The sequence below is a fragment of the Cuculus canorus genome, chromosome 5, assembly GCF_017976375.1.
Source record: "Cuculus canorus isolate bCucCan1 chromosome 5, bCucCan1.pri, whole genome shotgun sequence".
Lineage (NCBI taxonomy): Eukaryota > Metazoa > Chordata > Aves > Cuculiformes > Cuculidae > Cuculus > Cuculus canorus.
In genome coordinates this window covers 41,999,304-42,070,603 of record NC_071405.1, presented here as the reverse complement: position 1 = coordinate 42,070,603, position 71,300 = coordinate 41,999,304, and the positions used below count along the sequence as shown (strand labels likewise).

Here is a 71,300-nt window from a genome sequence, read left to right as displayed (position 1 = left end):
AAAGCTGGATGCCCTTAGGCATTAGAAGAGGATGGTTTTTGGCATATTCAGGGTGAAAGAGGGACTCCTGTATCAACTCTTGTCCAGGTCTACCAATGTCTCAGAGCACTCCTTGGAGTTAACTGTTCAGAAGGGCTGTTGGCAAACGCATCCAGAAGACCTAGAGGGTGCTGAGCACAGCAAAAATAAAGTTATTCCAAGGTAAGTTATTACACTGTGCCAGAGGAATTAGTGACAGTGGTAAAAGGCGCAGGTGTTTTTAACCGTGTTTATATAGAGGACAAACTGTGCATTCTTTGTAGGCTGGACGGACTTAGCATTCCTGTAGCATCTTTTAAAGTTCATAATCCTCAGCAATTAGAGAAAAGCTCCAGCTTGAGCAGCCTCACTTGGCTCAAGAGGCTGTGGGAAGGAGGACATGGGGTAGGGAGGTGTCATGGTGACTGCGTGCAAGGTAGGAATCGAAACAACTGTGAAACTGTGGGTCTGCTTGTTAGGACACCATCTGCAGCACTGCTCAAAAGAAAGAAGCCAAACAGTCCCGGACTCAGAACCCAAAAAGGGAGACAAGTGTCCCTTTTCTTCCCACCATCTGTCCAACAGCAAACATCTCTTGCTCATGCCTGGTTGCCAAAGTGGACTCCAGCTCAGCTAACGGCTTCTCAAAAGGGATTTCTGAGAAGGGTGGGATAGGGTAGATATGGACAAATGCCTGACCTTTCCTCAGCTTCTTTTCATTGCAGAGGGAGTCTGGAAAGCTCCAAGTTTTGTCTGATTATTTGTGTCAAAAATGTGCAACAAATACAGTAGCAGAGAAGGAAGATGGGTCTGTGCCTATATTAACAGATAAGCACATCACCATTTCCTGTTTTCCTTATTTATTTTTTTATAAAGCATTTCCATGAAAATGTTCACTGGAACGTCATGGGGAAGAAGAGGACCAAGCTCACTTAAGGACCAATAAAAGTTCCAGCAGGTACAATTAGTTCTTCCAAGCACCAGGGGATGAAGTTGGCTCTTTATAGCATTGTGCAAATATGGATCTATCTATGGAGCAAACTGAATCAAGCCAGCTTGTGAACAAAGTGTGTTGCAGGAGGTGATGGGAAACCCTTTGGACTAGGAGCTCTTTAGGGTGAATGAAGGCTGCCCCCCATAGCTGTGTTCCTGCAGGGACAGCCTGATAAGCCTTTGACACAGTTTCTCACAGCATTCTGCTTCAGAAACTGTCAGCCTCTGGCCTGGACTGGCACACACTCTCCTGGGTTGAAAACTGGTTGGATGGCCGGGCCCAGAGAGCGATGGTAAATGCAGTTAACTCCAGTTACAAGTGGGGTTCCCCAGGGCTCAGTACTGGGTCCAGCCCTGTTCAATGTCTTTATCAATTTCTTCATCAACCTGGATGAAGGCATTGAGTGCACCCTCAGCAAGTTTGTGGATGACACTAAGCTGGGTGGAAGCATGGATCTGATCGGGGGTAGGGAGGCTCTGCAAAGGGATCTTAACAGGCTGGACCGCTGGGCTGAGACCAATGGCATGAGGTTTAACAAGGCCAAATGCGCCGGGTCCTGCACTTGGGGCACAACAACCCTATGCAGTGCTACAGACTAGGAGAAGTCTGGCTAGAAAACTGCCTAGAGGAGAAGGACCTGGGGGTGTTGGTTGACAGTGACTGAACATGAGCCAGTAGTGTGCCCAGGTGGCCAAGAAGGCCAATGGCATCTTGGCTTGTATCAGAAACAGCATGACCAGCAGGTCCAGGAAGGTTATTCTCCCTCTGTACTCGGCACTGGTGAGACCCCACCTTGAGTACTGCGTTCAGTTCTGGGCCCCTCACCACAAGAAGAATGTTGAGGCTCTGGAGTGTGTCCAGAGAAGAGCAACAAAGCTGGTGAGCGGGCTGGAGAACAAGTCTTATGAGGAGCGGCTGAGAGAGCTGGGGCTGTTTACCCTGGAGAAGAGAAGGCTGAGGGGAGACCTTATTGCTCTCTACAACTACCTGAAAGGAGGTTGTGGAGAGGAGGGAGCTGGCCTCTTCTCCCAAGTGGCAGGGGACAGGACAAGGGGGAATGGCCTCAAGCTCCGCCAGGGCAGGTTCAGGCTGGACATCAGGAAAAAAATTTTCACGGAAAGGGTCAATGGGCACTGGAACAGGCTGCCCAGGGAGGTGGCTGAGTCACCTTCCCTGGAGGTGTTTAAGGGAAGGGTGGATTTGGTGCTGAGGGGCATGGTTTAGGGAGTGTTAGGAATGGTTGGACTTGATGATCCAGTGGGTCCTTTCCAACCTAGTGATTCTATGATTCTATGATAAGGATGCTCTGAGAAGGCAGCACTAGTAGCAGGCAACCTTGTGTCCAGGGAGGAGCTGCACAGCACGAAAGGCTGCATAGATGCCACCTGCCTCTGGGCAGGAGTACACCATGCCCTCTATATATGTCTGTGACTCACTCCCACACAATGGCATCCTTACCTGCAATGCTTCACTCTGCCCTCACTTGGAAAACTCAGCACTCACCCTTAAAAAGGTTCTATCCTGCTCCTGGGGGCATCACTATGAACTGGTCAGTTTGGCTGCATGTTACCGGATTCACGAGTGAAAGCAGGCAAGCCCTTCATAAATTATTCTTCCTCAATAAAAGAAACGCAGCAGTTGTTGCTGAAGTCCTCTCCAGCAGCTTCAACAAAGCAGCCATTGCTGAGTGTCTGGTGGCAATGCCTGTAGTGGGCCGTGCCAGAGGGGGATGCAATCCTTGCGCTGATATTTCCTTGTTGCAGCTTCTTGGAGAGCTTCCTCTTGGCCTCATAAAACAATCAGCTCACTCTGTAAAGCTGCCCAGGTGAGTGGGGTGGTTATTTCCAACCCTTTTGCCATGTCTTCGAGCATTCACTACTGATGCAGCTCATGTATTTCATATGTGTCCTTTGAAGATGTATACTTTGAGCACCTGTTCAATACTCCACAGAAAAACAGACACAAGAGCAAGCTGGCAGTTTCAGGCTCTGATGGGTTATTTTTCCAAGTGCCCAAGATGGGTGATGGCATTGGGCGCAGAAGGTGATGCATTTTAGGAAATATACGCAGGGCCCTTACCTCCTGCAGAATTGTGGAGTGATGCAGATATGTCTCTGTTGTGTAATTAATGGCTTTGGAAAAAAACCCCGAACCTGTTGGCTAAGCCCAAATACCTCTGAGGGGTTCAGGAATCCCAGCTATGTATCTTTCAGGCGTTTCTTCCTCTTTTTTTTTTTTTTATATATTTTCTTTTTTTACATTGCGGTTGTGCTTCAGTGCAGGTCTTTGTTTGCAGCTTTCATTGTCTTCGGGCAGAGGGTTGGGTGACAGCATCTCTCCCAAGCCAGAACTTCACCCCTTGTCAGGGACCCCATCTCTACCTCTGATAGTGAGCCCTGGTGAGGGCCACCCCATCCCTTCTTCAGTCCAGGGGCTTTTTGGCAGGTTAAAAGAGCTGCTGGGCCCAGCCATTGGTGCCCTCATGGCTGAGCTGTGCAGTGAAGATTCCAAAGCAGGATACAGGGTTGAGTCCCCATGGGCAGATGGCTGCAAGTGTGAGAAGGGGCAGTTTGGGGCTCACACTGGCAGCCTTCCTTCACCACTGCATCTGCACATCACCTTGGGCAAGTGATTTGTTTTCTCTCTGGTTTGCATCCCCATCCATCAGCTCAGGACAGGAATAAATCTGTCCCCCCATTGCCTTGTTCTCTTAATGACTAGGACTATATATACCTACAGCTTGTAGTGAGTGTATTAGAGTGGGACAATAAGGTCCCCACTGCTTGTGCCCTCCTCTTGTTCCCATTCCTGAAGGAGGTGACACAGGGACATGCCATGCCCACCTGTGCTGCCAGCATCCCCTCCAGACCATGCTGCCCACGCCATGGTGATGAACACTTAAGGGGAGGCGAGTGGGGCAGGCAGTTTGTTTTCTTGTTTAAGCAAAACACTCTCATAATCATAATGAAGGAGGGGAGGCAAGAGCACTTGGCAAAGCAACTTAGACTAAGTGCACTTCACTAGAAATATTTATACTTCATAGCTGAAAAATCCACCAAACACGGTGAAAGTGCGATGCGGTGCTGGCAGAGCAGAGGCAGGCAAGGTGGGGATTGTATCCCGAGACAGATCCCAGTCAGAGTGGGCTTGGGGATGTCACCAGCTCGTCCTGGCAGAGGCTCCCAGGGTCTCTCACGTGGGCACAACTGGGTGGCAGGACGAAGGAAAGGGCACAGGGACAGCTTTGGGCTTCCCGCACATGACTCTACCAGGGACCACACACCCTTGAAGGTCTCATCTCTGCTGTCTCCTGTTGGCTACTGGGATTATTTAACCAAGTGTATAGAATGGGTTGGCATCTCGAAGGAGTGTCGCAGGGCAAATAAGTATAATGCAATCCTGTGTGATGGGGGGGCGAGGGGAAGGGAAGCTTTTTTATGGTGCCAGTTGTGCTCCCAAAAGGCTCTGGTGGGAGAAGTAAGGGTTTTGTACAGATCTCAGCACTCCTGGAGCTGGAGACCTCACGGGGTAGGGCCCTTGAGACTGCTAAACTAATTAATCCTTACTAGAAAGGTAGCCCCCACCAAAAGAAGTAAATGTAGCTTTTCAAAACAGCAGGTGGTATGTATGCACAGCACCTGCAGGCATGCATGCCCTCTATTTCTGGCACCATTTTGATGATGCCACTTGTGTCCCCATCTCTTCATCAGCTGAAGATAACAGGTTCCAAAAGGGAGCCGTGATACAAGCCCTGAAGCCAACAGGCAAAGGGTTAACTGAATTCTTGAGGCAGGTGGGAGTGTGAGTCAGACTGGGTGATATCTCAGACACGTTATTTGAAAAGCTAAGAAATTGTGGAATTCCTCACCTAATCCAACTTCCCCACAGTTTAAAGAAAATTGCAGTGCAAGATATCAGTATGGCCAAAGGAGACCTCCCACGAACCTTTCCCTGCATAATCGGTACGTGGATATACACACCCTCAGCCACCTCCCATGGTACTGGGCTTCTAACCCTCCAAGTTTGCTCTGGGTGAAGTTTGTGGGATACAGCCCTGTATGATCAGCCCAATAATGCCTTAACACACATGAGCTGAGGAGGCTTCTCCATCCCTCTGACATTGCTTGTGTGCAATGCTTGGACCTCCCTCAACCCTTCAGTGGTTCCTCCGCCTTTATCTGAACTGAGTGCAAGAATATGCTGCTTATGTCTGCACCGGTAGCCAGAGGGTAGTTAAAAGTAGCTGCATGAACAAATGTTTGATGAGGCAACAAAAAAAATTGTGGAAACAATGCTCTCAACTTTAGCAGGCCCCAGTTTAGGGCGTCCCTAGTTATGAGAGGTGGCTGTGGTGAGCCTCTAGCTACACAAATACCTGGACGTGATTAATGATTAGCAAGTGTAATTATAGCAATGGAAACTGCATCCCTGGTTCAAATCCGCCTGCCATTCCTCCTTTGATTTTCCCAGTGGGTTTTTTTCTGAGCCACCTCGGTCCACCAAGTAGATTTTCATGCAGGAGAAGATTTTTTTTTTTTTTTTGCCTGGGAGTGAATTGCAAAGATTTTTGTTTGGATTTTTTTATGCATTAAAGGCAACCATTTCAAATATGTACGGATCACAAGAGTGCTTTTTAGTCAAAACAAGCACAGTAACCACAAGAGGTGCCAGACTGGAACAACCTCTTCTCCACTAACTTAATCCAAAGGGGAAAAAAAATTATGCTTTCCAGAGGTAGAATTAATTCCTTTGTCTCTGGGTGTGATATAAGGAGAGAGAAAAATTTAGCAATGGTAGCAGGCATCCCCTAAAAGGGACTTTCAGAGGAAAGCTGCTTTCCCTCCAAGAAATCTTAATGTTGGAGCTGGGGAATGATTTGAACCCAGACCTGCTGGGTCCAACTCTAGGGCTCTCATCAGCAGAGGTGATGAGTTCCTGCCACTGCTGTTTCTTACAAGGCGCTTCAGCATCCCTTTCTGGGTGAACCTCACTGTTTCCAGTGAGTCAGCCCAGGAGGGGCTTCAGGCTCATTTGGGTAGGCTGAGTACTGCCCGTGCTCCCTAATTAACTCTCATGAGCATCATCTCACATTTGCCTGAGTCACTGGGGTGTTTCAAGAGCTCCCATCCCAATCTCTGGTTAAGACCCCACTTCTGTAGGACAGCAGGTCCTGCCACAAGCCAGAACCACCCTGGGGAAGGCATTATTTCTGGGAATGCCTCACTGGTCATCCTGGCCACAGCATTGCAATTGGGGCACAAAACCCCTCCAGTGGCTGATACCTGTTTCAGGGCTGCTTTCTACCACCCACCACCACCCACACCATTCTTGGATACCCACATGAAAGCAGTAATACACTGTCGGGGTATACAAAGTAAAAGATGACTCACTGTAAAGCCTTCGCTCCCACCTTCGGGAGCCAACTAGATAGGGAGCAATCTCCTGGGGAAGGGGGGTGGAATTTAAGTCAGACTGATTTTTTTCTGAAAAATTTTCGTTTAGTCTAAACAATCAGCTTGGGATGTTAGCACTTGGCTTTTAAAGTAAGCATGCTTTTCTGGGCATGGTTCTGCCAGGATAGCAACAGCCAGAGACAGACTCTGGTCTTGGGAGCGAAACAGCCCCAGGTCCCCATAATAAAAGGGGAAACCAGCCCCTGAGCTTCACTACTTGCTTTGGAATGTCTGCCCTGGCTGAAGTGTAATTCATGGGGAGGCAAGAGCCGGGAAACAGTGCTAGTTCGCAGGTGGGCACAATTTGCATGAGGCCCTTGAAGAAGGCCAGGGCAGAGAAAATTATTTCCAGCATACTTAGCGTGTTTTGGTGGTGGTTCCCACCTTCTGAGCTGTTCTTTCTCCTGCCACGGGCCTCTGATTAACAAACATGCTGATCTCTATGACCTATCTCTCTGTGTCCACTAGTTTGCAGCAACAGGATTCATCCTGTGATGCTTTTAAAAGATCATCTGCTAGAGGTGAGATTATTGTGAGCTCCTAAACCCATTAGAAGGATGGAGTGCCCTTGTAGGCAGCAGCATCCCTGCACCACAAACCCGTCTACCCTGGGCATAGGGACTCCCGGAGCTGTGGGGTAGGAGGTGGAGGATGCTGCCATAAGGCTGCAAGAGCCACTCAGACCAGACGTAACGGGCCATGGAGTGTGAGCACTTCACCCAGTTTAACCTGGCTGCACTCCCACCAGCTTCAGCTTTTAGTGCCTGGCTGGGAGGCACTGCTGCCACACATTTACCAAAACACCAGCTACTTTCTCACCTGCCTTTTCTCCAGCTTTGCTATGGCACAGGCTGTGGGGACCCAATCTTCCAACCACAGCCTTTTTGTTTTATAATGCAAGCTGCTCCAGGTCTCTCTTGACAACCACTTCTTCCAAGGGCTTCCTCCTAGGGGCTGCTCCCAGGTTCTGCAACCACCCTGTTGTTGTGGTTTGCAACTTTGTTGGGGAAAGAAAGCAAAGTGTGCAAGACAGGATCCCGAATGGAGTGAAGAAGTACAGCTCCGTGATGAAGTCAGGGGACCTGCAGGCCTAGCAAGAGGTTTCCTGCAGGACCTTAGGCGGTGTGTTGAACGTGGCCATACCCTCAGTAGGTATCCATGCAGGATGTGCATGCTGGTGCCCGTGTGTCTGCTGAGCTACCCAGAGGATACACGCTTTGGCAATAAGAGACAGATAAAATGGTTTGCAGTGCAGGTTTTGTTTCAGAGGTACGGCATGGTAGCCAAGGGGAAAGGCATTGCTCCAGAGCTCCCACCACCCTGGGGGATGAATTCTTCTCTCACTTCTGTACCAGGCACTGGGTGTTTTCCAAAAGGGTATTTTATTAGCACGTGTGGAGGATATCATAGACTAAGATTGATGGAAATTTTAGGGGGCTGCTCAAAGGATTTGCTGATGGCTTGGTTGTGATTGTTGATTTAGAGCTAACCATAACAAAAGGACAAACAAATCACTGTTTAAGTCATTTTGCACCGATTTTTTTCCCTATTCCTTCACTGAACTCATCACAGCTTTTTCCACCCCATCTTTCTGAGGGCTTGCCAGTTTCAGTTTGCTGAGAGTCACCCACATCACAAGCAGAGGTTGACTCTCCTTTCAGATTTTATTTTGAGTAGCTATAAACTGGAAAAACCAGCCTGTCTTGGGTCAAGGCATTGCCATGTAAAAGCTGGGACCAGCTACCACATATGACATGGTGAGGCAGTGTGTCTTCTGCTACAGAGCTGTGTAAGATTTCTCCTGACTCAGGCAGAAGATTAATTGGAGAGCAAGTGCAGGGAGGAGGGAACAAGGACTTTTCCTTCCCAGGGATTTATTCTCCTCATTTGATTCTGACTTTGGAAAGGGAACAGTAACATCAGTAGGCTGCTTGGGCTGGTGGCAAGGTTCACTGGCACATCGTGCCTGTGAGGGGGTACAGGAGGTGGTTTTCCAGCAGAGATCTTCACTGTCCATTTCTCTGCACTCATCCATGTATTGCTTTGCCCTGCAGAGGAGCCCCTTACAGCAACAGCATCCTTCCTTGCTGGCTCCCACCCCACCCTCCTCTTTGTTGAGTTTAAATACTCACTGTCCAACCCCACCCTCTTCTCAAGGGTTGAAGCAGAAAGAAGGGCAACGGGTCAGGCACCACCGACATATGAGAAGCCTCAGACACAGCTTTTGAGTGGAGAAAGGATGATTTTCTACACGCCACAGCCAAAGAATTGTAGCCAGCTGCTCCTCCTAGAACAAGCATGTGATGCTGAAGTGAGCAACCAGGTCCCATTGAACGAGCTTCATCTTCCATTGATTCAAGCAATACAAATCTTTCATGTCTTTCATGTCATCAGCTGAACTCTCTGTCCAACTGAGTGGTAACTTCTTGCTCTCCAGTCCAGATGGGCTTAACTTCACCTTCCAGGCATTATATCTCTTAAGGTGTTTGGCTGCTGTGCTCCATGAGGGTTCTCACACTCACCATCTTGGTTGCTACCAAATCTTTCTCAACCATTTTTTTTGCTCTCCAGTAGAAAGGCATGCTTCAGGCAGGTCAGGTCATTCCTGCTGCTCTTTTCTGCTTCTTACTCCAGCTCCCTTTCATCTCTGATGTATTTAGCGGTGAAAATGTGGCCCATTGTCTTTTATCAGGCTCTCAATAGGCTTTGCAAGAGGTGTTAATCAGCCCATGGTTGTGCTAACCATACACAGCATCTTCTTAACACTCTGCGCTCTGCTTTCTCTACACAACCTCACTCTGCAAGTGATTTAATGATGTACTTATCTCATACACACCAGGATCCCGACGAAGACTTGTCCTAACTCAATCCCAGAGACACCTCACCTAGTTACCTTACTCTCTCTAGTTACTGATCTGTGCAGACACAACTTGCAAAATTGCCTATCGGTGCTTGGAGAGCCTTGATTTAAAAACCTGTGATGTGCACAGTTAAGAAAGGACCAGACACGAAGCTTTGTAACTAATTTTATTTCTATTATTGTATATGAGTAGTGAGGTCCCCTCACCACTGAAGGATTTTGTGGAGAATAATTTAGACCCCTTTCCCAAGATAGGAGGTTGTTGTAGATATTGCCGGATGTTAAGTCTTAACATAACTTAATTGGCCTAAATTAAACACTAACTTAATTGGCCTAAATTAAAATGAAGCTCTGCCTACAATACCCAAGCTTCCCTCAGCTCCCTGCTCGTTGAGTCCCTCCCAGCTGTGGTGGTGACATGAGGCACAAGAACTAAGCTGATGTTGGGATGGAGGTATGAATTGCTTTGGAAGCAAAATGATATAGGAATGATTCCTTAATAACTGAGTTGCAGCAAAGACTTGAGTTGGAAAGCAATTGTGAGAGCCGAAACCTCGAACTGAGTTAATGGGGGCTTGATGGCTTAGAGCAGGCACTGCAGGACGACCCAAGACTAAGTGCCTTGAGCATCTCCCTCCCTGGGAATCCTCATCTCCTGTTCAGCCGGTACGCCAGGCCCCCAGGGAGGTTCGTGGCAGATCCATGCCCCTATCCTATCACAGCGGAGCATCACCAGGGTGGTGGCACAGCCGGGGCGAACCTTTATTTCAGCACTATATCGCCCCGGCCAGGGTTTATGGCATTTTCCCGGCGCTCCCCGAGCAGTCCCGGGGAGGCAGAAGCTCTGAGCTCTCCCTCTGCTGGCTACAAAGTAATTTCGTTACACCATCTCATTAGGGCCTCTTCTCTGTCGGGGAGAGAGACCGGCTGGGGTAGTGGCTGTCCCCAACAGCAGAATATCTGAGCAAAGCTGTGTCACGGCCGAGGAGGACCACAATGCCATGAAATGCCTTGTGAGCAGTCTTGAGTGAGGATTTGAGGACCAGCCCAGTGGTAATGCTGGGTGGAGAGACATCCCAGCTTCCTTTGAAATGTTCATGTTTATGTTCAGGATATATATCAATGCTCCAGCAGTCCTTCAGTTCCAGGGTGAGACAGAAGCACACGGGTTTTGTTGCACGGTATGGGCTTTTTTGAGGCAGGGGGTTATTGCAGACCTAAACCTACATCTGCTCATTAGGGGATTTCTGGCTCAAAAACACATGCCCATCTGACTTGAAGCACTCCATATGCTGCATTCAAGGCAATATTGAGCAGGTAAGGTTTCCCCAGACCATACAGTGGAAAGGTGCATTCCAGGGTGGCAAGTGAACTGGTGGCGGGGGTGCCCTGGGGGCTGACAATCCCGGCTTTGAGAGCATAGAGGTTCAGAAACAACCAAAATCCTCCTTGGAGAAATACCACCTTTAGACAAAGACCAGAGCAAAAACAGCAGCAACCCAACTCATCATAACTCCAGGTCACTGGCTGTGCGGGTGAGGACTGGCAGCACCAACAGGAGCAGCTTGTGGGTCAATGGGCAGGCTAGTCACAGTTCTCCAGTTATCTCCTTGCTACCCCACCTCCATTGGTCCCACGGCCTTGGTGCAAAGCCTTACTCCAGCATCACATCTTTCCTCCAACATCTTGCATGGTCTGTATATATCAATCTTTCCCCCTTTTTCGGGGGGCGGGGGGTGTGATGGGGGGATGTCCCTGGTGCCCATGCCACTTTGCCCTGCCTTAAAGGGTGCTGCCAGGCAGCTGCAGATAGGGGTGCCGAATCCAGCTGTGGGCTGCCCTGCACTCCATCCCCTGGCAACTGCTGGGACTGCAGGAGAAGGAAGGCCATCACAGGAATCTGGCTTTAAGAGATTCTCAGCATTTTTGTGGTGCCCTATTTCTGTGACAGAGCCACGGATAATTACTTTGCCCTGAACAGATATGTGAAACCTCAGGATCTTTTCCAGGTTGTGAGGACTGTAAAGCCCAACAGGAGAGGATGATTTCCTCAGGTAAGGTTCCAGAAACTAAAGCTACACACAGGCTAAAGGAAGAAATCAGAATGTAAAAAGCCTTTTTGGAGAAGAAGAAGGCAAGTTATGTTAGTGATGCAAGGTTAACATGGGCTAAGGTGAATGGCTTGAAAGTCACTCCCAGTCCTATATCCTCAAATGGCATGCACAGTGAAATGGGGCAGTCAAAGCCATGGCTCCACAGGGTGAAGATTAAGGGAAAGCATCTTGAGAATTACATCAGGGCTCTGTAGTCAAAACCATAAAGGAAAAATGGGCATGATGTCAGCACTCAGTGTCACTCAATGTCCCCAGAGTGAGGTCAGCAATCTTGCGGGAGCAAGGGAGCTGCTGGAGGAGGACTTTCTGAGAGATCACAGAATCATAGAATAGTTAAGGTTGGAAGGGACCTTAAAGATCATCTAGTTCCAAACCTCCTGCCGTGGGCAGGGACATCCCGCTGCTTCAGCCTGTGACAATCCTTTTGCCTCCTTGGCATAAGCCAGGCTAAGAGGGTATCTCCTCCCCACCCCAGCTGCATGGGCTGTAGGGTGACCTCCGCCCCTCCCTGTCACTGTTTCCTCACTGCTGAGAAGCACCCATGCTTTGGTCAGCCAGAATTCACATGGATGCAGAAGGAGCCACTTTGGACACCTGCCGTGGAACACCTGCACTGAGACTAGGACTGAAAAATAATCTCCCTTCATTCCATTATTGGTTTGTGGCATCAGATCTTTTCCTTGTTTGGGGTTGGAATTTATTATTTCAGGACAAGTTGCCAGCATTTGGAAAAATGTGGCCAGGTTTAGCTTGGAGAGATTTTTTTTTAAAAAGTGACTGAGGCGAGATAGGAACATGTGGCAGTTTGCACACTGGGTGGGCTTTTAGTAGGCGTCGGTCAGGTCTAAAACTCTCTCACCATGATTTCTCTCTCACTACTGAAATCAGAGGAAACTGAGGGGCCAAGACAGCGTTTACTGGGAATAAGTTTTAAAAATTCTCTCAGATGTTCCCATAGCAGGTAGGAAAAGCTGGATCTTGGGTACAAGATCTGCCACCAGGTACTCCTACAGAGCCAAGACCCTTCTGAGTCCCTGGCTCCAAAGTGGAGGAGGTTTCTGATAAGTGGAAAAAAGAGTAGATTTTTTTTTTCCATTGAAACTTCCACAAAATGGCTTATCATCAGTGTAGGGTGGGTGGTGTAATTTATATTTGATTTTCCGTTTTCCAATTAGAAAAGAGGAAGCTGTGCTATTTTCTGACAAAAAGTTACATTTCAGAAGTCGGTAGTTCTGTAAAACACCCCTAGTCCCAAAATCCAGCATTACGAAGCCCAGATGACAACCACATGGAAATCAAAAGCCAAATTTATTTCTATTATCTATTTTCTTTCAAGATCTGAAAACTTTTCATCGGAAAATTTCAATGAGAGCAACTGTGGACATCTTGGAAATCCTGGCATTTACCAGGTAGAAAAGAAAAAAAAACAAACATATTTTGGCCAGCTCTTTCGGCAACAGAATGGAGCTTGGAGGAGCCAAATGGTTTCCTCGTCTTCTGCCGCCAATCCTGAAGCTGGCTGTGTATGGAAGGAAAGGATTAAAGCTCGGATCATTTCCTTGTGTGCTTCTACAGGCTTACTTTGCTTCCCGTTATTGTCTCAGGTTTGCTTCTGTCTGCTCTGCCCAACAGGACCCAGGGGGGTACACAAGAGCCAGCCTGGCATTAGGCTTGGAAAAAACCGGCCTCCTTCCTCCCTGCCACAAGCAGGGATAATTCACCTAGAGACAATATGCTGGCAATGACTTTCCAGATCAATTTATAGCCTGACCTAAAGCTTTCTTTCTGCCCAGAGTCAAAGAAGATTTTTCGTTCAGAATAGGTGTCTTTGGTGAGATCGGTCTGAATCAAAGGGAATTTGCCGTGCCAACACTGAATCTGCTCAGTGCATGCTTTTGAGCTCAAGTAATTGCTGCAAGTCAGTTGTTAAGGAATCACATTGCAGATAAGGAGAGAGGCTGTAGACAGGTTTAAAATTTCCCGAAAAGCTGATAAGATATTTAAAAAAAAAAAAAAAAAAAAGGAAAGCCCAGGGTATAGTCTGGCTATTTCTTAAACAAAGTGAACTTGTGGATTCCCAGGGTAATAGATAGCATTCTTCTATCTGTGGCTTCCCAGAAAAGGAAATAATACAGTGAGATTATCTCCGGGAAAGTGGCAGCCTTCCCTTCCTCTCCAGATAAGCTGGAGCAGCGCAGCCCATCCACCAAAATGAAGGGAGGACGTAGTCTGTCACCCAGCCACCATGAACCCTGCCAGCTGGTGCCCGCAGCGGCTCCTCTTCATTCCTGTTTCTGTGTGCATCACAGAATCACTAGGTTGGAAAAGACCTCCAGGATCATCGAGTCCAACCATTCCTATCAACCACTAAACCATGCCCCTGACCATCTCATCCACCTGTCTTTTAAATATCTTCAGCTCAACCACCTCTCTGGGCAGCATCTGTCCTCTTTCCTCAAAACTGGAGCTGAGCCCTTTTGGATAAGGGACCGCGCATGCAGGAAATGACTGTAACTTTGGTCCTTTCTTTTCTAGGCGGTGTTAACAACTGGGCAGACTAAAGAGTTTGTCTTGCAATCCCCTAACTGCTCAGCTTTCAATTCTCTGTTCAAGCAGCATGAATGAACCTAAGCCTTTATTTTCATTCTCTTCAAATTGCCTTCCTCCACTAGTGTGAGACCTTTGGAAGTTTGTGGCAAGAGTAGCAGAGCCAAGATATTTTAGCTGGGCATGATGCCCCACCACTACCACAAAAATCACTTCAAAGCAAATGCTGAGTCAGAATAAAGGGGACTGAGTGCCTTTGCTTCCCAAAGATCACAACGCAAAGCCCAGCAAGAGGAGGAATGGGGAGAGAGGTCATTGGATGAAGCATTCCCTGTCCCTGAGTCACTTTTCCTGCAGGAATTCATAAGATTTGGCGTCTCCCAAGCATGTCTGAAAGCAGGGAATGTCCTAGGCAAGGGCACAGGAGTTTGAGGGGGTCTTTGTAAAGAAGTACCACATTTAAGGACACCATGGGCTATTGCTTGGGTGCAGTAGGTGGTTAATTGACCGCCCTGCCACAGCATAGGGTCAGCAAGCCAGCAGCATCATGTTTGCAAGCCAAAGAGCTGTGTGCTCCCATGTGGAAAGTGGATAGGGTTGCTTTCAGGTTTCCTTCCCCAGGGTCCCAGAAAAAAAGGGGAAAAGTACCTTTGTTCTCCTTTGGCCTTCACCTTGCTCTGCAGCTATTAAAAACTTAAGAGCTGGCCCTGACCAAGGCCTTTATGTTATTTTCAGTTCTGGAAAGCAAAGTGTGTTCATAGGATTTTTTTTAAGGTTTTCTACAGATTTTAAATCAATGCAGTATTTTCTTCTGCAATTCCCAGACAGCAGTGTGACTCGCCGTATGTCCTCCATCTTGTTTGTGGGGAAGGGAGCAACAGCACCTACAGAGAGTTCAGGAAGGGCCTGAGTTCCCAAAAGTGACCTGGGGCGATCCTTCCATTCCCAACGCTAGATGGTCACCATTCCCTCTTCTTCCATTCTTCACCATCGAACCTGCTGTCTCCTCTTCCCAGGAGGCAGAAAGGCAGGGGAATGATGGAAAATGGGCATCAGAACTGTTTTCTGCTCCTCATCCTTCTCACTTCTGCTCCAGCCCTGGCTAATCACCAGCTGGACCCCTGGTGTGCCTAGACTCCCATCTCACTTAACATCCAAACCTACTGAGAAAATATTGGGCTGCATCTTGAGCTTGGTAGGAAAGTAGGTCCTGTCCCATCTTACAATTTCAAAACAATTACCACTCTGGGCTTGCTGAAACCTCCTGGAATTTTTCAGCAGAAGGAGATGAGTCCACCCCAGATCAGCCAAGAGCCTGGTGGTTAGCATGTGATCTTGGGCAATTAAGTGTGAAGGATGAAATCCCCACTCTGATGTCTATAGAGTGGGTACCTGAACTTCCTGCATCCCTTCAGCCCTTCAAATCCTGCCTTGCTAAAACCAGTCTGGTCCTGCGGGAAGTGCTGATTTTGATGAATCAACATTTTCCAGAAAAAAAGTGGCATTTGCAATTTCCCAACTAGTCCTAATTGAGAGCATTCAGAAAAAGCAAACAAACAAATAAGCAAACTAAACAATAGCAGAAGGCAGGAAACAAGCTGGGTATCTCCAAAGAGCTGTCCTCACCCGAGCATCATCGGTCCCAGCACAGGAATACCAGCAGACAAACAACTTCGGGGTGGACACAGGAAACATCATGCTTTCTTGCAGGAGTTAGGGTTTGCTACAAGTGACTGCTGGTCCCTTTGGAGCTGAACATTTGTAGGCTACCTCTGTAATGCAAGATGCAGCTCTGATATTATAAATGAGGGCTCTAAACTGCTCTAGTCTGCACCTGTCCTCAGTTTGACCCATGTGTCCCTTTCCTAGGGAAGCCAGAAGTATCTCCACAGGCTCGGTTATATATCCGTTCATCCAGCTGTTTCCATCACCACTATGCAGCACTTGGAGAAGTGCTAGAATCAGTCTGGCAGTTAGGACTCAGAGCTTTTCCTACACCACCTCTTTCTCTTCTAGTATTCACACTTTCAACCTTTCCCATCAGCAGACCTGTACAATTTTGTCAGTCAGGTACAGATGGAAATCTCAGATTTGCAACACAAAGTCTCAATCTTGTCTCAGAATAGCCTCTCTGCATACTTGCTTTCCATGAACCTCTGGTGCTGAGTGTATGATCTTGGTCCTAGGTTATGCAGGACAAGTTCGAGTGACTCCAATGAGCCTTGGGATTTCAGCCATGAAAAGGAGTACTTCTCTTGGATGTGCTTTCCTTCCAGACCACACAAGTGGACCTCACGCTCTGCCTTTGGAATCAGGATGGCATCTTCTTGGGGCAGATGGTTGTGTAGAACTGTTGGAACTCTGTTGTGTTCCTAAATTTGATGATGGCCTTACCATGAGCAATAATTCTGCTGGTTTTACTGCAGTAACACCAGTCCTGATCTGATCCTGGGGTACCAGGACAGACAGGAAAATTGTTTCTAAGGAGTTCTCTTTCAAAACTGCTGGATCTATATGCTGTGAACAGAAAACATCTTGCCATGCTTTCATAACCACAAGATTTTGGCCCAAGGCTTCCTGTCATGGTTGCAAGCTCTTCTGCTGGGAATATTCAGCAAGGCCCAGAGGAAAGGGGGATAGAAAAGGATGGAAGGGTGGTCCAGGGGACAATCACCAACAGAGCAGCACTTGTGTGGCAGCTGCAGGAGGGGGCCCCCTGTCACAGGCTCTTTGATGCATCAAGGAAGCCCATGTGGAGGGTCACTGCAGCAAATCACTGGTGCTTTCTAATTTTCTGTTTTATGGCTGTGTCTTCTTCTCAGCAGTTCTTCTGGCTGCTCTTCCAGCCCTTCAATTTGCAGTGGGTTTGCCAGTTTTGTGTTTATGATAGGAGCAGGAACAACGCATCCTGGCAGGGATGAGATGGCAGCTTCTGATGGAGGCAGTCAGATCTGGTTTGGGAAAACAGGCTGTTAAAACCACAGCCTCTTCTCAGATCAGCTTTCAAAATCTGCCACCAGCAAAATTCAGCCCTACCCTCTGCCGCCACCTCTGCCAGGCTGTGACCATCCACAGGGACCTCCTGCATGGCTTACACTACAATGCCACAGGAGTCCCTTGATGGAGGGCACATAACTTCCCCACTTTCTCTGCCACTCTGGCCAGCTGGTATTTTTGTGGCATCTTTTCCTCCCAGAAAATGGCAATTTTGGGACCGGATACTTGAAAGAGGTTTAGAGCGACAGGAGCAGGGAAGCTGCCCTGAAAAGCCCAGGTCTTGGTGAATTCACTCATAACTCCTTTTGGATTAAATCTGCTTTCTACACATGACTTCTCAAATACTACTGAATGACAGGGACTCTGCCTCCGAGAAGGAGGAGCAGAAGAGGGAAGTGAATATACTTTCTACATCGGTCAGGGTGGTTGTCCACAATTTTTCTGAGTACAATTAATAAGTGAATTAATTCTTCACTTAATCCGAACTGTTTCCATTACATAGCTAAGGAAGTTTGGTCTCCTAGCTGCCTTGCTATATTTGGGCTGCGAACTGCAGGAAGTGGATCAGCATGACATTGCCACAGCTATTCCTCTGTAATGTTTCCCTAGAAAGAGAAATCTTGTTCAAACCTCTCTGCCCTCTCCTCCTTGTCCCCCTGCACTGGGTGTACTGTGTGCTCTGCATACCCAGTAGTGCACTGCATAATCCTCCTCCCTCCCAGAGAGTCTATTTGGGTGGCAGAAGAATGATGTGAAATGATGAGTGGCTCCAGGACCTTTTAAAACTGCTTTACCAAGCAGAGACAATGACACCCTAAAGTAAACATCAGTGCCCCCTCCCGAAGACATGAACACATGAACTGGCATAGTCATTCAAATAGATCAACAACATTTATTCAATTCTTTGAAGATGCAATAACGTAAGTGTGTCTATATCCGTGGCCTGCAAGCTCCCCGCTGCTGGCCTCTCCACTAGTTGCAGTAGTTTTCCAGTTGGTAGAGGGAGCATGTGTTGTGGCAGCATTGCTCAACGATCCCTCGCTTCACTTTCTCAAACTCCTCCTTCTGGAAGGGCAGCTCTCCTATCTCACCATGCAAGGGACCGCTCACTGCCAGGGAAGAAAAAGATAAGCTGTGGGACACAACGCAGCATCAGCCCTGGCTGTTAAGTCCCACTGAGATCCCCTTTGCAGACACCAGATTTTTAAACTACAATTGCCTGGAAAATGGGGAGCAAGTTGCAAAACCATGATGATGCCCTTTGTAGCACCTTTAGGCTCCGTGTTTCCTGTTGCAAAATAACCCTGTGGTGCTTAGAAGGGGCCAAGCTGAGTGGATATTAGCAGTATGAGGGAGAAGGAGACACAGTGGCTTTATTGAGGCAGGCATGCAGAGAAGAGGAGAAACCCTGCATACTTCCTGTGAGCAGCTAATAAGATAAAATAGACTGCTCTGCTCCAGGGAGAGGAGTTGCTTGGGACTGCAGCATGCCTCAGGCAGTTACCCACTCTTAGGAGCCTGGGCAAACAACTGGGATGTCTGTGGGATTGCAAGGACAGTCCAGTCCTGGAGCTGGATGCATTTCCCAGCTGGTCCTGAACAGCCTGCTCCTTTTGGCTGCCTGGATGTAGCCTCAAGCTGATGGCAAAAGCATTTATGTGTGCCTGTGTTCACAGTTGGGGACAAGTTTTTGGAAGGAATGATAAATTGGGGTATTTGGACACAGACAAAACTTAAGAATGTCTTGTTTGCTAATGGAAACTTGAAAACTTGTGCACAGAACTGTTTAGGTTTTAGTTCCCTGGTGAAAATACAGAAAATGACAAACAAACCAGTGATTTTTACTGTAGAAAGAAAAGAGGCCCTAACAACAAAAAGAAAATGCCTGAAAAGCGAGAACGAGATGAGGTTTCTAGGGCAATACGAAAGTACAGCACAAGACACAAAATCCCCAAGCCCCCAAAGTGTGATGCAATGAATGAGGCACAAAAGTAACAAGAAATCATTATGCTAGTGTGCTAGGAGAAAAATTTAGGAAAGGTTTAGTCCTACGTTAACTAGTAGAGGAACTAGCTAGTCTACATTTTGGGATTTACTTTTCATCCTTCTAGCCAGCTCTGAGCAGGCTGTAAACACAGCCAGCTTGTGTGACAAAGAGGTGGTAGCTCAGCTGAAAATCCTGGAACAAAAGGTGGAAAGTCCTCAGATGCTTTCAGACTGGTTGGCCCCAATGAAATGCTCAATGTGGTATTTAGGGAACTGGCTAACCAAACTTCTGATCCATTCACAGTGGTCTGCAGAAATGAATCATCAGAGAAGGGAGCAACTAACAGCCCAGCTGGCCATTCAAACAAAATCATGGCAAACATTCTGCTATGACATTATTTGTTTCACGTTCCAAAGACCTCCAAGACTTTCATGGGATAGTTGTGTACACAGAAGAAGGAATCAGATATAAGCAAAACTAGTGTGCGATGGCAAGAGAACTGGTGGGAGAGGTGTAACATAGGTCAAGAAAGGTCCTCTTAAGATGAGAAGGTTGAAATACTCTGGATTTGGCAGGATTCTCTTCTCTTCAATCTCCATTAGTAAGTTGCAAGACAGAAGAGAGAGTGTACTTACTTGATTCATAGAGGAGCTAACGCTAAGAGGAACTGCAGGTACCCATCTCCAGGAGGGAGATAATCCTTGCATTACTGCTGGAACATTACAGGTCCCGGCCCCTTTTAGATGCAAGCACCATATCGAAGAGCAGCTCTCCCTGCACACTGCCAAGTGGATACAAAGTGCTGGACCAGGAGCATTGTTCTGGCACCAAAGGTTTTTGGGCAAGGCTGTCATCCCTTCCTGCCTCTTGGCCCTTGTACTCATCCCTAGTCCAGCAGTCCTAAAGAGGGGAAAAAAAGCAGCTGCACCAGCATTTCTCTACCATGAAATACAAGATGATATAAGAATATGGGGGCTGCAAGCTTCTTGGAGGGCAAAATTAGGGCTAACAATTATCTTTGAAACTATAGAGACACTGAAAAGAGGGGATGATGTTCAGGAAGAAATGGAAAATATGCTAAAGCATAAACTGCTTTGTGCATCCAGGATAAAGGGTTGACTATGATAGTGTCATTCAGGGAGTGCTGATTCACCAGAAGGAGGGCCAAAACATCCAAGAGAGACAGTGATGGCTATCAATCAACAGTGCAGTGCTGTTTTGAAAGAGGCAAACCACCTATGTAGCCAGGAACATGGTGTGAAAAATTTGCAATATAATTCTTCCAGTTTGCTCACTCTGCTTTGCACTGGCAAGGTCTCAGCTGAGGTCCAGTGTGCTTCTTCAGGCATCACCAGTCATTAAGGATGCAGACTAGATGCAGAACAACTTGCGTGGACAGAGATCTAGAACATATGACCTAAGAAGGTTGTGGGCAAACAGAGGGGATTTAGCTGACAGCATGTTAAAACTAGACATGGGAACAGTCTTCAAATATTTTGAAGAGTGGCCATGAAGAAAGGAGTACACTCTTCCCCATGTCCACTATGGGGAAAATAAGAAATAATTTATAACAAGGGATATTCAGGTTAAATATTGTGAAGAAACACTCAAGAAAAAAGGCCTATTAAGCACTGGAATGGGCAGTTTCAGTTGGTAGAAGAAGCTTCCTCACTGGAGGTTTTTATGAATATACTAGACAAGCATGGATCAGGAATAGGATGCGAGCAACTGATCATGCCTTGGGGCAGAAGGAGATTTCCTGGGTTTCTTCCACCTTTATTTTCTATGAACAGTGCTGGGCTGGTGTAATGATTACACAAAGAAATAGCCAAGTTTGAGCTTTCAGCCACAATTCCTTTTGCCCCATAAATCCCCTTTCCCTGCTTGCTCTCCCATCTGCCTTTTTAACCTGAAGAGCTTTTCATTGGCAATGTGATGATGTTGGTATGTTAAAAGTATTGCTGGCATTCCCCATCAAGGACATTCCTGGTGTCACAGTCAAAGATAGGTGGTTGTTGCCTTTTGCATCGCATAGCATACAACTGAGTTCAAGGTCAGTCTGACTTACCTAGAGGCTGCTCAATGTCCCGTCGGGCTTTAGGGGAGTAGAAGAAACCCCGCTCTCCACACACCAGGTAGAGAGCCTCCACCAAGTGGGAGCCACAGAGGTGCTGGTTGGCTGCGGCATGGCTGGTTCCAGGGCCAGAAAGGGCAAGGAGGGCCAGGAGAGGCAGTGATCGGATCCAGAGAGCCATGGTGAGGCCTAGAGTTAAGAGGGAGAAGAGACACAGGGAGGTCCAAGAGGGAAAAGTCATCAAGCATCTTGCATCCTTCAGCTCCTTTGGCATGAAAATGAGACCAAAGTAGTAGATGAACCTTCTAAAGATGGTTTATGACTTAAATTAATAATTATTACAACCGGAAGTCTACCTCTTTCCTCATGCTCACATCAGTTCTGGCCTCCCTGCTGTCTTCCCCCAAAAGGCTGAACTAGACTGGAAGAGCCATCTCACTGAGTGCTGTAACATACGTGCCCAGGAGAGTTGACACCTTCAGAGAAAAAACTCTCTCTTTCAAGTCAGAAAGGGCTGCTCTTTATGATGATGGCCCAAAACCAACACAACATGCTCAAAGACCTGAGGAGAACCATTTTCTTGGGCTGTCAAGCAGGCACTTATCACCACCAGCTATGAATTTAAGAAAACATCTCTGCAAAACAGGTAGATGCTAAAAGGGCAACAATCACTTACCCAAAAACTGGCAGCAAGAAGTGGAGAGAAGTTTGCTCAGAGAGATGAAGACCGTTTGCTTGGTAGTAACGTCCCTATTCTCTCTTTTCCATATTTATATGCTTTACATTAGCCCAGGTGATACAAAAGCTAGCACGAGCCCCACCTCCTTGATGACTCTCTAGCCAAAATTTTTGCTGCTTGTGCACATTAATTTCCCTCCACATAGCATCAACAGGTCTTTATGCAAGTTAAGGTAGAAGCAACAGTTTGCAGTTTCCATCTCATTTCATCCGAGCTGTTTTTGCTTCCCTGAAGCTCTGTCCTGAGCCACCAGTGACCCTTTTAGCAGGAGATAATGGTGCTATTACAGCTGCAATGATTACTAATGACGCTAATGCTGGCAATAAGCACTACTGGCATTGAGGTAGCTCAACAGCTGTTTCTAGAATGTAAGATTAAAGACAAACATGTTAATCTATTTGATTAATATCACCCTGGAAAGTATGCAACGATGGGACCAAGTTGTGAGACCATGCTATTGTCAGGTGTTAGAGGAAGGAAAACACATTACTGCGCTGAGGCTATCTGCATTGCCACTCATGGGCCATGCGGCACACAGCAGGAGACGTGTCCACGGCTTGGTCTGGGAATAACACCTGCGTTTTTCAGGAGACCTTGGGCGGTCATTTTTGCTTAGTGCAGGGCCAGAGTTAGAGAATTTGAAATTTTGTATGTGAAAAAATAAGGCTTTTCCCCTTTGCTCACTGAAAGACAGGTCACCTCCTCATGTGCTTCTAATTCCTGTCTGGCATTAAGCAGAGCAGAGACTCAGTCTCTGCCATGTGCCAGTGAGAGCACTGAGAACCTCAGCTCTTCTCTCTGGGGCTTTGCCCAAAATTGTGTCTTGGACACCAGGAAACATTTCTAGTTAATCCCAGTGAAAACCAGGAGAGAGCTGATGATCCCCATTCTGGCTCATAAACTCACTTTTAATAGCAGATGATGAGCCAGGGGTGGTCCATTGGCTTTCACAGATCTGATTTTGGCAACAGATCTAACTCCATCTCTCTTTCGCAACATTAGCCCATCTTTTTTTATACCTCTATACTCAAGTTTTCTACTACCAGTAACATGCTTGTACCTTTTTCTGCTTAAAGTGTATGTGTGTGTATATATATGTATATATAGATATTTCTGCCTGAAAAGGCCCATTTTAAATGCTGGGGATGAAATGATATTCCAACTTCCTACTCCTCTACATTTTAAGACTATTAATGCTCAGTACCACTGAAAAGTAGACATCTGAATCTATTTGAACTCTGCTGCTTGTTTAACTTTGAATAAGCCAGATTCTCCTTACATAGAATAAATCAGAAGGAAGTTCACTGAAATCAGCAGAATGCCTTGAGACTTGAACGAGACCCTTGATTCTTGAGTAGCCAAAGCAATTACATCCATCAGCATCTAGGAGGTAGGAAGTTGCATATGTCCCCATCACGCCTTTAAGTGTGAAATATCATATGTTTGCTAAATGGCTGTGACTGCAAAAAGGCCCATGAGAAGTGCTAAATCTCTGATGAGTGTACGAAGAGGGGACTCATTTGCTCAAACGGATGTGAGACAGGTTATCAGTTACATCCCTTGCCATATAGGTCTTTTTGGCCTCCTGATAATAAATCCAAGTTGTGATGCTCAACTACAGTTAATAGAATCTCTGCATGATGTGCAACACTATCTCTGTCTCCCTTCCCCTCAAAAAAGATATTTGATGTACTTGAATGACCTAGTAGTGTACCCATGAAGAGGGTCTCAGGTTTCGGCAAGATATGAGTACAGGGAATTCACTTACTCAGACCTTTTTTTCTATCAGGAGAAGATGAGGAATTAGCAGCTATGCAGGATGAAACCTAGCATTTTACCCCATTTGAAGTAGGTTGTCAAAGCCAGAAGCCTTGGGCCATTCACTCTTCCTCCAGAGCTGGGAGCCCCCACCTGGCCTCTCACACAAAGGGAAAGACTTGCAGAATTACTCTCCAGTTCCCCTTTGCAGTCATTTTCCTGCTATCACCACATTGTGTGAAGCTGGATGGACCTCAGTCCAGTGGTGACCTTGGAAAGGCTCCAGAGCAGGGTGTTCCCCAGGTTAGGCACATGCTTAGATTTGTCATTTAGGGTTTTCCTTTTTTCACTTTTGAATGTTACTTGAGTTCACTTGAACTCACGTTTTATTGACAGCGAGATTTTGTAAGGAGGCTCCTCTGTCTACTATCTTCTCCCTTCTGGGCAGCATTCCTGCTGGGCTTCCGCCTTCCTCAGGGCTTACCCCACTGATGTAGCAAAAAAAGCTATTTTATTTTGTGTGGTAAGTGCCATGCTATTACTCTTTTGTTTCTCTTAACCTTGGCTAACCATATCCTAGAGGTGGCTTTGAAATGCTTGTGGCATTTCTGCAGCACGCCCCAGCAGGGGAAGGACTGACTGTACCCAAGCATTCAGGAGTCCCTCTTGGCTCACTGTAGCCTGGGTGCAGAAACAAGTCTATAGATTTATTGGAAGGAAAAAAGATATCATGCTAGCTCAAAGTTCAGCATGGGCCAAAGTTTTGCAAAAGTTTCCTACTATGACTTTTTTTTTTCCCTTTCCAAAATATAATCACTTTAATTATTTATTGGAAACTGTATTTTCTTACCATAAATGGTCCTTTGGAATATGAAAAATGCTAGCAGTGATATAAACAGATATATAATGGAGATAAACCATGGAAGTTGTGTCTTAGAGGGAAAATTCCCATTTCAGCAGTGAACTGAGAGAGGGGGCCAGCAGGGGAGCCTGTTTCTCAATGAAAAACTTTTTCTACAGAAAAATCTCAGCTCATTCCTTCCAGGTTGGGTTTCCCTGTGATTTTCATGTGATTGGGTAGTGACGGGCCAAACATCCACCCATCATTTCAGTTACACATGCCTCCCATGACCCTCTTAGACCCTCAGCTCCATGTTGGTCTCACTTGGCTGAAGGGTGGAATGGCTAGGTGGGAGTGGGCTGCTCCTGGATCCTGTCCTTCATGTTAACCACCTCTGGACGTGACTTGAAACCACTTCCCTCACTCACATCCCCCCGGACCCAAGCAGTTGCATCAGTGGGAGTGAGGTTTAGGCAATCCCCAGTGTCATGTAATCAAGTTTTACAGTCTATTGCCAGCACAATAAAATCTTTACTACTGTAGATGTCTAGCATTTTCGAACCCTCTCCTGAAAAAATAACAAGCCCGCTACAGAGGAACTAGTTAACAATTACAAGTTTGTGCAAGTTTTACTGACAGCAAAGGTCAGGTCTGGAGGTGAGTGAGTTCTCAGAGAACACCCAGGAACCCCCAAATGTCACCTGTATCCCCACTGCTGTGCTCATGCTCAGCAGCCACCACCGAGGCTGCTCTGCTTGTCCTTGGGTGTGTGCTGTCCCAAAAGCAGAGCAGAGAGTACCACAGCAAAAATTCAGTGCCTAGTGAAACACATACCCCTGGAGGAGGCGCCGCCTGCCGATGCACCCCTGTGCTGCAAGAGCAACCCACAAAAAACAAGGCACCTAAAGGGGTCTGCAACCCCAAGAACAGCTTTTAGGGGTGGCGAGGCCCTGGAATCTGCCCCAGAATGGCCACTGGTAGCTGGGGATAGGTAGTTGAGGCAACGCCTTCAAGGATATGGGCCATTTGAGCTAGAGCGCAGTTTTTTTCTCTGCTTGGGACCTGGGGATCCCCTAGGGTGCAGTGGTTGCCATCTCCAGGCTTTGCTTTGCTCCCCGTGTAGGGTGCAGCCCCAGCTGGCAGCGTGGCATGGAGCAGCAAGGCTAACACACTTGGTGCTCCTTGTCTTCATGTGGTTTCCAGAAACTGTGCTCTTACTGGCATGTTCAAGCATCTGTACAGCAGCAGTGTGCAAGCACCCCGTCAGTGGCAGTGGTGCAAGATGAAGGGCGGGGAAACTGGAACCAAGGAGGGTATTTAAACACGGGAATGCTTACAATCAAATCCTGCAGTGTCTGCAGAGATACGTGTCAGGTGGGGCAGTCGTCATGGGCTCAGCAGGGAGAGGGAGCTACTATAGCAAAGGGTGAGGTTTTGCAGCTTATCTGGAGCTACACAATGAGAGATGCCCTTGCTTCAAAAGGGGCATTGTGCAAGCAGAGAAGGAGACTGCTCACTGGGATATAAGTAATCTCAGCTGCTTCAGTAGACTAATCCAGGTGGCCGTCTGGGTGCAGGGTGTGTGAGCTGTCCCCACCACCCTGGGGGCCATCGGGGCCAGAGGAGGCACTCCTGCCAGACCATGGATTTCCCAATATTCCTGTCTCTTCCAGACCAGGGAGGTTATCTTGCTGCTTAGAGCACAATGGGTCGATCCATAAAACAAAGGGTGTAACCTAGAGCCCAGTACAACCAACCAGGTCTGACCCATTGGTTTCCATCATCTTTGGGTTAGCTGCTAACAGTGGAGAGGGTCATTATTATATCTGCACGTCTGGAGACACAGGTTAGTGGTAGAAGATGCTACAGAGAGCAACTCCAAAGAGCCAGTACCTTTCATTAGAGAACAAGGGAGTTTCCCAGGTATGCTGCGTCTCTGAGAACCTCCTCCTGCAACCCAAATCCTCTGGCTACCCTCTAGCACATCACATCTCTCAGCAGGGAAATGCTTGCTTTTGGGCATCCCAGCTCACCTGGGACCATGGAACCTGCAAATTGGTTTGGCTGCACCTTGCTCAAGCTCCTCTGGCCTCTCCAGGCTCAACCCGCTATACAAGTACAGCTAACCAAGCAAAATGGAACAAATTTAATGATCTCTAGAGTAAAGCTCCAAAAATTTCTCCCATCCACCTTCAGAAGAGCGTATGCAGGTTATAAGTATAGATGGAAAAAACACGTATGTTTCTTTTAACCCCATTAAAATATCACTGGCCATATATTTTTTTGATAAGGTAGAGGAGAAAATAGCACCTAAAAGCTGCTAATAGTTTCTAGACATAACTATTAGCAGAGGCAGCAGAACAAATTAGTTTGTTTATCAATGACGACAAGTTGGCTATCTGTGGCTATTAATGGCCCCAAAGTAATCCTTGGCATAGATAGAGAGACATTAGATGAGGTGATGACACCGTGCTAGAGGACAAGTGATGAACAACGAAAGTAACAAATAACTTCCATGTTGTGGATAAGCGCTGGAAAAGTAGCTTGATCAGCACCAATCCAAAAATACAGATTTTCAGCACTGATATCACATCCGTCCGTCTTTATGTTGTGGAAGTCCAGGAGAACAATGAAAGAGGATCTTGACCTGGTTCTTAGGAAACAATTGCCATTGAATCCATCAGGGAGTATACTCCAGTGTCCAGAATTGTAGGCACTAATATGTCATTGTGCCACCATTATGGCTTCCTCAGCAGGTGGCATCATAGGCACCACTTGGAAAGCAAAGGCATGGATAATCAGGAGAAGTCTTTGTTAAAACAAGCAAGAAGAACTGGTCCTTGGCCGCAGTGCTGGAAAGCGTGAGAGCAGCAGACATAGCAGAAAGTAATGGGTGCCATAATCACCAGAAGCACCAAGAGAGGAATGCCAAAAAATGAAGGAATGGTTTTCACTGGCTAAGACTAGATTTATCTCCTACTGTAAAGTTGTCTCATGGATTGAAAATAAATCACTGTGTCATGTATTTCTGTATTTTCTGCCGCTGCTCATCTCTGCAGCTGTGTGCGTATTGTGGACATCAGCCACAGTTTCCCTAATGATAAAATTAGGGGCTGCAAGTGATAATGTAAGTGGACATTGAGGAACAATGTACTCAATCTTGCATGACACTTTCTGCTGAGATTAAATATAAAGGATTGAGACACCATTTTCTAGAATAAACTTTATTTTAAAAGCCCCTGTTTTGCTATTAGAGTGCTTTTGGAGATTTTGGCTAGCACAGCCCTAATGCTGCTGCCCTGAGGTTCCACTTTTCTCCAGAAGATATGTCTTGCCATCTCAAGATGCAGTTCAGTTCTTTGTCTTCACAAGGTCCTCTGAGCTTTAGCAGTTCAGATGCCTTCAGATAGGTTGGGACCTGAGACAGGTGCTGTGATTTCTTCCTCCTTCCCCCTCACTCCCACAGTGTCACTCTAGTAGTAGTTGGTGTTACAGCAGCTGGCACAGCTCTGTGCCAAAGGACCTTGCTAACACAGCATCTGGCAGCAAATAAAACCCAGCACACCAATGCTCTTTCTAGTGGCATCTGCTCCAAGGCATCTGTCTCCCTGGCATTGTTGCTGGCTGCACTGGTTATTCCTCACTCCCACTGGGGCCAGAAGGTGCTGAGGACTTGCGGTAGGGCTGATTCCCTGCCTGCTGACAGTCAGCCAGATCCCAGTGTACAGTGCTCTGATTCCCCCTGCCAAGGCACAGGGACTTCCAGGTCTGATATCATTAATTATCACTGGGTAAGTTGATTGTTTTGAACAGTTAAATCTACTTTAAGGATTTGATTGCACACCAGGAACCAGTCCATAGGTTTGCCTGTGGGTTCCTAGACAAGGAGGTGTAAATCCTACTGATAAGTCTTGTTAGTGTTAGGGGGCTGTGGAAAGGGAGGCAGGGGGATGTTTGGAGCCAGGCACAGGGATCTCAAGGGGCCAGGAGGGATGAGCCCACCACTGCAGTTCCCTCCGCCTGCCTGAGAGCCCCTGGCCAGGGGGAAGCACACGGGTGCTGTGGGCAGTCGGGGTCAGGCTGATTTACAGCAGCTGAGGAACTGGGGCTGGTAATTCAAAGTTGCCGCTTATCGGTGTTTAGAAAGCAAGCTCCGATCTATTGGTTAGTGATTTGGCCTTTGCTGTAAATAGAGGGGCCCCGTGCTTTGCTCTGACATTTTTGTCCTTATTATCTTGTCTCCGTCTCCGAGGGAGGTGGGATTGTTATTTAAGGCTGACCTTAGTTGAAGGAAAATGAACAACTCTCTTACCCCACCCTGTTTTTCTCTTCGCAGTCCTGGCTAACAACTGTTGTATTGAAGTAACTGTGAGATACTTAATCCTTCACCATCCCAGCAAATATTTTGTAGATCAATTCAACCGGGTGTGCCCAGAAAAAAAAAAAAATTATTGCAAAAAGCCCAAGTAGAACTAGTGCCATGAGTGAAAAAGTAGATTTTGTATCATTATCACTCCAGAAAGATCAACGAGGATGGGCCTTGAGCCCATCAGGCACTGGAGCTCACCACTGAGCCTGTCCAGTCTTGCATCACTATGGTTAAGATCTAATTTAAACTTGTATTTCCCATGAGTTCAAAACAGTTCTTCCATCCCAAGCTAAACTTCTGAACATCACATATGGAAACACATGATAGTGGCTAGTTGGAGCTGGAGGAATTATTTTGGATTTGGAGTCTGTGTACTGGGAATTTAGATCTGGACACAAACTCTCTATAGCTGTATGGAAGAGTATTCAGGGATGCATGAGCAGTCTGAGTGGGACCCACTCCCGTTGGGATGAACATGATTTTGGGAGGCTTGCAATACAGAAGTCAACATGTGCGTGTGCTGCATCTGCTCCTGGGTCATATGCACTGTTTTGACAAGATGGTCAAAGTGAATTCATTAACAGAGACATGAAGAAACCCTCATTCATTTGAAGCACAGCACTTGCAAGTCTGAACAATTGTCTGATCTCCAAACCCTCACTCTTTTAACCTGCCACTGCCAACTGTACCAGCTATACAAGGAGAGCACTGCAAGGCTATGGTAGCACGCTGAGGTGCAGTCACATGGAGTTTCAAATCTCTTACCTAATCTTTGCAAACCCCTCTATTCAGTTAAAAAAAAAAAAAAAAAAAAAGAAAAAAAAGAAATCTCCTGATCAGATTTCAAGATCTTTGCATCATCTACCAGCAGTCTTGGCTGACTGGGGAAGTTACATTGGACTGGAGGCTGGCAGCTGTTACAACCATTTACAAGAACAGCTGGAGAGAGGATACAGGAAACTACAGGCCTGCCAGTCTGACCTCAGTGCCAGGGAAGGTCATGGAACACGTCATCTTGAGTGCTACCTCACAGCACATACAGGACAACCAAGTGACCAGGCCTACTTAGCATGGGTTTATGAAAGGCAGGTCCTGCCAAACTAACCTGATCACCTTCTATGACAAGGTGACCCACTTGATAGATGTGGGAGGAGCTGTGGATGTGGTGTACTTAGACTTCAGTAAAGCCTTTGACACTGCATCTCACAGTATTCTACTTGAGAAACTGGCTTCCACTGGCCTGGACAGGCGCACCCTCTGCTGGGTAAAAAACTGGCTGGATGGCCAGGCCCAAAGAGTTATGGTAAACAGAGCTAAATCCAGCTGGAGGTCGGTCACAAGAGGTGTTCCCTGGGACTTGGTGCTGGGTCCAGTCCTGTTCAATATCTTTATCAATGATCTAGATGAGAAGATTGCGTGTACCTTCAGCAAGTTTGTGGATGACACTAAACTGGGAAGAAATGTCAATCTGCTGGAGGGTAGCGAGGATCTGCAGAGGGATCTGAACAGGCTGAATTAATGGGCTGAGGCCAGCGGGATGAGGTTTAACAAGGCCAAGTGCAGAGTCCTGCACTTGGAAGACAACAATCCCATGCAGCACTACAGGCTTGGAGAAGGCTGCCTGTCAGAGAAAGACCTGGGAGTGTTGGTTGACAGCCAGATGAATATGAGCCAGCAGTGTGCCCAGGTGGCCAAGAAAGCCAATAGTATCTCAGATTGTATCAGAAACAGTGTGGCCAACAGGACCAGGGAAGTGATTCTGCCATTGTACTCAGCACTGTTGAAAATGCACCTTGAATACTGTGTTCAGTTTTGGGCCCTCTCTATAAGAGAGACGCTGAGGTCCTGGAGCGTCTCCAGAGAACAGTGATGAAACTGGTGAAGGGGCTGGAGAACAAATCTTACAAGGAGCAGCTGAGGAAACTGGGGTTGTTTTGCTTGGAGAAGAGGAGACTGAGGGGAGACCTTATCACTCTCTACAACTACCTAAAAGGAGGTTGTAGAGAGGTGGTTGTTGGTCTCTTCTCCCAAGTGATAGGTAATAGAACAAGAGGGAGTGTCCTTAAGCTGTACCAGGGGAAGTTTAGATTGGACATTTGGAAAAATTTCTTCACAGAAAGTGTTATCAGTCACGGGCACAGGCTGCCCAGGGAGGTGGTTGAGTCACCATCCCTGAAGGTATTTAAAAGGCAGGTAGATGAAGTGTTTAGGAATATGATTTAGTAGTAGACAGATATGGGTGGAGTTGATGATCTCAAAGGTCTTTTCCAAACTAGTGATTCTATAATTGTAAGACATTTTGGAAACTTTCTGTTTTCGACCATGCCAGAAAGATGTCAAAATATTGTTGTTCCTGTAGAAAACGTAGTGTTCTCCCAAACATTGTAATGAACAGGTGTAGGAAAACCACACCCAAATCCTTTGCAATGGGAAGTATAGTACCTTTTCTTGTCCCTGCGGAAAAAGACAAGTCTGATTTGAGCAGAATTAGCAGTACAAATGACAGCTCAGGTCAGCTGCAGCCTTACCTGAATCAATTCCCAGCTCTGCGGGGACGGTGCATGTGTATGCACATACCTGCAGCTATAGGATTTGTAAATAATTGAAGAGTTCTGATCTGTACTGTCACATCACAAGAAGAAAGATTTGGTCCTGAGGGGGCTGACAGAGGTTCAAGCCCCAGATCTGCCACTTAGACACTTCTTCCTAAAGGTGTTTAAGCATGTAATTACTTTTTAGGCTCTGTGCCTGGTCTGAGTCTTTCTGATTCTCTTCCTCCTTTTATCTGTCAGCTTTTTACAGGGACAAGAGTACTCTTTTACCTCCCAAGAGTGTAATGAAGATGAATTCAGTACACCTGTAACACTTTAACAAGCTCTATGAAGATACAGGGTATCCTTACAAGTCCTAAATTAAGAAACTCCAACTCAGACAGTGCTTCAGACAGTGCTGGAATGACTGGATGCATGGTCCAGACTTGTGCTGGCAGTATATTAATCCACCTCTGTCCATGATTCTGGAAGGGGTTTAACCAGAGAAAGAGTCTGGCTTTTACATGAAATCCAAGCTTGTAGCAGTGACTGGTGTTAGTTTCGTTAAACATAAGGAAAACCCTGGAGTAGGAAATACTTATGTGGCCTTGTCCATCTCTTCTGGTCTCCAGTTGTCCATCTCTTCTGGTCTCCAGGGGGTGCATTCCAGTTCCTGGGTATCCTGTATCCCATCCACTACTGGATGGATGCAGCAAACTCCTTAGGTCATCTAAAATAGTCCCTACCCTTAAGCGAGCATGGTCCACCTCCAATTACTCTTAGAACAATGTTCAACATGTTTAAGATTGCAGTTGCATAGCCTGGTTAATTGCAAACTAGACTGCATTACCAGGCACAGTGCATACGCCGGCATTCCTATATGGCCTAACATAACTGGAACTGAACAGAAATAGTGAGAAATACCAGAAGAGAGAGCATGTAGTGAAGACAAGCCCCCTGATGAATTACTATTTAAAAGAGACCTCCCAACTACTGTTTCATGTATAGTTGTGCAGTCAGTAATAACCTGGCAAAGAAAGGCTTCGATCAGCTATTTGCAAACAAGGGATGATTTTCCACCTCTGAGTAAACACTTTGCATGAGCGCCAGTTACAGATCTCCAGTCATAACAGGCCCCAGGTTGGATTTTGTGTACTGCATGCAGGCAAGATGGCAGTCGTGAATCTGGACAGCAGAAGGATGCAGAAGCCAAACTCAGGATGCTAGACCAGAAATATATAATTTTTTATTCTTACTATCATGTCAGCAGCAGCACAATTACAAAATGAAAAATAATTCCATTTCATATTTCTTTACACAGAGAGACAGACAACAGATCCACCCACAGCAGAAGCAGCAACAACAGCAAGAGATCACTCAGTGAGGCACTGGGACAAGCAGATACCAGAGGGTACAGTGGGGCCTAGCTCAGAGGAAGGCTTTTCTCCTTTATTCCTCCTTCATCAGCCCATCCTCCATCTACGGAAGTTCAACCTGGGCTAACCCATCACCTCAGCTTTCTTCAAGTGACTTTTTATAGAGCTTGCAGCCAGATTTTGTGAGGTCTGAGGAAATGGCATGAAGGCATCCATGACCCACCTAAAGACCACGTACTCATGCTTAGCTCTAAACAACCATGTAATCCTACAAATCTGCTCCATTGTCAGGAAAAGGGAGTTTATTACATCTTTTGGTGGAGACTATGACTGGGTAGATCCTCCAAGTCTTTTCTTATGAGGTATCTTATTCAAGGCAACTCTATAAATCTGACCAGCCTCGTGCACAATTCTTAAGGAATACCTTAAGACAAAACTGAAAGCATGGGAAAAATGTAAAAAGACTTAAAAAAATGCCTACAATCAGGAATACCGGAGGGCTACAGGAAATCCCAACAATATCAGAGATTACAGCAAGGGCTGTGGGTGCCTCTCCAGCCCACAGGAAGCTGATGAGTGATAGAGACCAAATGTTCCCTGATACAGGAGAGAGGATGAAGGGAGGCTTGAGGATATGCTGCTTCTGTTAGTGGTACTGGTATGGGAAGCAGCAATAATCTGTGCCGACTGAGCCAAGGCAACATCAGAATATCAGATGCTTCAGTGGGAAAATTGTCTTTTAAAAGAGTCTACTCAGTGACTTGAAATAAGTTTGTCATTAGAAAAGGAATACCATCTAGTGGCCCAAAAAGGCAAAAGGGAGGTACAATGGCAATTAGAAAATCAGATTAATTTAGGAAAAGAGAAGGAAAAACTGCACTACTAGGGAGAGGGATTAACATAGATAGTGCAGTGATTCACCCTGGAGCAAGGGAGATCCCAAAAGGGACCTGATCATAGTAAACGCAAAGCTAAAATTAGACACTTGCAAAAGCAGATTGGGATGCAAAACTTAAAAATAACTGCTGTAGCTGCAGGAAGTGGTGAAGAGAACTGGATTGGGAGCCATCAGAGGAAGACAATTTCAAGGATGATATGGGCCAATGGGAAAGAAAGAGAAATTGAGATTAGCAGCATATCCCACGAAGACCACAAGTGCCATCCCAAGGCAGACAGGTACGGCGGATCAAACTGCTATAGCTGCTACAATCTAAAAAGTGACCCCAAGACAGGTAGCTGCAGATGTGAAGCCACTGAAAGAAGGTGCAACAGTGGAGTGTAGGACTTGGAGAAACTGCTTCAAGTGTTGAACTAAATGGGAATTAAGCAGTAAGTTGATTAGAGCATGTGCTTCACCAGCTTTCATTTGTTCCACATTGGGTACCTTCCTAATGAGCATTTAATCATGCCATCATGGGCATTAAACTGAATTCCCCAGCAGAAGGGTAAGACAAGGATGCAACTGGCAGCATTGACATCAGTCCATGAGCTTGAGGAAGGTGGAGAGTCTTTAATGAACTGATGGCGAGCTGCTCCAACGTCAGTAGGACATGATGCCATGTAACAACCACCCACTCCCAACAGAGAGCAGGTACCTCCATTAGCCCTGGCAATGCCAAACCTGAGTCAGGGTCCTTGGACAATGGATGAATTAGGAGAGCTAACGGCACAAATGCACCCCTGTGATTCACAGCAAACTCCCATATGGCAAAACGGAGGGGAAGAAGCAATTTACAGAATTGCTTTCACATTAAGAGACAAACATTATACCTTTACTGGCATCCCACAGGGCTGAGCACCTGCCCTGCTGCACATGCTTGTGTTAGGAAAGTGTTTGAATGATGGTATCCAGGGGACAAAGACAAGAAATTGTCCTATGTGAATGATATTTGGGGGACTGCTCACTGCAGGAGGGTTGGACTATATGACCTTCATGGTCTCTTCCAATCCAAATAATTCTATGACTCTATGATGGCAGCTACAGAAGAGGTAAATAAGAGAAGTTTTAAAATTAATAGACCAAATGGGATTTAAAGTCAATTTGAATATGGCAAAAGTAATGCAACCCCATGTTAGCTGTTTGGGAATTGGAACTGGAGAAACAACAACAAGGATAGATGGTAGAAAGGTTAAGCTTTCTGTGAAATAAAGACTCCCACGTAGCAGTCGAACTCTGAAGAGTACTGAGAGTTTTTAATTTCTTATGGCAGCATATCTATATCTGTGCTAGTATCTTATGGCAGCATATGCATCTTAGCAAGTAGCAGCATAGCATTATGGAGATAAAAGAAAAAGATTCAGCAAGGGAGCTGAAGCAAGGAGCAGGATGATGCTTTATCTAATGTGAAGGAAGCTGCTTGAAAAGCTTCTGCACTAAAATTCCCAGTCAAAGGGAAGTTATTTGTAATAAGAATTTCAACATGAAGTGATTCTGCAGGAGCAGTACCATTATATAAAAATAGTAAAGGGAAATGGATACCCAGTAGCATGAGTCTTCCACAGGAGCTGGACCAAAATTTCTCTGGCCAAGATAAAGTCTGGTTAGAGCCTGGGCTGTGATGGTCTTTGAGGATTTCACCCTCAATGGTTCAGTTGTAGCCTAGCCTACTCATGCTCTTCTCTAAAGCACAAGGAGAAGAAATGAATATTAATGTGGATAACTATTTTAGGGAAACCTGTAATAAACCAAAGGTATTGTGCACCCATGGGAATGCTAAATTTGATCAAGGAGGAAAAATAATCCAAGATGCTGCTATCAGTGGAATGAAGGAACAAATAGTGGGGAAACTAGAGAAAAAATTATGTCAAGGAGCTTACAGCCTGCCAGTAAAAGACATAAACACCTTTGCATAATATCTATCTACAGAGAGCCACTGTGCTGATAATAGAATAAAATACTGTGCTTACTGAAGGCAAGCACAGAATCAGTCACCCATGAAGAAAACAGGAGGTCTATTTTACAAACTCAGAGGAAGAGTGGGAATAAAATATACGTAACATATGGGAAGACTGAAAGCAATACCGAGAAACAATTTAGTGAGCAAGTAGATAAATTGACTCAATGTTATTTACTGCAGCCCCAACCAGGAATCAGCTAAAAGAGAAGATGGGATGGATACTGTGGCTGGCGGAATGAGAGCAAGTCATCTTAGACTGCTGTACTAAGTTACATAATGGAGTAAAAGGTACTCTAAAAAGAGTGCAAAGAATTTATATTTGGCCCCATATGAAGCAAGATTTAGAGGATATGAATAAACACTGTATAAGGTGTGCAATGATGCAAAAGTGAACTAGTAAAAGAAAGCTGCCAACTATACTATACTGTCTATACAAAGGACTGTGACAAATACTGCAAAGGGATCACCCAGTTCAACATACTAAAGGAGGGTATTGGTATCTCTGTCACCATGAATGTGTTTCTAAGATGGGTTGAGCTTCTTCTATCTAAAAGGAATACAACTGTCGGAACGGTAAAAATGCTGTTACAGGAAATTGTCCATAGGTATGGGACATTAACAGAGGTAGAACGAGACAGAGGAGAGAGCTTTGTAAGTGAAGTCACTCAAGCCTTAATGAGTAACCTGGGCATTAACCAAGGACTGCGTATATCATATCACCTGCAGTCCTACAGCCTTGTAGAAAGAAATTAGTCACACTACTAAAAATAGACTAAAGAAAATATTAGGACCATATTGAAAATAATGGGCTGAAAAGTTAACCTTGATATTAGTAGCTTTAAGAAGCAGTGACAGGTCAGGGACTGGTCTACAACCCTGTCATGTGTTTTTTGGATAGCCCATTCCCAGGTGGCCCTGTGTCAAAGACTCGAAGATACTACAATAGGATTAAAAAAACCAACAAAACTCAGATAGAAGCAGCAACATGAGAAAAAGAGGTAGAATGAGAAAAGAAGAATCCAATTCAGATATGGTTGATGAAATAAGGGACCAAGTATTGCATTTGAAATCAGACAAAAAAGAACAAGCCTTGGAGACAAAATTGAAGGGGACCTATTGTGTTACTAATAGGTTAAGTTTTCTAAGATATTAAATAGATGAGGGCAACTGTAAATACAAAAGGGTTCATGTTTCTCAGATATCCCCCTAAGAGGCCAAGTAATTCTGAACTCTGTCATGAATTTGACACACAAAATGCCCCAAAGAGGAACCTCTGGCATCTGTTCAGCCTGAACCTGGTGCTCACAGTACACCCTAGCACAACCTCATCTCTCGGAAGCAACGGGGTGCGGCCTGCATGTTGTTTACCTCCTCTATGGCTATAGTAGATCCGTTTATATGCTTGCATGCTAACAGAGCTGTTCTATGCTTCGAGTTTTGCTTATTTTCTATTTTTGTCGGGTAACAGATTTTACTACAGCTCCTCAAATAAGCAACAGCTGACAGAGTCACAGAGCAGCAATGCAAACTCTGAGGCAAGGTGGGGGAGTTGAAGGCTCCTGAAGTTGCAAGGGTTTTTAACTTGGATTTTCACTCCATTTTAATAGCTTTGGTCTTTTTATAAATTGCATTAATTTTAGACATTTAATGAGGCAAGCAGTGACTGTGAAGTGCTTTGGAGAACTACAGACCAGACCTTTATGGCTTTCAAGGTCAGGCTAGAAAGCAAATGCCTCCATGGAAACTCCCTGCTCGGTCCTGATCAGGGGCCTGACTTTGTCATGGTATTTGCAGCATCCTTGCTGCACTCACAGGCAGTAGCCCAGGAGCTGGAGACTCCCAAAGGAGAGGTGGAACAGCAACCTGCAGTACCACGGGTGTTACTTGCCAGTAACACGACATTGCTAATGCTGGCAAGGCCGTAAGCTGTGTATTAACTATACAGGGTTCATTGTTGCATCTTGCATGTTTGGAACTCTATTTTCTTTACTTTAGTCTGTTTTACTGGAGTCACCAATAAAATTTTGATGGCTAGATAGCTAACCTATGACCTAACCTGGCTTAGTCTTGCATAGCTTGCTCCAGCTACCCAATGTAATAGTAATAACTTAAGAACCCAAAGTAAAAGTTGTTACAGTTCTTAAGGGAGCCTTGAGAATTACAGCTTAAGATCTCGATCCACCCAGATTGGCAATCATAGCTGAAACTTTGGAAAAAGTGTTCTAAAATTACAATAACTGAATGAACTCGGTTTTATTTATTTACGGGAGGAACAGTCCTCTGAGAAGGAGCAACTTGAGGGGAAGCAAATAGCCCTAGTGTTGAACAGCTGATTTCTTTTAACCAGTTTAGGAGGGGGCTAAAATAAGAAAGGAAACAAAAGAGAGGGATTGAAGCAGGTGGGAGATTAAGTGCTGTCAGTAGCTAAGTAGTTAAAATTTGAGAGAGCTGGGGGTTAAACATATGTATGTGAAGGTCTGAACTGGGATAAAATGTAATGAGTTGTAAACTATTATGACTGAGCCACAGTAAAAATAACATGGTATGTATAAGTATTGGAGGATAGTTACACCTCATAGACAAAACTTAATTGCTAAGCCTTGCATTTCTTTACAGAGGAAATTATGAAAATCATATATAGTGGATAAGGATAGTAAAAGTCTGTACAGAAATGTTATAATGCAAACAACTACATGTAATTCTCCCCTTTGCTGTCCCCCACAGCTGTTGAGCTGCCTCCATGCATCTCAAGCCCAGCTCTGATACTGCACAGCTGCATAACCTTGGGCCAAACTTCTGAGCAAACCGCTAAGTTATGAGGCAGCCTGCAAGAAGATAAGAAGGGCAAAAGTAGGGGGAGGAAAACTGAGAGCTTTGGGTCAGACTAAGCCATTAATATCACAGTGAAAGCTGGATTACACTGGGTTTGGGCATCCTAACCATATGTTACCTTTCTCAGCAATGGCCAGCAGTAGCATTAGTTTCACACCTGAGCTACTGCAGGTGACAGTGATACTGGAATATCTAAGAACAAGATGATGCTGTACCTGTATAACAGACAGGAAAAGCAGAAACGTGTGAAATCTTCACAAGGGCTGGCAAGCATGGGACACCAGTGGCTCCACTCAGTCAGTCTGCAATAACCAACAAATTCGGGACACCAAGAGGCTGCCTAAGGCCACCAGCATGCAGGAACATCAATAGCTGTGACTGTTATCTGCTATGAACAATGGCACATAGGACCTTGAGCACTCCCTGCTGTGAGAGCTTTTAAAAGAGGGCTTGAAGGGGATGCCCACAGTCTGGTCCAGGGTAGCCAGGGCTTGTTCTACGGTGCTTGTGTTTGGGAGGATGAAAGCAGATCAGGGCTGCTCTATGCCAGACAGGCAACTCCTGGCTTCAGTCAGTTCAGAAGTTCAGGGGAGCTATGGTGCTTAGTGCAGCCTGGTGGGGTGGTGCAGCTCAGGGGTTCATGCCCAAGCATCCCTCTGTGTAAGAAGCTAAGGGGAGGCTGGGAGACTAAATTTCAAAATTCACAGGGTTGGTTCAGGCAGAAAAGCTTGTAGGGCATGTCTCCACCTCCCAATATATGGGGCTGCAAAAAGGCAGAATATGGTGGGGATTAAGGGTCCCTCATGTAGTTTCTATAAGAGTTGCTTTGAAGCTAAAAAAGCAGAGTAATTTATTCTCTCAAACTGCAAAAAAATAGATTCTTTTTCTTTCTTTCTTTCTCTTAATTTTCTTTCTTTTTTTTTTTTTTTTAATAATAAAGCAGCTTTTCTCCTCTTTGTTGTTTCCAGGAGCCTAGCACACAGCTCTTGACTTCAATTTTATAGTTTAGCCATGCTTTTTGTCTGTGCTACACCTCTTCCGGCAGTCAACAGAAATGCTACCCAAAACACCAGCAGGCCTTGGGTCTGCCCCCCTGCCCTCCTCTGACCTGCCCCTACATACAAAATTGGAAAGCTGTTGGGGTTGCAGGGTGACAGACAGTGGTGCAAGTGTTTGGAGAAGACAGGCAGGAGCTATCAGCTGGGAACTAGGTGAGGGCAGAGCAGGCCATTTTGGGGCTGCCAGGGAAGAGGGGAAGGAAAGACACCAGTTCTCATATTAACTGATAACATTGAGTGCATTAATCAGAGAGTGAAGCTCATCCCTTACACTCTCCAGGGAGTGACAGATCATCTGAGGGCTGTCCAGAAGCTCAATGCTGTGAGTGTAGGGCTCATATTTCACTGAGAAGGGCCGTTTGATGTGTGCCGCGTAGTTCCTGCAAAGAGAGGTTGCAGAGGACTTGTTACAAGAAATGGGTCCTTAGTCTGCCTACTACCCATCACCATTCACCCAGATCACAACAGCTTAGTGTTTCCTTTAAGCGCGGTTTCTAGGTTATCACAAAAGCTCTGGTTTCCTAACTTTCCAGCCGCACAGGGCTATAGTAGTAGTTGAGATCCCTTTTGTTCAGCAAGGAAGATCATGAGTTTGAGTGCAGGTTTCTGTGGGCTCAACACATGGTATTGCGTACAACTGGAGGGTGCACTGAACTGGTCACATCCATGGCCATCAGCAGACATCCTCTACTTCCATTTCCTTTTTTTATCTTTTTCAAAATTGTCAAGGAGATTGAGAAGGTAATTTCAGAGAAAACCTGTGGTACTACAGTATTACATTCCTAAATCCTCTCTGACATTAATTTTAGACTAATCCTTACTTGGGGAGGGAGGAACTAGCTGCAAACCATATTAAGGATAGATTTGACAGTCAGTGGATCATGCCAGGACAATGAATGGGGATAGTGTCACCAGAGCCATGCAGCAGAGCAAAATTGCACTATTGTACTCAAAGTCAACTGGAGTTTAGATCTCAGTGATAAACCTGACTTTGCCTGGTACCTCTCAAGAGCAAGACCTTGTTGCTACCATTTGAATGGAGAAGCACATGGTTACACGAAACCAAATCAAGGTAAAGGTTTCCCCAAAGCTGCTCATGTGCATCTCCTAGGCTAAGATTTGTACACTTTGTTTCTCTTTAGCAGCTGTGTAAATATGGACCTTTGAATCTCTATTTAGGTTATGATGTTATGCTGGAAAGGCCTGGGAAGATGTGGGTACAAGCAGCACTAGCATCAGGCATGCTCCTTGCTTCTGATGAGGCTTCACCCTTTCGCTCCTGATTTGCTTAGCTTAGGGTTCCCTCTTGTGGCTACCGTGGGTCTGCTCTGGCGTAGGGCTCGGGGAGGCGCAGTTCTTTCTCAGATGCCGTGAGGAAGCCTAGTTCTGAATTGTGAGGCTTAGGGAAAACACCAACAGCTCCAGAGGGAGCCAAGAGGTAGGCTGGGACTTGCAGGGAAACAAAACCAATTGTAAACAGAGGGGCTTTCTGCATATTCACATTGTCCACCTCCTAAAAGATACAGCTTAGCCCATGCCCTGAGCCTTCCTGGGCAAGGACTGTATCACCTCACTTATTAAAGCCATCAGCCACAGCGATAACTAATAGCACAGCTGCTAGTGGTTAGAAACTTGCCCCTAACAGGAGTATGTTCACTGGACACCTTTTCGAATCATACAAGTACATCATGGGTGTCTGGAAGGGCATTGGGAGGCATCCTAGAAAACTGGTGGAAAGTTTTCTTTATGGGAAAACAGGCTTTTCTTAAGGAGTGACATTGATAATAAGGTTGATGGTGGAAGCTGTCAGTAATAAAAATTAAAAACAAAGATGTTTTAATGTTTTCACCATATAGAGTAATGCAGGTGTGGTCTGAGCATTTTAAAGAGGATCATTTACAGTGCTTGTCACTGTCAAAACCCCTCTAGCCTAATCTCAGCTGTGTATGTGGTGTATTTTTCCTTTTTAAATGCAAGGAAATAACTCACTAGGCAACAGCAGGGTTTTTTTTAAAGCAGCCGTGTGTGTGTGAACAGGCTCCCCAGGTGAAAGTAAAGTTTTCCTCTATCAGCCAGATGTTAAAGGGTTAAAATCACTTCACTTGGAAAGACCTGACAACAGTTTCCAGAGTAATTCTGAGACCTGGAGCTGAAAGCAGCCGTGGTGTCAAGCCCTGTTTCAGTATATTACAGCTTCATTTCCTTCTGTTTGGGTCTCTCTCACTGCCCAGTCCTACCTCAGTTTATTTTTGGCATCGCTGAAGCTCTCAGACACAAAATATACAGACTGGTAGTTCTGGTCCTGGTAGGGCTGAACGGCAGCTGCGTCAGGGTCAAAGTCCCGCACCTCTGGTTCATCTGATAAGGAGTGCTATGGACACAGCAGAAGAAAGTCAGCATAAAGTTAAGGAGATCGTAGAGCTCATATGTAATAGACAGAGGTGGAGAACAGATCGGGTAAAGTCATTGAAGCTGTGCAGAGGAAGAAGGTTTTTGCAGTACAGGGAATAGAGAAGCAATTTATGCTGGAACTTACTATGAGCTCCCCGTAGGAAGACAGGAGGCCCGCTCCATAGGCTTTGACTATCCCGTTCTGTCTGCAGAGCCCAAACTCCACCGTAAACCAGTAAAGCTGTGAAAGGAAAAGGAAAACTGCATAGCGGACACAGCTTCCTATCTTCATCTCCCTGTCACTTCTGAGTTCTTGCATTGTGACCAGAGAATGTGGCTGTTTAGATGAATAGACACCTGGCACTTTGTCCCCTCTCCTTACCCTACACCCATTGCTGACAGGGCAAAATGCTAAGCTAACCTGCTGCCACATGGGGACAGATAGAAACTGTGTCCCTGGACTGGTCCCCTGTGCGCCTAAATACAGCATGGTGTTGCCGTTTGGTGCCCTTGGATGGGTCACTTTGCCAAGGGAGAGCCAAAGGAAGTGGATGTCATTTAATCCCATCCCAATGAGTTCCAGCAGTGCTGCTGTTTGAAATATGATGCTTGATGATACTGTGGTGCCAGAGGAAGTTGGGTTAATGTGCAGGTAAGCTCTGCTCTTCAACTGATCTCTGCTCTGCACAGTCATCATGAAAGTGCAGGGCTAGGGCAGCTCAAGTAGGAACTCTGAGCCTGCAGATCTGGGGAGAACATGCTGGACCAGTTCCACAGAAGTGCTGCTGGAGGAGTTGGGGCCCCCATCCAGTAGAGAGGAAAACTTACTGTTGCAAGTTTCTCAATTTCTTCATCAGTTGCTCCCAGAGATGCCAGCCCAATGTCCTGTGAAGAGAAGGGAAGGAGGGAACATCAGGATAGATTTGGTCTGAGGCCCTTATGCATGCATTGCTCTGTCTTATTGCGTTGAGACAAGAAATATTGCTGCCCTACACTGCCATGCATCTGCTGGGGCTTCATCATGCGCAGACTAAAAATGCTTTTGTACAGCATCTGACATTTTTACTCTGTATTAGGTTTCTCAATCTGTCTCTAGGGTTTACGAATAAATGCTAAAACAAGAGGAGTTTAGGTAGCAAGACTGGGGTCATTTAGGGTTCCCACCTCATGCCCTGCCCTTGTGGGGTCAATAAGGCAGACCTTACCTGAGAGAACTGGGCAAATGTCTTGTCAGCCAGCATTGGGACGTGCCCCAGCAGCTCATGACAGCAATCCCTGCCAATGCCCAGGGGAAAGGAGGAAAATGTGGTCAGCAGCAGCTAGAGTTTGCTGATTAGAGAGAAAGGTTAATTGCTGGCCAGGTGGGATGTCTGGGCAGGGGAGACTTTCTCAGCCAGGTGATACTCACGGCTCAGGGGAGTGCATGGGCGAGGATGCATGACGGATGTACTGTGTGCACTGGAAGACGCGGAAGGCCAGGCTGGCGAGGAAATCCCGTGCTGACAGCAAGCCAGCCACTGGCCGGAGTTGGAAGCCAGTCCTCTCTGAAACAATGCATACTGTCTTTTTGAGCATGCATCGCCTGCGGGAGTGTTCTCAACACAGACAGCAAAAACATCAGTGGTAGAAACTAAAGGGCTTCTGCTGTGCCAAGCCTAATCTTTTTTCTCTTAGTAAGGAGCAACATCTATTCTTTAGGTGCTCGGTGGGATCATTTGACTATTGGCTTGACCTTTAGCTGCAGCCCTCCACGTTTGCCCACAGTTCCCTCTGCCTGGGGTCCTCTGTGGACAGTGCAAAACCCTTCACCAGCTCTCCTCCCGAATCTCAGCTCACATGCTCCTCCTTCACTTCCATGTTTCCCGGCTGTAGCTGCCGCTACAGTGCTGGAGCCCTGGCAGATCCTCGGCCTAGGTCCCCCAGGCTTGCACACACCTTTCAGGAAGCGGGAGACCTCCTCCAGCTGAGGGATGTTGTTCTCATTGTAGCCACAGAATTTCTCCAGTAGACTGAAAGCTTCAAGGTACTCCTTGCAGGCATGGGTGGGGTAGAGACTCTTCAGGGTGCTGTACACCTCTTTCCTTCAGGACAAGAGGTGTCAGATGATCAGTGGCTTGGTGTGTCTCCTGTCCTCTAGTTATACATTATCAAAGACTAATGCCTCTAGATTTCTTGTCCTTTAGCCTTTCTCCACCACTAAGTTTATGTCTGTGTGCATTGATAGAGGTATGTAAACATACACACACACATTCAAATGAGCCTGCAAAATCAGCAGCTGTATCTGCACAGACCCACTTCTGACCTTGAAAGTCAGAGGAATTTATAAAAAGTCCTGCAGTGACACTCCCGGAAATAATCATAATCAAAGGAAGTGTTTTCCTAAGTGAAGCCAGCAAGATACCCTGCAGATACCACCACGGGCCTTGTGCTCCTTTCTGCAGCTATGATAACTGGCCTTTTTTTAAGGAGGCTGCTTCTAATCCATGTCCACACCATGGAGAAGTGAGACTCTGAATTATCTACCTCGGAGGGTCCTTTAGAGTAACTCCTGAGGGCTGCAGCATGGAAGTGCTCTCTGCGCAGCCCCAAGACAGGAGGTGGCAGAGCATCACAGTTTTGGAGACAGCTCGGTCTCCCGAATGCAATCCTTATTGTAGAACACCATGCTATAAGTTACCAGTTTTTATAACAAACCATTAAGTAGGCTGCTTGCACTCTTGGTACATTTCCAAGAGGTCACACCACAACATTTTTTTGATTCCCAGCTTCTACTGATGAAACCATGAGAGTTCATAGATTAAATCATTGCTCACCAGGTAGCGATCTCCTCTGCTGTGTACTCCACATGAGGGATTGGGTCCCCTCTGCAACGCAAATGCAGTGTTATTGATGGCAGCAGACTGCAAACCAGACTCCTTCACCCTTTGAGAAGGGAGCACTTTGGAGAAGCTCTGCATGATGTTAATTAACCTTCTTTAAACTAAACAATACCGTGACAGGAAAGACAAAGTCTTGGTACTGGGTCATTTGTACAGATGCAACATATACATGGACACAGAGAAAAGCTTTAGTGCATCCAGAGGTTATAAATGAACAAGGGATGAGCAAAAGCTTAGCAAGCATAATACTTTTCAGAAAAAAAAAATGTTTCTCGCTCGCAAAAATGGAAACTTTGTGTGAAAATAAATTAATTTCATGTGCCTGAACTGCAGGGAAATGGTGGTTCAAAGAATGAATCAGTGGCTGGGAAATAAAAGCAACCAATAAGAAAAAATAAAAGCAACCAATATGAAAAAATAAAAGCATTTGAACTGCAGAAAAAATATTATTGTCAGTAAGATTAAAGATGGAAAGAAAAGATGATTTTAATATAAGTGGGAACTAAAGACATCTGATGCTTTTGCCTTTTCTGCATCACAATTAACAATTGTATTTCCTTCTGTGTTTGAATGAGGTATTCACATATTACAGTGATAAAACTTAGTTATTGTTCTATTAACAGCCTGAAGGGATGCTACACAGTGGCTCATAAATGCTAACGTGGAGATCAGATGTGAGAGAAAACATCTTAAATGGATGCATCATCTTAGAGACTATTTCCTCCTGTGTTCCTCAAGACTCTCTTGCTGGCACGGTGACTTTCAGTGCATTTAGTATTAGTGCAGGATAAAAACATCAATGTCTGTATTCTGGGCTTCAAATCTGCAAAGAACATGAAGCCTAACAGAGTGGAAAGCCATGCTGGGATCACACCACTTGCAGGGGTAGCTCGAGACGGTGACCCATGTGATTTCCATAGCCTACTTTCAGCATGGCTCACTACAGAAATCTACATTTAAAGTCCTGCTTGGAGAGGGAGATGCTACAGTGTAAGGTAGTGTTACCAAATAGGATCTAGGGAATATTTCACAAACCCAGCTAAGTATTAGAACTCCGTTTGATGTTGTGGTGAGGAGGCTGACTGCTATCACTGCATATATCAGAACAGGGTATTAAGTAGGAGTACAAGAGATAATCTTAAATCTATATAAGACAATGATGAGACCATTACTGGAATCTATTTAATCTATCAGAGTAAAGAGGTGACCCTCATAGCTAAAAAAAAAAAAAAAGGGGAAAAAATCTGATAGCACAATTCAATCTAGCAGATGACAGGCAAGAATGATCCATTGAAAGAAGTTTTCTCAGCACACAGTAGATTTTTCAGCATTTGAAACGCTGAAGCTGAGACTAGATGTCATTCTAAAGGAGATGCTGCATTTTGAAACGAAGTCTGAGGTATGAAGGAACTACGTGTGGTTTTTGTCATGCAGGAGGTTTACTCTGGCTTTATCAATGTATAAATTAATGACCACAGACATTTTTTTAATTAAGAAGAAACTGGAATACATAGAGAAGAGAAACACAAAAAGAGCTGGCAAGGGTGAATGGGAAGACAAAACATAAAAAGTCTCATGAAGGTACCACAATGACTTCCCAAGAGGTTGTACTGACATGGCACAATGCCTGCATGGATGTTAGGAAAGACACTCACTGCTTATACTGAAAAGCAATCTCGGCTATCGATTTCCTTCTCTGGCGATATACTTGGTCAGAGTAGCCCTGTGTTGACAGACAGAAACACAGACAGGAGTTTCAATCAGTAACTAAAACTTCTCACTGAAGTTCTTCATCGGCTGAAGGAACTTTTTTTGTGGTGGTGATTGCACTACAGTTCCCTGATCAGGTGCACTAATAAGTGTTCTTCAGCTCCCTGCATCTGAAGAAAAGCTCAGGACTTCAAAGTGAGGATGTGCCAAAAAAGACTAACTCACCGGGTGATCGTGATCCAAGTCAGGGTCAAACTTGGTGACCAAATGGTGGCACTTGTCCAATTCACAGATTTTTCTGGGAAACCAGTGAACTGTGGGGAAAGAGAAAGATAAAAACTAGCTGCAGAAATGAAAATGGAGGTACACTTTCTGAGAAGAGATTGTGAAGTTGAACAACATACATCTGACTTGGTGCACCAAATGTGCACATACAACACCACATGACTGCTTCTAGAAAGTAGTCCCACACCCTCCTGTTCTAGAGTTAGGTCTAATGCCATGATCTCTATCTCATTACTTCCATGCCCATCTCTCAACAGAGTGTTTTGTGACAAAATTAAACAGGAAGATGAAAATTGGATTTTACTTAAAGATTCCAGGCTTTATATTGAAACAAATCCAGAGACCCAACTGGTTGTAGGAGTGATCACTGTAGATCTCTAGGGATATTTTACAATAAGAATCACCCTGTCTTCAGAACAGGATGTCATAGAGAGTGTCTTGTAGTTTAGTGCTGAATATGTACAGTGTTCCTTACACACAAGCAGGAAACAACCTTACTATTGTAATATAAAATGGGAGTAGGGATGGAGTACTTTGCTGGAGAGGTGTGAACAAAACATGAAGTTTCATGTTTGATTTCTGGTTTTTTTTTATTTTTGTTTTGTTTTGTTTTCAATCTGGCACCAGAAGAATGGGCTATGTACTCAGGAGTCTGTTGAGAAATGTCCAAGGAGGAAAGTGTCTTTCAGGATTCAGGTGTCCCAGAGGCAGTGTTTTCTGTTTTGCTCAAGTTGAGCACACAGTAGCCCTTCCCCTTTTCTGGGAATAACAGTCTCCACTGTTTCTACAGCTCAACCTTTCCACAAAACAGTTTATAAGTTCCTTACATTTGTCTTCCTTAGTGGTCCTCACATCTTCTGTGACCCTCTTAATGGAGCTAATGAAAGTATTGAGGTCAGAGCTGTGTACTTCACAGCGCACGAAGTACTCCAGTTCAGCATTTCCTTCACGGGGCTTTCGGCTAAGTCTGGTCTCCAGGTGGTGAATTTTAGCTTCAAACGTCTTTTGGGACATGGAAAATGAGAACAGAAACATTAAGCAACACTTGAAACACCTCCTGGTACTTCCTAAAGATGTCCATATGGAAACACCGGGGAGGGAGTCCTACTTGTCTTCTTCTTCCCCCTCACACTGGGATAAACACACTTATCCATTAATTCCACAGTTTTTCCTACTGAATAGACAACAAGTGAGATCGGTTAATAGCTACGGACGGAAGGCTTCCACAGTGGCAAAGAGGATCATATCAAGAAGGGGAAATGATGTGACAAACCCCCATGCCCCATGACCCCCTTTCCTTTAATCTCCGACTTAAAGTGAAGGAAGGTTTTGCTGGTTTGGAAGGGGTTGGCGGTGATGCCCGAGGGGCACCTGGTGTGGCGCTGGCCATGGTGCTGAACCAGCGGGGCCGAGCCCTACCCAGTCTGCAGCAGCATTAGTTTGGGGCTCAGTATTAGAACTGCTGTCATTTGAGCTATTCATCAGAACTGACCTCCCTCAAAGACTTAGAAGGAGTCAAAATGGAGTCTATAGTCTTCCAAAAGGTCCTGTTAAATTTGTAGAAGTTTTCTTTAGCTCAGTGAACACTAGCAGTTCAAGAACAAATCTCTGGGTAACGACCCAACCTTTCCAATGACTCTGTGAGATCTTTGGTAGAAAAAGGGACATGATTTCTTTTGTTAATCAGAGGAAGAAAGATGAGAAGGAACAGACGCAATGCCACAGGTAAATTAAATTGAGGACTGTGTTTTTGAATGTACCTACTAACTTCACTATTACATTGTCTCCTCAACAATCAATACCTTTGCATTAATCTGACAGCTGTGATTGCATTAGCTATGCCTTGGCTGCATGTAACACATACAGCAGAGTGAAACCAGCGTCCCTGCAGCCTGGTTCATGATGAAGCAAATGTCATTATGCTCGTCTGCTTTCATATCTTCTACCTGCATTGCCAGAGGGATTTTGGAAATTAATCTTCTTCTGTTGTGGCTTGACATGCTTGGCTTTTTATTATATTTAAAGCTCTCTCTCTTTATTTTTTTCCCCCAGAAGAGCTCTTGGTGCAGCAAGTAAATTGCTCAAGGAAGAAACAAATGATATTTTAACAAAAGTTGCGCCTGCTTCTTGCTTGATGTTTTAAAATTTGTTCAAATTATAGAATTTAAACGCAGTGTAATGTAAAATCTACCAAGTACAAGATGGTACTTGGTACCCTTTCATGTTTCATGGCCACTAAGCAGTGTGCTGCATTCAGAAGGTTACACTAATTTGTTCCTCATGACTTATCTGGCAGCTGTACACTTCTAGGATGGTGACACTAAGCATGGCAACAAGTTTGTCTTAGGGATTCTTTCAGTCTTGAGACAAGAACCATATGTCACCTAGAGAAAACAGATTTTCTTGTAACAGTCCTCTTAGAGGAGGTGCAAGATGTTTTGTAATTGCTGAAGCTCTTCAACACTTTCTTAAGATTATCAGAGATAGTATTGCATGGACAATGAATAGCTAGAATGCCCTATAATTTCAGGGAAATACCTATCCCTCAAACATATTTTTATATATTTACAGCTGTGAGGTAGTGGTTTTGCTGTATAGTTTTGCTGGAGATCTGGTTTTACCCCAGAAGTGGTTGCATTTTCTAGGGAAGAAGATGTAATATAATTATTGTATGTATTGATATATGACCTAGCAGCTTGCCCTTGTGATGAGAAAGGCCAATCACAATCTGAATTGAAGTAGCCAGACTGAAGACAACACGTCAAGCAAAGTAATTCCTCCTCTCTGTCTGGGATGAGGGAAACCACATCTGGAATACCATGTCCCGTAGAAGAAAGACATTGATGTGCTGTAGCAGGTACAGTGGACGGTGGCCAAGGAGCTTGGAGGGGCTGGAGGACAATGTTATATGAAGAAAGACTGAGAAAATTTGATTTTTTTCAGCCTTATGAAGTGAAGGGACAAGAGAGATTAGAACACTGTCTACTAGTATGTGGAGGGAAGGTGTAAAGCAAAGACACAGAGATTTGTCTCAAAATTACACAGTGGGAAAACACAAGGCAATGGGCTCAAGATGGAAGCAAGGATGTTGAATTAAAAAAAGAAAAGAGAAAAAGCTTTTTACAATGAAGGCAGTCGAACACTGCTCAAGAAATCTAAGGAGACTGTGGATTCTCTGCCTTGGTGATATTCAAAATGAAACAAACATGGCCCCAAGCAATCTGCTGTGACTGGACCTGTTCTGAGCAGGAGGTTGGACTGGCGACCTCCAGAGGCTCCTTTACAACCCATGTGACTGATTAATAGGAACAAATTGTCCTCTCTTCTCCCTGCTGAAGTCAATGAAATTACTGCAGATAAAACATATCACAGAACCTCAGCTTACAAAATGCTTTTGAATCCTTCTGAATGAAAATGTACTATATAAATGCACGTTGTTGCATTTTAATTGCTGTTTAAATAGTACTTATCTCAGTCTTTCCATTCATGGTATTGAGATCCTAGATAAAGCAATGTTATATTGCTGGCTAGGGGGGAAATCTTCAATTAGTTACCATTTTTCTTTGGTACTAAAGCCATATACAGGGTGCATATCTGGGGGGAATCAACAGAAACTTTAACATCTGAATCAAATTCATTCCTGAAGTAGGGAGTTAATTTTGAAATCAATATGCCAGTTTTACACTCAGAGTAAAGTTGTTCCTGCAATTCTTTGACCTAGGATAAACGTGGCAATGCCATTCAGGGACTGCCAAAGCCTTGATCCATAAGCGAGGCAGGTTTGGTCTGTAGTCATAGAAGACACATGTTGTGTTTTGAATGTGGAATCAAAGCCCTGCACATGAAATTGAAATGCTGAGCAGTGGAAAGGGCCATCGAAGTATGCTACAAGCCACAAGGGTGTGGATTGTAGGTGTGAAACTGTTTTTGGATCCAGAAAGTAAGCAAAGCCCAGAGTTTAACAGCCCTACTGAACAGAAGTATGTCTTACTCCTAGTGGTGCGCAGTGAGGGCACACTGGGACATGAGCAAAGCATGACTGTGCTGAGATCCTACAATTAACTGATAACTGACAGTAATCAGACCTCATCTGGGTCTTCTTTGGTTGACTTGCAGAACAGACATAAAATGTGCAGTGTATTTCTTGAGCCCAGTACAATAGGTTAGGTACTCACCTCAAATACTTTAAACACACGGGACAGTGGTGAAGTCTTGGATCCCTTGAGCATGAAGAAGAGGTTCAGCATGGCTTTCCCATCCTTCTCCTCAAAGACTATGGTCTCTGTAGACTCTGTGTCATCAGTGGCTGCTGCTGCTGCAGCCTCTCTTTCCTTCCTGGCATCTTCAATGAGGCTTTGACGTCTACCAATGAACCGCGGAGACTGAAGGCAGAACAGAAATAAACACTTCTGACAGACCTGTATAGAAGATCAGAGGCATCCCTGGTAGCTGGATGAGGTGTGACAAATGTGCCTCAGCACAGGAAGAATGGCAAAGTTGGACTGGCTTGCTTGACTTTGTAGAGGAAGTTAAGGTGATGAGGACTGCTTTAGAATTGAACTTTTGGGAATGTGGAGCTTTTGGAAACCTCTGTGTAAAATACCTTTAATGCCTGATGAGAGAGTGGACTTCTGCCCTCACCTCCCCTACCAATACTTTTCAATAGTCTTCAAAAAATAAAAATCAGAAACAATCTCATGCAGTTTTCAGGTGTCTGACTAACTCAAGTGGAGAGACCTTAGATAAATCTGAGAAAAGATGTGCTGTGAGGGATAGCTGAAGACCACAGCTGTGGCCTGGCCCAGAAACATTAACTGTTTGCAGGTGTATTGGCAGGGCAGCTTAGCTAAATTTCTCCCAGTATCCAATGTGATGTTTTCTTCTGACATTAAGAGATATTTGCCCACTGCAGTGTAATTAGAACCACACCCATATACACCAGAAAATAAATTACTTCCACTGATTTGCAGATTTGTTTTGTCCCAACAGACTCCTGCAAATTCTGTTACCTGGAATTGCACCTAAAATGCACCTAAAATGCTACAAATCTCTGCCTGGGGTGATGTTAGGTCACTTATTTATATTTGGAGCAAGCTACAAACTATTTCCATCACTGCTCTTTCTTTTGTGATATAGATAGCTCATATACTAACTTATTTGTTCTTGGTCTTTTTACAACCAGTTTTCCAGTTAGAGGCAGCTCAGCTGTTTCCCATTTTCTGTGTTCAGTATCTGAACCAGATGACAAACCCTCAGAACTTGCTAAAAGAAACCTGTGGTAGCACTGAGGAAGGAGCAGCACATAAAACCATCAAGCACCTGCATACAGAGTGGGACTGGCTGCAGTTTTCTCTCTGACTGCACTGAAAATATTTGGAAAAGTTGCTAACCAAGCATCTTCCCTACTTTGTGAAAAATTTGGAGAAAGTTTTCCTTTTAAAACGATTGCCTGTTCAACTATTAAGACTATTTTCTCTCTGGCTTTCAAAGCCTACCATTAGTAGCTGATGCTTACTGTGAAAATCCTCTTGGATGCTTTAGCAGTGTAAAGCTGACATTTCAAATGCAGCCTGAAAAATGCTGCACATGTAGGCACCAGTCCATATGCTTCTCTCTAGTCCTTTTTTAATAAAGATACTCCTCTGAAATTATATTTGTTGTTCCCCAACTCCGTTATTCCTTTTGGCACAGAAAAACACCTTCTAACAAGTAAGCACATATTGCTGCTTGTCTAGATTGACAGCATTCATGCCAAAAGAGAGAAGGAGAGAAGGCATCTAATAAGCAACCTCAGCCATAACTTTTAAAGCTTGTGAGCATGCGCTTAGCTTTCAGTGTCTGTTTTATATTGCTACTGTGTTTAAAGCTAAGCAAATGTTTACTTTAAAGTGCCTGCAATAAGCAGGGCAAACAGCCTTGTGCTAGCCACAGTAACTGGGCTTTGCAGTGGTCCCAAGCCAGGTTGTTTGTTAGCCAAGGATATTTTATCACACTGTGCCAAATACATAGAGGTGCAGCAGGATTTTACTTCTAGGGTGGAGAGAAGGGGAATTAGAGCCCCATGTTTAGGTTTTAAATAAGGTTAAAATCCAGCTGTGAGGAGTTTAAACAGTGAGAAGATCTGTACAGAAAGCTACACTGGAAGAGGCAGCCCCAACCAGCAGCAGGGGGATTTTGGTCCCTGTCGAGGGGTCCTGGAAGCTGCTTAGCTCCATGTTGGCATGTTTGGGGTGGGTAAATTGAAAGAGAAAGAGAAAGAGAAAGAGAAAGAGAAAGAGAAAGAGAAAGAGAAAGAGAAAGAGAAAATTTTTATTAAAAAGCCTGCATCTTGCCTGGTAGAAGAGTACTGGAAGGGGGCTGCCCGCCTGCTGTCTCTTCTGATGGGTAGTGGCTGCCTGGCTGCATGTTCCCCATCTCATCCTTTACTCTGCCTCTCACATGTACTCTCATTGGGGTACTACCTCCTTTTGCTGGAAGTTGGGAATCTGGCATATGAACTAAAACTAATCTCTTGTGATAAATGCCTTCCTTTCTTTGGAAGGTGTCATTACATGGTATTTCTGAATCATCTAGCCAACTAGCTCCTTGAGTGCATATCTAGCTACAGCAAGAAGTTCAATTTGATTTAGCAAAGCATATATTTGCCTAACTGGAGCCTGAGTCTGATATGATCATTCCCCTCTTATAAGCGGTTAGTTTATTTTTCCTTCTTTGATGGTGCTGCAGCTCAGAGTGTCCTGCCTAAGCAGTGTCATTAAAAAATTCTGTGCTCTGGGTTAAAGTATTTTGGCCTTTGTTCCCAGCTCTTTATTTGCCGTAAGCAGGAAGGATTGTAAAGACTGTTTCCCTCTCTGCAGCATGGGGACAGTAACATCCCACTCCTACTTTCCTGAGTGCTCCTTCCTGATGGTTTACCTCCAGCGGCTCTCTGCTGCCTGGCTCTGCTTGGGCACCAGTATCCAAGCCCTGTTCCAGCTATAAAAACTATTAGCAGCAGAAAAACTAGATACATAACAAAAGAATTTTGCACAATGTGAGTTTGATATTTGGCTGGCCCAGCTGACAAATAAAATACCTGCCAGTGTAGATGAGCTCTGGGATTGCAAAGGTGTTTTTTTCCCTCCAGTTTGCACAATTTCCTCTGCAGCAGGGCGCTGGTGACTGGGGGTTAATGACAAGGGAACACTTCGGACCTGCCAGAGCTGGTGCAGTGTTGGGCTGGGTGGCTGACCTCCCATGGTCCTGCTGACAGCACGAGAGTCTGAGACAGACGCTATCATATACAAATGCAGAGTCATGCTTCTTCTCTGGTACAAGTCAGCAAAATAAGTGACAGCATTGTGGAGATCTCCTGTGCTAGGTAAGAGCAAAGGACAAAGCCTTTCACGCAGCCCACCCTCAAAGCTGTGCTCTTTATGGGTTTTTTTAAATTTTTCCAAGAATTTCATTCAAAAGAGGATGCAAAGGCAGACTGAAGTTTTATGTTCACCCCAGGAAGGTAGCCACACTCCTGCCAGCACACCTGGTGAACCTGAATTCTTCTGTCAAACACAAAGCAGTGACTCAGAGTGTGTAATAACCAGACATTCAACTCTTCTCCAGCCAGCAACGAGTGTCTTAAGTACTGATTTGATGAGCAGCCTGGAAAATACTGGGCTTTCAAGAACCACTTAAGTGTTCATTGTTTTGCCAGAATGAAAATGGTTGTAAGAGAGGGAATCCTTCCCTGATTTCCTTTTATTAAAGAAAGCAAGCTTACTTCCTTTTCTCCTAAATGTTTCCCTTCCTTTCCAGCACACTCCACTCTCCAAAACACCTTTTGCTGGCTGTGTAGTGGCTGATTTTACAAAGTTAGAGCATCACATAAGATTAAGAGGAGAGTGGGGGAAAAAGGAGTAGAGAAAGAAATAAGGAGCTCTACAACCAGTGTGCTGGAGTCACCCTGCAGACTTCTGCCAAACACATCTGTTCCCTAACCAGGCTCAGTTCCTAGATTTTTTCCTGACAAGCACACTGATGGAGTTCCCTCTCAGTGCACCCGCTGCCACTGGCTGCTCTGGCTCCTCCAGGATCATCCACAGGATATGACCACATCTCTGACCCACAGAGCTGTCCCATGCTGGGTCTCCCGCCTCCTCCTGCCCACTCTGGCATTTGGGTTAGAAAGTGAAATGTCCTTGTCCTTACTGCTAATCCAATGGCTTGGTCTGACTTGGCTTTCTAAAAGCATTTTACAGATCAGCAGGAAATTTTCCTCTTCTTTCCACGACGCATACAGATCTATAGCTTTCTATAGATCTATATGGGGCTGAGACCACATCAAGGGAGGGCTGGGAACCAAAACAGAGGAAAGATGTGCTGGAAGAAAATTAAACTATGAACTCAGCAGCAGTGAACAAACTGATTAAATTGCCTGTGCCTCATATGTTGCCTGAAATAACAGCCACACTTTTTCATTATGCTGGAACAGGTGAAATCTGTTCAGTTTATTGCCTTGAAATCAGTAGAGTATTACGATTTTCAAATTGCCTTTCACACTGGGGACTCCTTGTTATTCCTGCCTTAGGTCTTTGGGTTATTTAGCTTGCCTTTAGTTCGGGAGTGGAGTCGGAGTGTTGCATTAGTTCAAGCTTTTATCTCCCCAAATGTTTGCATTTTACATGTACCAGTACATAGAGAAAACTGTTTTGGCAATTGTCCTTTGCCAGCCTGGAGCCTGGAGGTGCCCGTGTCTGGGAACTCCCGTAAAGGCAGTGTTGGTCCGTATATCCCTGCTTGCCTCTGCCTATAGCTATAGGAGATTCTACAGTTTTTGTATGGGGAAGTAAAGAAGTGGGGTAGGATTGTCTTACCATGATGGCCTCGGCTTGCTTGGAGTCCAGCTCTGACACCGCCCTGCGGAAACCTTTGGCTGCAGAGGTGGAGATGTTCGGGGTTGGCATTTTTGCTCTTCCAGAAGCTCTGATCTGTGCTTCCCAGCTCCTTGCGAGATTTTTATAGGGCAGGGCTGACGTCAAAGACTCTTTCAAATCTTCTCTTCCCCCCCTCCACCTCCCTATCACCACCTCCCTCCTTTCTCCCCCTCGGGCTGAGAGGAGGAGGGGACGTGCAGGAGAGAAACGTTTCTGTCCCATTAAATCTAATTGCTACAAGGATTGCAGACGCCCTGCCTTCACAGACTAGACACTCCCCCCACCTGTTTGCCTCTACCCAAAAGATTTCTACTCTGTTTTTTTCCCTTCATTCTTCTTGACGGAGTTCACTCTCACACCGTGTGTTTCAGTCCAACACCTTTGCTTTCCCAGCTTGGGAGTTGCACGAAAAGATTGTGATCTATGAAAGGACAAAATCAAAGGAAGAGATTCAGAACTCTAGCTCTTTTCGCCCCATGTTTGTCTTGTCACAGAGGCAGTGAATGAATAGGAAAATAACACTGATTCCTCCAAGGCAGCTGTGAAACTGGAGGCTGCTATTGCGTGAACACCTCCAGACACCTGGCCCCTGCAAACGCTGTGCATTTTGGTGCTCTCCCATCACTTAATGGCTTGGTTTGGCCATGTAATGCTGGCAGCAGGACTACAGAATTTGGTCTCCCTGAGTTCTCAGAGATGAAAAAGTCTTTAAAGAAAATAATGGGAAGAACTCTCTCAATCCTGCCTTCCCAAGGGCTTTGCTCTTCTTGCAATAATATGTAAAAGACCAAATGCCTGAAGACCTCTGGGACCATGCCAGCAGGTCCTGCTTTGTGTGAGCCACTGTAATACTGGAGACAGGCCACAAGCACTCACAAATCCCTGTGGCAGGGAAGCTGGAAGCATTTCACTGGTCAACTGGTGGAGAGTTTACCCACAATGTAACTGACCACAGTATTGCTTTGGAAGACGTCTGCTGAAGACACGTGGTTAGTGTTGGTGGCTTGTCCTTCCCATGAGAGGACAGCTGAGTTAGTACCAGTATGCTGATGATTTTCACCACGCCAAAAGCCCTGGAGGATCAGCATCCCATTAACCTCCTGGGGGCTGCAAAGCTCTTGATATTTGCCATCTCCTGCAGACAGCAGGATTAGTACAGTCTGTCCCACCAAGGCAGCTTGGGAAGCCCCAACTGGCTAGAGGATGGTAGAAGTGCAAGCTGGAGTGAGAAGTTGGCAGCACTTAAAGATTTGGTCCAGTAATGAGCCAAAAATAATTAAAACTCAAGTGGAGCAACTTCTCTTATTGCGGGTGCTGAGAACACCCTGGTTTTTGGTGCAGTGGAAACCAGAGGAATGAGTTAAGCAACCACAGAGGTTCCTTCCTTCCCAGGCTCTGCACACCACCAGCAGCCCTTGCTTTTTCTTTAATTTCATCCCTACTCCCCTTTGTGTCTCTTAAACTTTCTGTTTGTCTGGCTAAACTTTTTTTTGTCTGGCTGGTGGGGTGGCCTTGAGGACACCTTTACTGAGGGATACGAATTAGCACAGTTCTAGTGCTGACTTTTTGGTGCCAGTAACTGAAGTGGATCATGGAAACTGGACAAGCTGGAGTGCAGGGAACACCATTCTGCTATAACTGCACAGTCCACACTGCCACTTCGGCCAAGCATCCCAGGTGTGCTCACTGCAAGCTGCACCTTTTCACAACTCTTTTGAGCCGATTTTTTCCCAGTAAGCACACAGAACAGATCATCAGCATCGCTTTGTGCTGCCACTGAGACCACTGTCACCTGAGGAGTGAAGACTGTCTCTGATGACTACGCTCACTGACTTTCTCAGGCATTGATTACTCCTGGATAAGGGAACAAATTGTTTTGAGGATGGCTGTGGGACCGAATTCTTTTAAAACCCAGCCCAGCTTCTGCTGAATTTAATCTTTCCGCTGAATTAAGGACTATTCGGATCTCATGCGGATTGCCACCCACACTATCTCGTGTTTCTACATTCTGTTGTGATTTTAAGGAAGCAAAGCTTTTCTCAAGGGTCTCATAGACAGGACTTTCAAGCACTGTGATACTCATTCATGTGCTGGAACATTTCTGTCTTAGCCCATTCGCAGCCACAAAGGCTGAACAGGGATGCCCACTCCAGACAATTTTCCAGAAGTCAATGACAGGAATTAATTCAGATTTTTACCCCATAAGATCCCGTTCAGAAACCACAGGGAAAAATACTGGATTCATGTCGCATTTTAAGCTTATCTTCAATATAGGGAGGGATTAAAGACAAGCAGTAAATCAGTAGACTGTCAGAAACAGCTCCTTCAAACAAGCAGATATCTGACCTAGGTTATACTAGCGTCTTGAATCCACTCTGCTGTTAGTGCTTCCTAGTATGTAAGAAGTAACTGTCATATGGAAATACATGAGTTTAAAGCAAACTAAGACCATATTGATCATGTGAGGATAATTTATGAACACTGGCAGGAAGAAGAACCCACTCCAAAAGAGGCCACAAAAATAAAAGTTACATATCTATAAGGATCTCTCACCAGGGATTCTGTAGCTTCATTGAGGCAAGTAAAGTAAACGTATAAAGAAAGCAAAGAAGATGCCTTTTGCAGCCACTGCCTGTTCGCTATGCTCAAGAAGTTGTCTTGTGCAGCTAAATAGCCACATGAGGCCATTTAGTGTGAGGCTGGTACAACACAGCCTAGGATGAAGCTACAAGGAGGGAGGGGCAGAAAGCTATAGTTAGGCTGAGTACTAAAGAAATGGTTAATTAAAACCATTTAGAGACTTTGTTGGTGTGATACACTGTTACAATATGCTTATTTTCACTTGACAGCCTTGCAAAGATTGGGGCAGCTTCACTGGGCTTTAATTTGTGAAAGAAAAAGGGACTTGAGTAGGATGAGACTTACAAGAATTGAATTCAAATATTTTTATCAAAGAAAATTTTACTTTTAATTTTGGATGAACTCTTCATTGCACTACCTTTAAAACAGCATGTAGAATATGGAATTTCAGCTTCTTTTTGATGTTTTGAATTTAATTTTAACACCAAACCCCCAAATCTCAAAATATTTAATTAATTTAATTTCAAAATATTAATGAATATTTTAATTTTCCTTCATACTTTTTTTATCTTGAAATCAGAATGATAAATCATTTGATTTTTGGTAACTGACTTAATTTAAAGGTCTCTTTAGACCAGTATTTGCCAGGGATGATAAACCTAAAGTCAGCCATCAAAGCAAGTTCCAGTTATCAAATTTGTAATCAATTTGCTGAAAGGATGGCGTTAAAATGTCAGTTGATGTAAAGAATTGAGAAAATTGTTAAGTACTTTAATAAATATGGGTACAGAATGAGTTGCTCAGCCTTCCTGCAGGTCGTGACATATTCAGAGATCACATATGAAGGCTCTTCAAACAAATAGTGGTTTTAAAATACGCTGATAACATCAGACAAATTTTCAAGACTATTGTACAAATACATGGAATTTCTTTGAGTGTATTTTCTTCTTTGCTTTTGTCTTGTTATGTATTATTTCTCTGCTTATGAAATCCAGCACTTTATTTATGTTCACCAGTTCTTCTACTTACGATTCTTATCCCAAAGTACTTGATTTTTAATCTCTCTGCTTTATATGGATGATAAATTACAGGCACAACTCTTTTCTTCTTTAAGCCCTGCTAATTTCTCACTCCTCATTATTGCCTAGTGATGAGAGTCCTGCATTGCATGGAAACGCTCTCTAGCATGAAGATTCTAAGGAGGCAAAGTGAGCTCCTGGTTTCATTGCCACCAGGGGCAAAATTTCAAGATTGTTATGAGTGATGATAACACCTCCTCTGATAAGAGTGGGAAAATCAGGTTGTTTCTCCTGTCCTGGAGGAGCTGACAGAGGAGGTGAACAGGGAGAAACCACATGGCAGCAGATTCTCTTGTTGGGCAGAGAGGTGGGCAGGTGGATGTCCTTCAGAGCAGTGTTATCAGCATAGCTTCAAGAGGACAGGCATTGCTTTTTCCAAGCTGATCCAGAGCAAGGCCCTTTAATATATTTTCCACCTGTGTCCTTCCCAGGCAAAGACCTACCTTTTTGAACACCACTCATAACTCGGACACTTCCATTTCTTTGCGTGTCTATATCTCTATAGACCACCTGTTTGCATCTATATTTAAGTTCTGCTGATATCAGACATGACTTCTGAGGGGGTGTGAGCCTGTGTGGTGAAACCAAGCCAGGCTTGTCTCAGCGTTTGTCATGTTTGACTACCAGATTTGCTAATGAGGAAGAGGAGCCTTTAGAAAGATTTATGAAGGAAACACAACAGATGAATGGGTGTTCACCACTGCTTTGTTTCTCACACTCTAACCACATGACCATTTTTGAATGTGTGTGGACACCATGTGTATCCAGCTGTGTGTTTTAAAGGATTAATCTGACATAAACCAGAAACAGCAAACACTGTTGGACACTGTTACATCACTATTTCTGTGACACCAAACCCTTTGAACCGGGCAGCTCTGACTGTGCCTCTCTGAAGGGTAAAGCAGATCCGAAAAGGATCCCAAAATCACATTAATGCGGGTCTTCTGGAGGCTCATTTCACCTGCATTTTGATGCAGGGTAGACAGTGCAAAGCGAAAAGCAAGGTAATATCTACTTTGTATGAATCCATGTGGTGATTTTGTACACCCTCAAACACTGTTTGTAATAATCAGCATTCCTTAGCACGTTGGGTGTAGAGATCAATAGGAAAACCCCAAATTACCATCCCTCATCATGGGAGATGGAGAGATCTCCACTTAACAGTCTGTGGTCTTGATACGAGTCCCAGGGACAATCAGTGGCACAGGCAGTTATGGCCCAGTCTAGTGAGGGGGGTGGTGTCTTTCTGGTTGCCCACGTAGCTGCAGGGACAGAGTTCATGCGTGAGTGCCTCAGCAAGGCCCAAAACAAGGCACCATGTATGCCAATGTCAGGGCGAGTTGCCATCTCCCATCACAACCAAAGCAACCCTCATGGCCACGGGGGTGCCCAGGCCCCCCTGTTGCTCTTTCTCCCACCCACCCGCTCTATCTCCCTCTTCCCCTCTACAGCCTGAATAATTACAGTTTGCCACATGAAGCAATTACGGGGGTGTTAGCCAGTTCCATCGAGAGATGGTTTTTTTCTCTTCTCCCTTCACAGCTCCATTCAACATCCCTGAGTGCCACAAAGGAGTTTAATAACCCATAATGACACCTCTTGGCCTCCACTCATTGCAGTCTCCCTAGGACTGGGGCAGCGCTGCCACGAAGGAAAAAAAAAAAAAGATAATTAAAATCTACATCTCCCTCTTAACTTTGCAGGCACCTATTATCTAGAAAACAATGACTTTCACAAGTGATGAGTCTGGGGGAAGGGAGGGCTGCAAGCACTCTGCAGTAAGAACAGTGAGATGTTTCCTGCCACCCTGTGAGAACAAGTCAGTTGTATCAGATTAGATTTAACAATTTACAACTTGTTCTGGTGGATAAGCCAGATATAGGGTCCTGTCCCTCCGTTTCCCCTGGTGCAGAGGTGACCACTGGGATATGCCAAGCCCTACTGCAGGGATTGTTCTTCCAGCCAGTGGGTAAATCCCAACACAAAATCAAAAAAGCCAATTACGTTAAAAAAAAACAGTGACAGAAAGTATGGTTTCCTAGAGCTGTGCAACCTCCTCCAGTGCCTTTTTGCCTTGATGTGTGTCAGTACATTTTCACAATGTAGTGTACAGGATAGATCTGCTCTACAGATGCAAACCAACAACTTGAAGATCAAGGCCAATACCCTCAGAAGATAAATGCAAACTTCTGTTGTCCAAGATATCAGGGTGCCAGGTCAAGTGTTAGCTAAATCTGAGACTATTCCTATTGATTACCCACAAAAAAATGACCTCTCACCCTCCATTTTGAAGCATGAACTGGCTGGTCTGACAACTCCGCTTTCATCTTCACATTCAGATTCAAAATCTTCTACTCATGCTGCTCAAAATTTTGCCTCAAAAACCCATCAAATTTCCTCTCATTGGTCAACATTAACTTTTGAACATTAAGTTTAATAGTGAATTTGCTTTTCTGAAAACAAACAACAAAAAAGCTTATGCAGGTAAACAACTGGCTGAAAACATCAGAAACAGTATGAGAAGAAAAATCAAATGTCCAGCACTAATCCTGTTGCCGATAACCAGTGCAGAAAACAGGGGTCTGCCTTTCTGACTGCCCGCTGCATGGCCATGGGCAAGTCGTTTAACTTATTGCCTTGGTTTCCTGCCTTTTGCCTCGAGAATGGTAATTGCTGTAACTTTCAGCTGTGAGGAACCAGTTACTAGTGAGCAACAGATACAGAAATCGATGGAAATGTTTGGCTTTCACCTCCTTTCAGTCCTCTCAGCTGTGGTCTGATTGCCCATCAGGCCTTTGAGCTACTGAATGTATGTGGGAAAGGGACTCATGCTGCTGCATATTTTTCTCCATATCCTTGGAAGTCCTGTTACTAAAAGGTTTGCAGTGATCTGGATCCTCAAACTCTTTCTCTAGATGAGAAGAGAAAGTTGAAGGCATGACTCTATTTTATTGCCAAGTTTGTTAAGTCCCAGTCTTACTGTATTAAGTCATTCTTGAAAGTGGGATTTGGGGTGATAAGTCTCCTCCATGCTAGTGACCACAGTGTCTGGCCTGATGTGTTTAAATCGCCTGCTTATCCATGAACTCCGTGGAGTAAGATGTAATATTTAACTCATGATGGTATCAGAATGGAGAAAGACAAGCCATGGTGAGGGATTAAAAGCAAGTTCCCACCACCCTTTCAGAAGGACTGGAAACACATTATTGTGTGTTGGTGTGGTCTTAGGACTGCCGAAGCTGACAGTGCGGGACCACAGGAGACTGACAAATTGCCATCAGTTCCCTGTATATGTTAGGACCTGCACTTCAAGGCTGCGAAGCATGGCTGGGATGGGTTTGGACCCCATATCTGCTCCTGTGCCTTTCCCCTGAGTTGTTTTCCCCTCGGTTTCCTGGTCACCCACCACTTGCTGCTCCAGCTGTGGAAGCAAACGATGCTAGAAGCCAAGAATTTGCAAACACTCTTTTTTTGCACTCTCTTTTTTTGCTCTCTCTTTTTTTGCAAACATGTCACTCCTTTGATATAGATACATCTCCTTCCTCCTTCTTTTACCTCACTTGTCATCTTCCATAATGGCAGCTCCAGGTCAACAAGATGGATCAGTGAAATGCAGCTCAGTGTTACTTCCTTGTGAACAGAGAATTGCTGACTTCTTACCCACTCGGTTCCTTCTCTCCTCAGGCACTGGAGGATAAAAATCATCTGCCCGTCAAACAAAAGGTCTCATGTGATTTTAGCATTAGGAGTCACATAAAGGGTCTCAGACCTATGAAAATGTCAATATATTGTACTCATACAAATGTTTATCCATTGTTCTGTTTATAGGCAAAAAGGCATTTTGCATTCAGTGCTGAACGGATGAGATCTATCATGGAGAAACAACCAGTTCTGAATTGGAAATTGTCACCAGCATTTCACAGTGAAGCCGATGTTTTCCTATTGATTCAGTTCGGCTCAGGATCTCATCTGTTATTCCTAACAGATTGTCATCAAGTAAATATATGAGAAAGAGCATGAGAAAATATTTTCCTCGTATTAGAGATTGAATGTAAATGTATCACCCATGGTAAGGCTCATTCCACCCAGCAGGCTTAAGAGGATGAGTCATCAAAGCCCTGTGCTTCTCCTCTGGATCTTCAAGGTGTAACAACAATGTTTTATTGATCCACAGTCATGGAAAGTAAAGAAAGAAAAGAGTCTGGGATCTATACTTGTACAATGTGCTTCACTTCAGTAATTCTTCCATTAAACTACTGGGATGACGCAATGGAAAAGCAGGGTATAAAAGATTACATTTGCTGTCCTCTAAATAATGACTGTCCTCTACACATATAGATACTTTAATCTAGTGGAGAGGAGAGCAAAAAGATGAGTAGATGAAAGTTAGGCAAAGAAGAAATGTTCAAGTCAGCTGTAGGACATGTATTTTTAATTGTAATGGTGGGCAAGCCCAATGGGCATCAGAAAAGCCATGTTCCCTTTCCTTGGTATGTCTGAACAAGAATGGGTACCTCACTTGAAGATTGTGTCCATTGGACACAGAGACAGGACTGGGTAAGACTAGTGGGGATGGCACAGCCCATGTGATATGACTGTGATGACTCATCTCACAAAGCGTAAAGCCAGAGCAGAGGAACCTACTGTTCCCTGCCAGGAAGGCAGGAGAGATCCTTACCAACTACTTCCAGCACAGCATGGCTAAGATCCTTCTACCTTACACCTGGCTAAGACTAATCTTTGAAACCTCACATCTTTAGTGAGAAAGGTAAGAAAACACCATCCCTACAGAGGAAATCTTTAGCCTTCCCAGGTGTACCAGCTGGGAAAATGCATGTGCCTGCGTAATTTAATGTGGTGGAAATTATGTGTTTTCAATGTTTCATCCTTGCCCCTTCCCCTGTTGGTGCAGGCCGTGACTGGCTCAGGAGAGTTAATACTACTTTCACTTATTTAATTTACATCAGGGACGTGCTAGATGGCAACGAGGTGTGCCAAAGCACCAAAGAAGAGGCTAACCCTCCCTAGTCCTTCATTGTTCTCCCTCCCTTTCCATTCCTACCCCCAAAAACGTAGCCAAAAGCAATAAATGCCTCTCTGGGGGTACTCAGCGTGCGGTTTTCTCCAATCAATCACCATTTTCTTATGTTGCTTTCCCCACTCTCTGGTGGATTTACCTTCCCCCAGCTCCCCATCCCTTTCCTCTCCACCTACGTCTGACCTGCGCAGTGACAGAAGCCTGTCCATAGCCTGAAGGGACCTTGTGCCTTTAGTGAGATGGCGTTTGTTTCCCTTATCTGTCCCCAGTAGGGCCATGTGTTTTGTCTCTTCTCCCCCTCTCTGCAGATGCGTGGTTGAGGGCAACAAGTGACAAGGGGTCCTTGTAAGTGACTTATGATAATTGCAGAGCAGCAACTGCTCTGAAAATCGAATTCCTCCCTGACATTTCCAGTCTAAGCTCCCACTGACTCAGCTGCCGCTTGTGATATTTAAACAAGGATTATCTCCTTTTTATTCTTTTCTTTTTGATAATGGGATGGCAGAAGGTTAGCTTAACACTTTCCTAAGGTTTGTTTGGCTGTTACAGATCCAGCACTCTCCAGGACTGTAACCAAATCGCTGCTTCCCAAGTCAGTCATTTAGCCATGACTGGGAAGGAACAAAGGTTCCCATGATTTAAAAACAAGGCTCTTTCCCTGGATTGTCATCTTTTCCAAACTTTTCTTTACCATAAGCTTTAGCATATCAGGAGATTTACTACTTCAGGTGTAAAAGGACATGTCCCCATTGGCTTCATCACAATTGCACTCGATTTATCCCTCTAGGTCCTTACATATTGCATCTCACAGCATTTTCTGCATACTGAAATAGATATTATTTTATAGGGATGCCGAGTAACACCTCCACAAAGGAACTTTGAAGAAAACTCAGGGAAATTTTTGATCCCCAAGAGACACAATTGCAGCAGCACTGTATGAGAACATGCACTAATCAAGGCTCTCCATCAGTTCAGAAACCACCTGGCAGGCAAGGGACAGCATTGCAAGTAAGGAAGCAATACCCCATCGGGCTCTCCATTTCAGTGCTTCAAAAGGGTATTCAAAATGCAAAGTCAGCCCCTCACAACAATACAAAACAGGCCCTTGAGGCCCTTGAGGATGCCCTAGGGCTGCCCTAGGGCACACAGGCTCAAGGAGGCTGCCATGTGGCTCGATTTCTGGGAGTTGCAGGATGCTGCAGCATTCTTGCCAGCGCTCAGAAATGGGAGCAGGATCAATGTGCCTGATAACCTGTCATTATGGCGCTCACTGAGCCAGATCAGCCCTTCCAGTGCCCTGCCACTAGTCAGCTGTTTATTTCTGAAAATGGCCAAGAAATTACTGAGGATGGTGTGAGGGGGAGCCAAGGGGAGGAGGCTGAGGGGATAAGGCTGATATGCAATCCCAGCACCACATGCAGGACCAGCGTCTCACCTTGGCACTGGGGATTTTCAAATGACTGAGTAAAATCTGAGTGTTTGTCTCTGCTTTTCAAAGAGATGAAAGCATTAGGAGGTGGTAAGGTTTTTTTTTTTCCATGGTGGAACTTAGGGTGGGGTGAACTGGACAAATTTAAGCTGTATAGACACATTTGAAAGCACAGAGAAGGTGGACACATGGCCATGGGCTGGACCTCGTGCAGGTATGGGATGGGAGCAAGGGTCTACGTACACCTACAGACATCTATAGATCTAACACTGGCAGTGGGGGGGCAGCAGGGACCTCCATGTCTCATCACGGCCCCTATCACACTGCTGCAGTCAAGCAAAGCAAACACATCACTAAATGGAGATGCTTTCGCTGCCCTGCCGATAAGCACTGCAGGGCAAGTGCAGAGGTAGCTGCCTGTTGTTCCCTGTGGCCCATGACGCAGGGCTGCTTTTCAACCCCAGCAGTGCCTGTAGAAGGTTGCCATTAAGCCCTTGTTTGATCAGAGCCAGTGCTGGACTGTATCACCGCTGGCGGAAGCCAACATGTTTGGGCACCTTAAGTGAGCAAATAGTCCAGAGCTGTGTGGTTCCACTGTCTGCTTTGGGTCACCATTCCATGCTCGTCATCCTCCTTCCCAGTGCCAGACCTTCCTTGCATCGCAGCCCTTGGTCTCAAGGACATCATCAAGGGCAGGGGCAATACAGGTAACACTGGACCTCAGATAGGCAGAAAACCTCATTCTATCTCCATTTCATAGTTTCCCCTGACCTGAGGCACGTTATTCCACTCCTGGGGTGTCCTCATGGCAGTTGTAACTGCCAGACAGTGGAGATCCAAGGCTGAAATCCAGTGCTACTCACCATTTTGAGAATAAAGCTCTGGAGAAATAGCGTGCTTTTCTCTTCTAACATAACTTGGGGTATGGCTGTGCACCAGCTGTGCCTCTACTGGCATTATCCTGTCTCCTAGACAGCAGCAGGCAGCCATCAAAGCATGGTCAAAGCAATGTAGCTTAGGCACAGAGCGATAACTGTGGCTTGGGTGCCAGGGTGAGACCAGTCATCCTTAGACTGTCTTTTCTACCTTCTTGTTTTCCCAAATCAATGTCTCTCCCTGGTTCAGGTCTATTTGAAAGGCCTTCTGTGCAAACAGCTCTTATAGTATGTTTGGGACTGGTCAAGTGCTTTGAGCTCCTCTATCAGAGAAGTCCATGCCTTAAGGTGGAAAACACTTTGCATGCAGTTCCTGCAAAGTGAAGGAACTGGTCTTCTTTTGGACTGTAGTCACCAGTATGGCCCTCAAAAAGACCAGGGATACTCATTCCCAGGAAGATCTTAAAAGTTAGTCTCAAATTGAAGTTAGCCTCTATTCCTCAGATGAGCCACGACACACTGGATGGCCAGATGGTCATGGTGCCAGGATGGAGAATTGGTCATATTGAAACCTCAGCAAGTCACAATGCAAAATCCTGCTGATGCAGGGGACTAATCCCATGTACCAGTGCACACTGGAGGCCAGATGGCTGGAAAGCAGCTTTGCATGAAAGGACCTAGGGGCCCTGGTGGACCCAGGTGGACCCATGCTCAATGCAGCTTCTCTGCCTGAGCAGAGGTCTGGACCAGATGAACTCTTGGCCTTGTTAAACCAGAAGAGGTTTAACAAGGCCAAATGCCAGGTCCTGCACTTGGGGCACAACAATCCTGTGCAGTGCTACACACTAGCAGAAGTCTGCCTAGAAAGCTGCCTACAGGGGAAGGACCTGGGGGTGTTTGTTGACAGCTGACTGAACATGAGCCAGCAGTGTTTGGCATCTTGGCATCTTCTGTAATTACACCACCATGCGCTGCTCCCTTCGATTTCCCATTATGGTTGCCCCATCAAGGCTCTGACATATACAGTAAGAAAAGCAACTTGTGTTTCCCACCAGTGCCTCACCACCTCTCATCATCTCTCAGTTCATCTCCCATCTCACTGTAGGTGGTAGGATTGACCGTGGGTAGGTTGGTCTCTGGACATCTGTTCTTGCTGGTGACACCTGAAAAGCAGATCCCCTTCTCCCATAGTCAATACCTGTGCAGGACAACAGAAGTGTTTTATTTCTGCCCACTTCACCCTGTGCACAACCGGAAGAAACTCCATTCTTGCGTTTTCTTGAGAAGTCGTGGTCCAGAGATGTCTGGACGATGGTCCTGAACCTGAAATCTCCTTCTGAGGGCCAACTGGCCTTAAAATAGGAGCTACAGCTGTTCTAGAAACCTCTTTGGAAACCTCTTTGCCTACTTTGTATGTAAAGCAGATTTAAAGAAAGCCCTGATAGGTCTCAAAGGTAATCGAAGGTGCATCTGGGAAGAAGAGAAATCCAAACCATCCTCTCACCTCCCTTCTGCACTGTGACTCACTGTCTGAAAAGGAAATTGGTCATAAGTGTGTCTGATGTTGCAAGCCTCTCCTTACCCTTCTTCCAAAGCTTTCCCTTTGTCCCAGCACAGGTTCCTGGTGGTCAGCCAGGGTTTGAACTGGGAGGCAGAAAGCCAGAGCTGCTCCTGTGGGTTCTCACACCAGGCAAGCTTGGCCTGGGGCGAAACACGTCAAAGGAGGATTGCAAAACCTCAGCAGCTCTAAGGTCTGCTCTTCTCTTCCAGCAGCTTCTACTAGGAGATATACATAAGGAAGAAGTGATTTCCTGAAACAAGAGGGCCTTGGAACAGCTCCCTTCCTTTCAGTAAACACTCATTTGTTTAATGGGTGGAGAATGACAGCAGGGAGCCTGAAATCTCATTCGCCTGCCAAATTTCCAGGAAGAAGAGCATGCTGACTCCAGCTGGACTTACAGCCCCAGCCCACAGAAGCCTCCTATCCCTCATCTCCTCTTGACAGCATGTTTTCTTGCCCTCTTTCTCCCTTGTAAAGGCTAAAACCCCTTTTGTTCAGATCCTGCTTCACTTCAGGGTGCCTGCCACTGCCTCCCAATCAGCCCCACCTGCAGCCCTGGGATATGTCAGCAGGGCACACAGCTCCAAAACCAAGTGTGCCCCACAATAGGACATGCAGCCTCTCCACTCCCATTCTCCATGATCAAAACCCAGGCTTCAGTTCAGACACCTGTATTGGAGGGACTGATCTAGGCCTGATTTTCAGAAAAGCTGGGGTCACAGGCTTCACCTGAAACTGTTTTTAAAATATCTTAACCTCTATTCAATGTATTTAAAAACTGCTTTTTCCTTTGTTCCCTGTTCTCCATATTTTCCTTAAAACTGGAGACATGAGGAAGTTTCCCTCCACCACTTCTCTTTTCTGCATTAAATAGTGACCTCCTGAAGTGGCTCTGGGATGTGCTGGCATTATGCAGCCTTTTATTAGGCAGTGGTTTACTTACAGATGCTGAAGATGGCTTAACTGCTGTGGTTGTCAGGAGGCAGGGAGAGACGAGGGAAGGGTAATTGAGGGTTTAGACAACACTTCACTCCGCAAGACAACTACCATCAAAATCAGGCGAGTCTATTGATCGGCCTCTCAAGTGGTCTGTCTCTCCTGTTAGCCCTTTCTTGGGTGATGTACAGGGTATTGAAGAAGTATAGATTTTTGGTGGCACTTCGCAGTGATACTGGAGGCAGCTGGAATTGGGAGGCACAGGAAAATAGGACGATGTTGTTTCTTTATGGGAAAAAAACAGGGTTGCTGCCCTGGTGCAAGGGCAAGTCTTCATTGCACCATCACCTTGTGGGCAGAAGCACATCTGAGCTGTTTTGGGGCAGTCCTGTGGCAAAGCCCTTTCAAATAATGTAACCTTAATTTAAGGTACCCCAAAAAAACAGGCTGAAAGCATTTCTGTTTAGGAAGACATGGTGAAATGCAAAGAAGGGTTAGATGTATAGTATACAAACTTTAGAGAACTAGCCCACATGAAAAAAAAACTCAGTAAGAAAGTGGTTGGCATCCTCTCTGGCTAGCACCGTTTGATATCTTAACCGGTGGTCTGAAATAAAATGATCGTTGCTGGTAAGCTTTGCAGACAGGGAATGAACTGGTGGTACAGTGGATACTGAGAGAACTGTAGTTTTCTGTGTAGAGTGGTTTGAGATGGAAAATGGATAGCTAGGGATAATTGCTGCAAGACAGAGATAATCTCTGCACGGCTGAGGCTGAGGAGATGGCCTCGATGAACAGTTGGCTTTCTAGAAGGGTGCACTATGAAGGACTACGAGGTGCAGAGGAATGAGCAGGAGTTGAAAAGTGCCATCCCAGCAGCAGAGAGACCTTTGCTAAAGCCCTTCTGCTCCTATGGGCTCCTTCCCTTGGCAGGTACCACTAGCCTGTTGTGAGGCCGAGGTTGCTGTGTGAGTGGTCTGTGCTCTGCTCTGGGGCTCCAGCACCAGCACCCAGGCCTCAAACTCTTTGCCCAGATGCAGCTGAACAAAGTCAGGGGGTCATTTGTAACAGACAGGGCATGGGCAGGAGGGAAATGCTGGGGCACAAAGGGGAGATGTCGTCATCTTGTGGTCTCCACGTGGCACTAAATGGGGATTGTTCAGCCGAGAGAAAAGGAGGCTAAGGTAAGACTTTATCACTGTCTACAACTACCTGAAAGGAGGTTGTAGAGAGGTGAGTGCTGGTCGCTTCTTCCAAGTAACAAGTGATAGGATGAGAGGAATTGGAACCAAAAGAGGTTCAGATTAGATACTAGGAAAATTTTCTTCACCGCAAGGTTTATCAAGAGTTGGCACAGGCTGCCCAGGGAGGTGGGGGAGTCACCACCCCTGGAAGTATTTAAAAAAAGACGGGCAGACGAGGTGCTCAGGGACATGGTTTAGTAGCGGACAGGTACGGTTGGACTCAATGACCTCAAAGATCTTTTCCAACCAATTGGTTCTATTATTCTATGAACGCTGGGACATCTCAGCCCTGTCCCTCTTGTCTGGGCAGCTCCATCCCGTATGCCTCAGCATCCCCACGGCAGAGAGCGTCCTGCTGCTGTTTGACGCCGGGGCAGGCAAAGCTGGGACCGGAGTTACGGCACGTGCCGTGCCTCCCCTCGCTCGGCGGGGCGGCTGCAGCCACCGGGCGGCGCTGCGGCTCCGCATCCCGCCCCGCTCCTCATCCCCTCCCCGCTCCGCATCCGTTCTCTTACGGGAGCTGCGGGTCGGCCCGGGGAGAAGGCGTCCCTGCCTCGCTAAGGACAGAGGAGAAGCCTCGCCGCTAGGGCACCATGCAGAGACAGGCACGGGTGACATTCGAGTCTCCCTGTTCAGAGGCTGCAGCTGTTCTTGCTGTCAGTGTGAGAATCCACCTGCGAAGCCCCTCTCCAGGCTCACACCAGCCCACACCCAAAGCATTTTATGGTTTACTTCAAGGCAGTGCTTTTTTTCTTTTGAATTGGAATGCTCTAGGGCACACCTTGCACTTGCAGAACAATTTTCACAGGGAAAATAACCTGAGGAATGAGTTTCTCACTTCAAGTGTGACAGACTTCTAAAATATAATACAAAAGTACTGCTAATCCTATGGCAGTCTCCTGAGGTTCACAGTAATCTCCTGTTTGTGATGATCTG

At 45.4% G+C, this 71,300-nt stretch overlaps 2 protein-coding genes and 1 long non-coding RNA gene across 3 annotated transcripts in view; all 3 read right to left on the bottom strand.

The window, feature by feature from the left end:
• Positions 1-17,955: 17,955 nt before the first annotated feature.
• Positions 17,956-23,197, bottom strand: INS (insulin). The gene is given in 4 exon segments (XM_009571845.2): positions 17,956-18,092; positions 21,039-21,233; positions 21,711-21,821; positions 23,155-23,197. Coding segments are annotated over 4 exon segments (486 nt in total).
• Positions 23,198-32,515: 9,318 nt separating this feature from the next.
• Positions 32,516-55,719, bottom strand: TH (tyrosine hydroxylase). The gene is made up of 13 exons (XM_009571843.2): positions 55,563-55,719; positions 50,886-51,092; positions 47,538-47,712; positions 46,651-46,739; positions 46,371-46,438; positions 44,650-44,700; positions 43,772-43,917; positions 43,245-43,380; positions 43,042-43,111; positions 42,665-42,721; positions 41,982-42,077; positions 41,683-41,816; positions 32,516-39,825 (listed from the first exon to the last, which is right to left on the bottom strand). Exons 1-13 carry the CDS (start codon positions 55,650-55,652, stop codon positions 39,666-39,668), a joined length of 1,479 nt encoding a protein of 492 aa, XP_009570138.1. The 5' UTR covers positions 55,653-55,719; the 3' UTR covers positions 32,516-39,665.
• Positions 55,720-70,973: 15,254 nt separating this feature from the next.
• The window catches only part of LOC128852311 (uncharacterized), a 10,153-nt gene continuing 9,826 nt past the window's right edge, over positions 70,974-71,300 (bottom strand). The window contains exon 5 of the long non-coding RNA XR_008450060.1: positions 70,974-71,300. This exon is cut by the window's right edge and continues 728 nt beyond it. This is a non-coding gene — a long non-coding RNA (uncharacterized LOC128852311).

What these genes read in the sequence shown, in the direction of transcription:
- TH (XM_009571843.2), bottom strand. Translation starts at nt 55,652, where the DNA reads ATGCCAACCCCGAACATCTCCACCTCTGCAGCCAAAGGTTTCCGCAGG. An exon ending in ACTTGGATCACGATCACCCG is followed by an intron (nt 46,439 to 46,650) that starts GTGAGTTAGTCT and finishes CTGTCAACACAG; the next exon opens with GGCTACTCTGACCAAGTATA. An exon ending in ATTGCTTTTCAGTATAAGCA is followed by an intron (nt 44,701 to 46,370) that starts GTGAGTGTCTTT and finishes TTTGCGTTGCAG; the next exon opens with AGGGGACCCAATCCCTCATG.